Raw genomic sequence first — 72089 nt, forward strand, 5'->3', positions numbered from 1 at the left:
CGTCTTGCCCTGTAGTATCAAAATGTCCAAGAGCAAATGGCTCTCTACCAACCCGAGCAGCGCCTGCACAGAGGTCAGGGAAGGCTGGGACACACTTGCGAAAGGGATTTGCTTGTTGGAGAGACTGTCAGGTGACCTTCCCGACCAATGGCTCTTTCACTGACAGCACAATCGTTTGTGTTGCTAAAGTACTTCTGTGCCCACTTTACATACTTCAAATTCAACGCTGGCCTCAAATTCTCCACCAGGGCGCTGGCAGCACTGTGTAGGGTCTCACGGCTGCTAGACAGTGGCTGCCCATTTTATATTCAGATGCTCAAATATTTCTAGATTTGGCCAGTGGGGCAGCGGGGGCCCCTTCAAGATGTCCCTTATGTTTTCTGTCCTTATAATTCTTTGAGCCTTTTTGTATTTTCTGGCCAAAAAAAAAAAAAAAAAAAAAAGTTGTACTCTTCCTAACCCAGTGATGGAATCAGCTATTTCTCTGAGGAGCTCTGGTTCCTTTTAGTGAAGGAGGACATTTAGAAACCACATTTGATTTGGGCACTCAGCATGCTCATTGCTACTGGGTTGCCACCGCTTCTAGGCCCCTTCAGCAGCTGGAGATGAGAATACATGTATGTATACAGATACAGACACAGATATTAACATCCATATATACACAACATCTGTAACTGTTTCTGTACCTATCTGTGCATATATGTATTAACAATTCCCAAGTTAATACCAATATGTCTAATTCCAATTCAATACTAGAGTTATTTCTAGCCTTTTCCCTTTCCATGTCGGTAAATCCCTTCTCAGACCCGATCAGAAGATTTTATTTTTCAGCTGAGGTTTAAGTTGTTGGGAGAAAAGTCAAAATTGCAAGCCTGGGTATCATAGGTGCAATAAATACCACATGGGAATAGATCATTCCTGGCTTTCTGTAACTAGTTTATGCACAGGTCACCTTCTCTAAGTATAACACTTGCTGAGACCGTAAAGGCTCAGTCGCACTGTTGCACAGAGTGAAGTGGGGTGTGCTAGAACCCGGTTGTGGGCAGGGTTTGGCAACAGCATGAGGTAATGAGAGGTAAAGGTTCCCCGCCCCGCCCAAGGAAGGGATTCTTCACACTCAACCTCCAGCCTGACCCTGGAAGGCTCTAGACTGCACTAACCGAGAAGGGGCATCCTGCTTATGGCACTTCTGGGGGCCTCATCCAGCATCCGGCAGCTTGTCTCAAGGTCAGGTTTATCAGAGGTACCCTCTCCCCTTATGATGCTTGTTTTTCAGGCGCACCAGAGCCTGGGGCTCCTCTGGTCTCTGTGAGGAACCTCATGGTGAAGGAGGCCACAGCCCCCAGAGTCACATTACAGAATCTAAGCCAGAAACAGAAATGAGTAGCCTGTTGCGAGAGTTTGGCCACAGATACTTTGTTTGAGCCAATTTTTAAAAATTCTGAGTTTTCAAATAAAAGATTTCTGACTTTTCTAGAAAAATGTGAAGATCTGGCCACAAGGGGCCCACATTCTTATGCACTGCTACTCAGCTCCAAGTTAAGCAGGGGCTTAACTTCTCCACGGGTCCCGCGTTCCCCGCCTGCCCGCCTCACCACCCTTCACTATGTGAGAGCCTTCCCCGAACTGTCAGCACAGGAAGCCTGGGCAGAGGGCATGGGATTTTTCTGTTTCTTTGATTGCATAACCATTTAGTTCAGGGTCAGCTTGGGGCCACCAGCCTGTGGGAAGCAGAAGTCCAGCACCGCAGGTAGAGGCCAACTCTGGGCCAGCTGGGGGAGATGAAGCAGGCAAGAATGCTGGCCTACACCAAAACTGGACTTCAAGTTCATTTCTGAGACAAAAGGGGAAAAGGGACCAGGATCTCTAAGCATCCGAACCGGTCCACTCTCCCACGTACCTAGAGAGCACAGGAAGAACAAAGAGTCACAGCAGAGGGGCTCAGAGAGAAAGGCTCACGTGTGGCTTGCTTTTCTGGGCACACACCTGAACCCCACTTCCCAGACAGCCCTCTGGTCGGAGTCGGGTCATGTGAGCATGTGAGAGCCAGCCACGTGTGGATGGCGGTGATGGACGCCAGCTCCTAGCCTCGCCCTAACTCCTCCCTCTTCCCATCTGCCACTCACAATCCCTTTCTTTGCCTAAGGAGTCACAGATTCAGGAGAAGACTGAGGCCTCAGGACGGATGAGCCAGCTGCTGAAGGAGCCCAGGGCCCTGCATGACCACATGGAGCAGAGTACTCCTCCTTCACGTCCACACTGGACTCGAATGAGCGCAAGCAATAAACTTCGATGGTTTTAAGCCACTGAGATTTGGGGGTTGTTAAAACAACTAGTGTGTCCTGACTCGTACACTGGCCTTGCCTAGTACGCAGATAAAGGGTTTATTAAGGTACTTCCTTTGGGGTCAAGTTTCTCAAATCAACATTACATATCCAAATACTTCTCATCATTTTCAATCTAATCACTGCCTTATTACCAATAACCTGGTTCGTGTTTCTGTGGCTCTACTTGCAGTGGGCTTGCCAAAACTTTTAACTGCCAAATCCAAAATGCTTCCCAGCTCTCATTTTACTTGCGTTCCTGTGGTATCTGACACTTACCTCTTCTTCCCGAAGCTCTCCCGCAATTCTCCACGTACCCAACTCCACCACCACTTACTAGCTGCGTGACCTTGGGCAATTCCTGGACCTCACCAGGCTCACTGAGGGGCTCCTGTGAGGATGCCATAAGACAGTGTGAAGCTCACTGAATGAACGCAATGAATAAATGTAAGCGCGCACTGAATGTTAGCTGCTGTTACTATTGTTAACAATACAGCGTCTTGATTTTCTTCTCTCTTCTCTGGCTCCTCCTCTGTAAAATGTTGTGGCTCTTCTTTGTCTCTCTGCTGACTGTTGGCTTTTCCAAAGGTTATTGTCTCAGAACTTTTCACGCCTCATTTCTCCTCTGTGACTGACAGACTTTTACGCCAGGTTCTGAATGTTCCATTATCAAGCTTTATTTCTAATTTGTGTCCCCTACACCTCCTCCCTCATGTGTCATCAAGGCAATCACAGGTACACAGAACAGACTGACGGAGCACCTTCCTCTCGGGCTCTGGGGCAGACCCAGAGACTGGATCAAAAGGGAAGGACTCCTCGTGGACATGAACTGTGTCATGTGTCCCGTTCACTAGAGCTAAGTGACTCAGCCACAGCCCAGCCCAGTGAATTGGAGAGACTTCCTGAAGGGACTGCGACTGCTAACTTCCAAGACCTTCATCCAGTTCAGAGTCAGGAAGCATATGGTCCCTGACTCCTGGTCCTTCCTAGTCTTCTCTCCTAAACACAGCCCATTCGAGGATTATTTCAGTTGGCTTAGTTTTCTTTAGAATGGGTTTCCCAGGGTATGATCCACAAAATATTTGACTTAAAGATACTTCTCGAAAGGAGACTTCCAGAATTAATTTAAAAAAAAAAAGAAAAACCAACTCTGTTGGAAATTCCCAGAGCACATTAGTAAACCACAGGCCCTGGGAAGCCCTGCTGTGGAAAGACATGGGACTTGAGTCAGCTCAGTGTCTTTCAAGCTTACGTGGACACACAACCCTTTTGGGTCAAGCCCAGTGTGCGGAGATCCTTCAGCTGCCACAGCAGCTCCACAGGCACAGAGAGGGAAGAGCCCCAACTGCCTGGGAGCTCCCTAAGGGGCAACTGAGAACAATCAGGCCACAGAGGGAGGGCCCGGCACCGGGAGATTACAAGGAGGCATGTGCAGTGAGTGTCCCAGGAGTCGAGGCGTCCGAGAGATTTTGCAAGGATGGGATGGTCAACTACATAAAGTGATAAAATGTCAAAGAGAGTTTGCTCATTCCTACAGCGAGTCATTCTAAAAGAGTTTTCTGGATTACTGGCACCTACCTAGGGGTTTTTGTGTTGGACACCTGGCCAAGGTTACTCAGTAGCAGTGAACAAGACAGACATGGTTCCAGCTCTTGTGCCCGAGGGGACTGGAGGGACTGTGGGTTCCCACAGCAAACTGAGACCCAGGTGGGACAGCCAGGACTGGCATGTGCCCCCAGAATGAGCTACCCTTGGAGCTCCAGGCACGGAGCAGTATGCAACAGGAGCTAGTGGGAAAAGAGACTGTCCCAAGTCTCTTACAACAACCCTCAAACAGAAGAAGAATGCCCGAGAAACTGCGAAAGAGGGAGCCCCGGGCGCCTGAACTAATTAGAGAAACCTCAGAGTAATCCTGACTCTCAATTACAGGTTCACGGGGGCCGGTTGGGGGGGGGGGGGTCTGGGAAAGAGTCATGGAGTGTGCTGTTTCCTCTCAGATTCCACAGGAATAAATAAAGTTGACACCTTTAAAGAAGTGCTTTCTAAATGTTTTGAAAAGAAATGCCAGAGAGGGAAAGAAAAAATCTCTGTGCCCATTGCAGCTCAGCAGGAAGATGACCTGCACATGGGCTGGAGCCCTTGACGGGGCTCCAAGTGTCTATAAGGATATTTCCCACGTGGCCAGGGGCAAAGGCTGTGGAGCAGAGATTGCACAGTGGATGCCCAAGAGCCCGGTGCGACGAGCAGACGTACTTTGTTTAACCTACACAGTGTTTTGAAAAATTAAAAAAGTTGCTAACATTTAAAAATAGGGAGATTTAGCATAAAATATGGATTTTTATCTTCTCTTGAAAAAATGGAGGGTCTGAGCAAATTGGCTGGATTGAGGAGTTGTCTCCCCCTTTACACGGGGCAGGCGCTGTGTTTCTACACCAGGGTAGATTCATTCACTTCTGGTACTCGCATGGCCCTTGCAGAGACCTGAGTTGGTGACCTTCAGCTATGAAGCATTGTTGGAATTGATACTAAGGTATTTTTAATCATGTTTTCAGATGGTATGAAATCTGGGTTTCTTAAATCCCAACAATATAAATGAACGGGCCGATCTAGCCACTTAAAATTCTTCCCAAATATACTCAAGATCCCTTTGGAGGTATGTCTCATGGTTGTATATACCAGCTATATGCACTTTTTCTCCCAGTTTTGTTTTGACTTGCAGGATCCAGTGCCACAGAAGCTTCTAATATCCAATGAAATGGATATTATATAAAATAACTGAAGGTGCTCATCAGAAGTGGAGATTAAGATAATATTCACTTCATTGAGGCATTAAGGCAGTTAAATGAGTGAATATTTGCAAAGTGCTTCAAACAGGGCCTTGTAAATAGTAAATACTTCATTTGTACCTATTAACTAAAAAATTTTAAATGCTGTGAACATTTAATGATGTTGCCAACTCGTATTAACTTTTTCCTACTTTTCTCTCTCTCGTCCGGGTTCAGGCTGAAAAACGGCCTATTCCTCAGGTCACTGTGTCTATTCTTGGTCCTAGTTAAAAAAGGACCCATCATCCTTGCATGTTTTATTCTCTGTATTCATAAGCTGTATAAGAATACACTCCTGAGTCCTCAAGGCCTCAGAGAGATTTTTAGTGAAAGATATCTTTTAGTCTTTATTTGCTCTCAACTGTACCCTCCCTGTTTGCCCAGATGCGAGGACATGGTGTCTGGTCAGAAAAAATCTAAATCACAGAGACTGGGTGACATTCAAATTCACATCTCTCCTCCCAAGGTACTAAGCTTCACGGCCCACTTTTCTCTTTCTACAGGAAGGTTTCTATGGCTTTGCAGCTAGAACCTGCAGCCCAGGTCCTCAGAATTCAGGGAGATGAGCAGAATTTAGGGTCCTGGGCTGGCTCTAGGCCACGGCACTCATGGTTCTCTTTCAAACCAGGAGTCACCTTCTAGTGGCTTCTGTGCCCTGGTCATCTTCACAGCCAAAGCTGCACATATTCTTGATTTTCAGGGCAGTAATTCTCTCCAGGGTAGTGCTAGCTCTACCTTTGAGCACCAGTAATCAGAGGTGGAAGAATCTTCAGCAAGGAAATTTAGTATAATCCCCATTTTCTGTCAAACTTCTCCTTGCCATCCCCACCCCTAAATCTCAACCAACTGATGACCAAATACAAAAATAAGCTTTTGTCAGTACTCATCAATAGTTGTTTGAAGACGTGATACTACTGTTGAAAAGGCCATGCAAACTATTAATCACTCAGGTGGGTACACTTCTTTCAAGCACTTTTTTTGTGGGGGGGGGTGTTGAGAATAAGGAGATTGTCTTTCTTGTCTCTTTCCTTGCTCTTTTTCACATTCTTGGTAGAATTTCTTGAGAGATTATGCATTGCTTTCCTTGAAGTATATTTGATTACGACTTTTAGACATCAGCACACAGGATATATATGTACTATATAATAAAAGATTATTTCTGTATAACTTTCTATATAAAGCGGTATGTATACATAATGTTTTTAAAGAAATGCAACCTGGTACACAGGCACATGTGGCACTCGTGTCCACACCAATCATCATAAACACAGCCATGATGACATGAGTGCCGCCAGGTACTTTATTTAACTGGGCTACTCCCGCTGTGAGACAGATAACAATATTTGTCTTTTACAGACAAGAAACTGTTCTTCAGCAGACTTAGTAACTTGCTGAAAGTCCCGCTGTTGGTCAACGGCAGAGTTCAGAGCCAATCTCTGGTCTGTCAGGCCCAAGTTCTTGGGCTTCCCCACAGTGTATGGCTAACTCTCTAGCTCTCAACCCTGAAGGGACAAAGGCTCTGCGGCACAAGACAGTGTTTACAAACACTCTCGGGTTGACACTTCATAAAACCCAGAGATTTTACGGGCAGTGTCTCTGCCTTATCTCCAGACAATTATGGGTAATCTACACTGTCAGATTATAAGAAATGTGTTGACAGCGATGCAATCCAGCAGTTGATACCAGAGGGAGAAAATAACTTACTAGTTCTTTTGATTTGAGAAATGGATTTTTATAGAATATGACATAGATTAAAGCACTTTCCAAAAGGAGCTGGAACCTGGGCCAGTGATATTCTTTAAAAAATTGAGTTCTAGTAGACTGTTTCAACACTTTGAGTGGTTTGGATGGATGCTCTCTAGTATGGTCAAGAACACAGTTATAGACCCTCTGGGACAGGACGCGCCAAGGGTCCCAGTCATTGATGGAAAAGTGGTGGGGTGGGTCCTGACCAGGGAGGAAACTTAGCCAAATTCAGGGCATTATGGAGACTGTTATAAATAGCTATTACTGTGGGAAAGGACATCGTGGTCTCCAAGACGTCCTAATAACGTGAGAACACACTGTTCTAATTCAAATATCAGAAGACCGCCCAGAAATCCTCACGAATATGTTTCTGAACCAGAATGGCCCATGAACTTCTTGCTTATTACTTCAGTCAGTGGTATCTCTGGGCCATGTTGACTTTGGTTTTGTACATAAATCTTACATAGGGAAAAGCAAACGAAATAATGCCCTTGATATTAGTGATGTACTCTTTCAATAAATATAGCAGTGGTGTTCATACTGTTGTTTCTTCTAATGACTGATAATAACAAGTCATAACATTAAATGAATTCTTAACAAACACAGTTTTGGGAGGGAGCCAATGTAAAATGGTCTAAGTATATAAATTTCTGGAGGCCTCAATGTATAACATTTCAGCACATTCATCACATTACTTTAGATCAAAATAATTCTAACTTGGTCCTCCTTTCTGGCAGAAAAATTTTAACATTCGTAATTACTGGGCTTCCCCGCAGGACGGTGCAAGTGTTTTCTCACCCCGTTACACAGAACAGAATGTTCAGGGCGGGCCTCCATCTCTCTCCACGCTGGTTCCCTGCCATATCCACAGCCTCTTTTGTTGCTTCCTGCCAGGGCTTGGCTGTGTGTTCACCGAGCTGCACTGAACTACAGTTCCCAGAATTCCCCTTTCTTGGTGCTTCCTGTTGGCTTGCGCTCCAAGGAGAGTCTCTGGACAGTTGGAGGCCGAAAGGAAGGGGGCAGCCGTTCTGTAGCACACACATTGTTTCCCATCTCCTGATTCATCTTAGTGGCCTAAAGCAGCAACGTGGCCTGCAATGGCTCTCCCTTCCCCCTGGAACTTCTTTCAGTTTCTCTGACTCCTGGGTCAGCTGTGTGTGTGTTCAGGTCCTTGAGGAAGGACTGTGGCCTCTGCAGGACATGCCTGTTACCAAGGTCAGAGGCAACAAGAACCGACGCGGGTCAGCCAGGCCTCGTGCCTGCGGGGTTCCAGCCTGCTCATGACCTTCCTTCCTGACCACCAGCTCGTGAGCTCTGGGCTCCAACAACAGATGTGGAGATGACTTTGCCAAGACTGCTTACTGAACCCTCAGAGAGCGTCAGCCATTCCCTTTGGTAAATCAGTATGTATTTATGTCTTACTGGCTCTGCTTCTCTAATACACCTCCATGCTGCTCTCCCGGGGCACAAGCCTTTGTCAGGGCCGAATCCCAGGGTCTAGGACGGGGCCTGCCGACATATATACCTGTAGCCTCTCCTCGCTAAGGCCCTGTCACCACCCCCAGAGATGTGCCGTGCAGGTCTGCACGGTTCTCTCCACGGTAGGACCTGTAACTTCCGTCCCTTTCTTAGTCTGGGAGGAATCCCACTGCATGCCTCTGCGCCATCACCTTCACTCTGGAGTATCTGATGAGACTTCCTCAGGTGAAGTGGGTTGAGGCTTTCACAAAGGACAGGAAGAAGGCCTCACTTCGGGCCACTGCTTTTAACCCCAGGAGAAACTCACAGTGAGGCGAGCCAGCACAACTCCTTACTTCCTTGGAGTTGAGAGGTCCGTGTGTGAGAAAAAAAATAAAAGGAAACGGCATAAACACTTCAATAATTATCCTGCCATAGGAGGGCAGAGCTAGAGACGTGGATGGAGATGTGTTCCTTCGCCTGTGGTTCCAAAAGCCAGCTAAGTCATTCCCAAATTGTACGCCCACTAGGGTGGGGTACAGGGTATCCGTGTTTTTAATTAGAACTCTCTCAAGTGGTTCTTATGCAACAATGAATTAAAAGTAGCTTATGCCATCTTTTCTATATTCAATGCCAATTCTTTGGAACCTTTGATGGTAGTGGATAGCGAATAATAATGATTATCCTATACAAGGATCTGGTGTGTTGGCTACTCTGTATGGCCAAGTATGCGTTTGGGCGTTCTGGAAGCCCTGAGAGGCAACATCTTATCCAATATCCTTATGCGACTGAGAGACAACCCCATCTGAGGGAGAACACAGCAGTGGGGATTCTAATAAAATAAAATGATCAAGTTCAGGGTCAGGACTAGATATCACTGGGTCTGGGCAGAGGTGGGCCAGCGTTGGGTGCAGCCTCCACATGGGCCCGAGTACCTCCTGAGGCACATGGGTTGAAGTGTTCTTGCAGCTGTGGGACAGGCTGCCCGGAGCTGCCCTGAAAGGATTCTAGAGGCTGCGGGAGTTCCAGTTCACTGAGGAAAGAAACACAGCTGTGTGAAAGGACGAGGATGAGGATGGAGTCTGTCCAGTAAGAAAGCAAAGCCTGACTGGAGCGCTGTTCTGAGCTGGGTCCCAGTGGTAGCATTCTTGACAGACACGCTAATGACAGGGCTACGTGCGGCAGTCAACTTTCTGTAGTTGGCCTGAGAGACCTTCTTTGTGAAGCAACAGATCAGGCGATTGAGAGTCGCCATGAGTACATTGTCCTTAAGACAGAATAACTGATGAAGGTGAAGAAGGTGAAACTGACAGAGTAAGAATACCCCTGGTTTTGTCCTAAAATAGATTTGAAGAGGGAGTCCAATGAACTCTTTACAAAGGAAATGACTGAGTCCGTGAGCTGTTTTTCCATGGAGCTTGTATTCTGGGAACTTTTCCCCAAACTCTTTTTCTGATAAGCCAAAGCCATCACCTAGTGCTAAGAACTCCACAGGAGAAAGTCCAACAAAGGCACGGCTGCTGGGACCTCAGCAGAGAGGGATGCCTGCACAGTGGTCCGGAGAGAACTGCTCGCACAGAAGGGATGGAACTCAAGAAACTAGTTTCCAAACTACTGGTGTCCAATCTGAGGAGCCTGCTTGGCCAGAGCCTGCTAGCATGATAGAGGGACTAGAGAGCTTTGTGAAATGGGTGTAAGAATAGCCCCGCCTGTGATTTGGGTGGGGATCTCATGCTGGGTAGACAATTTATTGAATTCAACTTCTTGTCTCAAAAGAAAAGCCATTTTCTAGGGGCTTATTAAAGGAATGTTACATGACAGTCTCTGTGACGGCAAGGGTAAGAAGCTGTATGTAAAAGACACCTTAGGGCTTCCCTGGTGGCGCAGTGGTTGAGAGTCCGCCTGCCGATGCAGGGGACACGAGTTTGTGCCCCAGTCCGGGAAGATCCCACGTGCCACGGAGCGGCTGGGCCCATGAGCCATGGCCACTGAGCCTGCGCGTCCGGAGACTGTGCTCCGCAACGGGAGAGGCCACAGCAGTGAGAGGCCCGCGTACCGCCAAAAAAAAAAAAAAAGACACCTTAAATCACCTGCCACACTGGCTAACAAGACTCACTGAGAATGTTCTCTTTAAGATGAAAGAGATGGTTGGAAAGAAGGCTTCTCCTGCTCTAACGGGACCTGGCAGCTGAGTCACTCCTAGTCAGGAGCTCTGTTGACACAGGTGACTGTTAACACGGATGAGAAGGTGGAAGAAATCAAGAGCTTAATTCTACTGCTAAGAAATATAATGGAGGCCCCAGAGCTTATATATACTACTTGTCGATTAATACAGTTCTGTTGATTATATAGCCAGGAGAATCATGGCTGACCTCTGCCTCTGAAAATACTGTTTAAACACACAAAGAAAGTTTTCTCCCCCAAGGATTATTTACCCTCTGCTAGTGCTGTCCCTGGGTTCCCCTTGCATAACTGAGAAGCCTGGCTGTTCAGGATGTTTACAAGTTAGTGACGAGAGGTCAGGACAAAGACTGGGAAGTAAATCAGATGCAGACTGGCTATGGGAGGACAGCCCAGTGGACCCTGAGGAGGCACTGGGTCAGCCAAACAGCTTCTGTAGTTCACAAAAGTTAGACCTCGACGGGCAAGCTGAGTCTTGCTGAGGGCTAACTTTGAAAATGATAATGAATTCTTAACTGAGAAGATTATTCTGAGAACATCCTCAAGTGGCACTGAGATTCACTGAAGTACTCAGCTTCCTGGTGCTTAGAATATTGTGCAGTAATCCTCAACCTCAGTGGAGGCTAGTTTCCTGCTAGCAGGGAATCATCGTGGGTGCCCGCACCAGACTCTAAGGTGTCCTCTGGGGGTACACAGGATTGAAGTTTTCATTTCTCAGGAAGAACTCTTCTGTGTGGAAAGAACTTGCAGTGAAAAGTGAAATGATAATTCCTTTACTGCTTCAGAATCTCCACGATGACTGAAAAGTGTACATAGCTGGTCCTTGTATCACACAACAGAAGACCATTCAAATTTCTTATTCTATTTTTTCCCCTTAGTGAGAATTGAATATTTGTTCAGAAAAAAATGGTTTATGCCAGTAGAGATGAATTTTGAGACAGCAGCTCCCACGCCTTTTTGAAACCCATGCTGAAATCTCTTCCCTTGCTGCAGGTGGCACAGACGAGGCACAAGTCTACCAATTCGACTTCGCGTCTTGCCTGACATCCCTGCTCCATTTCTGTCTGCAGCGTCAGGAAAACTTTTAATGTTTAATATTTGAATACAATATTTAATGTCTACACAGTAAAAGTATTCAAACTTCAAACCAGTATTGAAACCAGGTGTAAACCAGCTAACGGTTTCTTAATCTCAGACTTGGAAATGAATGTAAACTGTATTTTTCTTAAGTGTGTTTTAAAAACTCCGGCCTCAAGTTCACTGTTTAATGGGATCAACTTTCAAAGAAATTTATTCCAATACAAGACCAAAAAAAAAAATAGAGACTGTCTAGAGTTAGGGGAGAAGGTGTGACAGTGGCTTTCTAAAACATGACTAAGACTGTCTTCTGTGCTAGACTATATGATACTATTCCTATAGAATCTATAGGAATTGCTGGGCAGGTTTCTAAACAAAGGGTATACAATGAAAGGCTCTCAAATTGTTGGTAAAGATAGGGGAGAATTAAGATTCTGTCAAGCTTCAAACAGAACCTGTTTCAGGAGTCTTAACTGACATGATACTTATTTTCTGCAAAAAAAAAAATATGGATATTAAATGTCCCTTTTTGAATTCTATCTTCTTGCATATATTTTTACAAAGATTGTCTCCTTCATCCTTGTGATGTTTTACTGTTTCATTTAGTATGACTTCTGCAGCATGGATTACTATGTTAATGTGTGAAAAGGAAAAAAATTATCTAGATCATGTGAACTTTAATGAACAAATGTATGTTTTCTGTAAGTTCTGGAGTATAACTTAGTTTGGTGCTTTTGGTTGTTGTTGTTCATAAAAAGGAAATTAGTCCAGTTCTCATAAATGTTAAAGAAAAAACTGATACTTGAAATGCTACAGATGCAAACTTTAGAAAAATAAGTGGGAGGGCGGCAGAAGCACAAGAAGAATATTTACTAGTAAAGTATATTTGTTCATTGGAATCTGAAACAGATTTTTTTCTTTGCTTTTTTTAATAGTGACAAGAATTGTGCAGGACAAGGGAAGTTCTGGAAGATGCTACCAATTTTCCTTTAAAATTGGATGTGATGTTTCTGTACATTATCTATTTTGATGAAAGTTAAGTGATTTGAGGTGGGAGGGGGAAATGTCTAGTTTCAGTTCCCATCAGCTTTACCAATTGTTCCAGGTACAGGTGAGGGCTAGCTGGAGTCACGGTCCAAGGTTAAGTCAAGGTCAGAGTGTTCTGATTTGAGGCACAGCTGTGGATCAGACTGAGATCCCAGCCAGAGAAACTGCCTCGGCAGTATCTGAGCCACTCTTGAATTTTAAAGTGACCTAGAATATTTTATTGTTTGAGTATTATGAATGAGTATTGAATATTATAGATTTTTATATTCAGTGTGTTTTAATCCATCCCATTCTTTTTGATGCTCAAAGTGTCCCAAATGTGATGACTGGGGGCCCTTAAATTGGCTACTGTTCTTCTGACATTACCCATTAGTATCTGGGTACTTCTGTGCTTTCCAGAACAAGGCTCACCTTCTTCATTCCCCATCCCACACTTGGAATCAGTCATATTTTGTTAGTAGCATGAGAGTACAACGGTATTTTGAAACCAAACTCTTGACATTGACGGGAAGCCAAACGAGTGACATGGCATCACCAACGACATATGCTCGTCAAAATGTTAAACTCGAATCTGGTTGCGGCTTTAGAATTTTCTTCTAGTTTACTGGCACTGCAGGGAGCAGAGGAAGGAGTTAAATAACACGGTGATGAAACCAGCAGACAAATGCAGCCATGAGGCCTTCTACCGGACGCCTGACCCGGTTTCCTCAAGTCAGTGTCATAAAGAACGTGGGCAAGACTGTCGTAGATTTGAGGAGACTTAAAAGACGTAACAAAAGAAACATGGGGTTGTGACTTGAATCCTATTTTTTATAAACTATAAAATCATTCTGGGAATTGTTAGGGAAATTTTAATATAGATTCACTATTAGATGATACTAGGTAATTATTGTTTGAGGTGTAACACTGGTATCATGATTGTTCAGCTGAATATTTTTTGGTGATACAGGCTAAAGTGTTTAAGGGTAAATGTAATGAAGTCTGTAGTTTATTTAAAATTATTTAACAAAAATAAAAATCAAGATAAAGTAGTATGTAACTATATAAGTACATACTATGTATTTATGAAGAAGATGTGGTAAATTCAACAACTGTTGAAGAACTGTTGGATCTAGGAGATAGGTATTTATTGTACTATTTCTTTTCCTTTTCTATATGTTTACTTTTTTTTTAATTGTAAAAAAAAGTTTTAAACAAGGGGGTGGGAAACTCCCAGACTTTGGGACACAGGAGGCTTCTTGCTCCTGAGAAGTTCAGGCCAATGTTCTTCCTGCCTTTCCTGCCCAGGACATGGTACCATCCTCCCAGCTTCCAAGTCAGAAGTCCAAGGGTCTTTCTCATCTCCTCTTTCTTCTTCAGCCTTTCCATTCAACAAGTACCACATGTTTCCAGTTACATCTTCCAAATATGTCATGGATCTGCCCCTATCCATGGCCACTATCCCGGGGGACCCAAGCAGCAGCCTTTGGACTGACGTCCCTCCTCCACGATCATCTTCCTCACATCGATTCAGCCCCAGAGTAATCTTTCTAAAGTGCACTTCAGATCACGCTGCCTCCGGGTGACTCCCCATTGCTTAGAGGATAAAGTCCAAGCTCCTAGCATGCTGTGCGATGCTGCACCACCCACCCCTGCTCCAGCGACACGGGGCTGTGTTTGTGCCGTCTCCCCTGTGATGCCCTCCGCGTCCTTTTCCCCTGGCTGACTCCTCATGGGCACCCCGAAATTCCCAAGCGCAGGTGTCCTCCCTCTCCAGGACAGCTCCTCTGCCACACTGCCACCTTTCTGGGCTGCAAGTCCCCCATAACAGCACGTGGACACTGCCACTACTGCATTTGCTCACACCTCTGCAAGGCAGTGGGTCGTAGCGACTGGAGCCAAAATGCCTGAGTCTGGATCCAGCTCTGCTGCCCACTCACCCCTTGTGTGACCTTGGGCAGGTAACTTAACCCTTCCATGCCTGTCGCCTCATCTATGGGGTCAGGATCATAATAATAGGACCTAACTTACAAAGCGCTGAGGATGAAGTGAACAGTGCCTGGTACGTTATAAGCACTCAGTGTCAGCTATTAACATTACCTGAACTGCGTTCCTGTTTTCTCACTCAGTGGTGAGTTCCTCGAAATGAGGGGCAGTATTTATAGCTATTACCATGTGCCAGACACAGTGTTAAGCGCCTGCGTTTCATTTAATCCTCACAAATGAGGTAAGTGACAATCCTTCCCCGCTACCCCATCCTCCCCTTTGCTCGTCCTTCCTTCCACACATATTTTAGTGCCAAGCATGTGCTATCTTCCCTGTTTTACAGATGAGGAAACTGAGGTACAGGAAGGATAAGGAGTTTCTCCACGTGCACATCAGCCAGTTCAATGCAGCCCCTGGGTTGGCGCTGCCAGCGCCTGACTCTGAAGTTGGTGCATGCATCATTGGACCGAACATTCTTTGCATCCACAGCATGTAGCATCTTGACTGCTATTTTAGTGCTCACTGTTTGTGAAATGAATGAATGAATGGTAAGTAAGCTAAGGTAAAATGAGGGAAAGAGGGACATATGGAACTCAGGTTTGGAGGCAGGCGTGATATGCTCTGAACAGCCAGGCGAGGAGCCTGTGTGGGAGATATCTGGGAAGTCCAGGCTCAGTGTCAAGCCATGGACGTGCTCAGGAAGGGAACTGTGAGGACACGCATGCCCCGTCCTTCAAAAGTCAGTTTTGCATTTTTCTGAGAATTCACATTAAACTGAACAATCTGGGCCAGATCTTCACTGAGGTGAATAATCTCTTGTGGTCAATGATCATCATCTTATCCTCCATAATTCCTCAAAGATTACTCCAGGATTACGTCTAAAAATTCCCCCACGATTTTAGCTTTTCTGAGCAAAGATTAAAAATAAGTAGTTGCTAGGTGTTCTCTTATCACTTCCATAGTGGAAAGTCTTCTTTACTACATTCTCTGGGATTTTCCAGTTTGAAATTCCTTCTCCTTGCTGGTGCTGCCTTGGGAGGGTCAGACTCCGCTGGGTGGTGGGCAGAAGGCCAAGTTCACTTCATCAGAGAAGCCTTCCTTGAGTGTTCTTTCTGAATTAGTCCCCCAGTCTCCATCATGTCATCCTACGTTACGGTCTTGATAGCATTCATTTTCTTTGAAATTATCTGAAGCCACAGACACGGTGTGTTTCCAGTCCCTTCCTATCGGCATATAAGCTCTGTGAGGGCAGAGTCTGGTTTACCCTGGTGTGTGGGTTGTAGGTGCCCAGTAAAAACTGTTGAACAAATGAAATGGGGACGCACGTGACATGGAGAAAAGACGATGCAGAAAGGGGTGAAAGCAAACAGGCAAGAGCCCTGACGTGGCTCCAGCATGCCACACTGACTGCTACCGATGTACCTTCCTGCTGGTGCTTTATCTTCTCTTTTAACTGAAAACAGGATCCTTGTATACTCTAGTATACTACTGTTTTCTATGCTATTGTGTCTCCATCACTGGCCTGTAGGCTCTGAGCGCCTGGCAGTGCATGCTAACTCTCCTAGTACTGCCATTCATTCATTCATTCTCTGCATTCACTCATACAATGACTGTGACAGGTGACAAGAGTATGACTCCAGGCTAGGGGGTCTGGGAGCTGGAGGTCCCCATGCGGCTGACAAAGGAAGAGGGACCAGATGTTGCAAGACTCTCTTGACTTCATAATTTTGCTTGCAGCTAAGCGTGCAGCATCAAAGAAACATCTGCCTTCTCTTGTCAGCCCAGAAGGCTCTATTTAGCAGCTGCTGGCGGCAGGAGAGCAGCCTGCTCCCTGTAACCCAAGCGCAAGGCCCGAGGAGACCTGAATCAACCTGCTTAGGGCTTGACAGGATGAGGATTTTGTATTTATTTAAGCACCTTCAGAAAAAATTCTCACTGACCAGGCTTTTTTTTTTTTTTTTAAATAAGGCTAGAAGTTTATATTCCTTTGCATTATAAGTGGAGTAATTTATGTGTTTCAAACTTGAAATATTATAGGTTAACAATTCAAATTCAAATATGACAACATACTTGCCATTTTTCATGTTTGTTGCTAACAAATATTTAAGTTATTTTTGTTTAAAATGTTTGTTATTTTTTGGTATAAAAAGGTCTGCCGTGCTCAGACCATGTGAAATATGGGGAAAATTTTACATCTTTTAAGAGAGCAACTGTTAGTATAAAATAATACTCTCACTAACCAGATCCACAAGTATCAGGTGCCTGCTTTAAAGGTGATATTCACACACATTTACACATAGAATTCCACGCCTGATGTGTCTAGGCAGGTTAGTCATGTAACTTATCAGGTTCTTTAAAAAAACTCCCCTTATACCTTGGCCGAATTACATTACAGCTTGCAGATCATTTCATGTATACAGAAGAGCCCCAGACCGTACAATGCTTTGTATTTCTTTCAATACCTACCACAAATACCTTGCACACGGCATGTCAGCACATGTCCAAGAAGCATCCTTTATAAGCTATGAACTTTTATCAGCTCAGCTATCCCTTTACAGCAGAAGTCCCCAAGCCCCAGGCTGCAGACCGGTACCAGTATGCGGCCTGTTAGGAACCGGGTCGCACAGCAGGAGGCGAGTGGTGGGCGAGCGAGCGAAGCTTCATCTGCTGCTGCCCATCACTCCCACCACTCACATTACTGCCTAAACCCCCCCACCCCGTCCATGGAAAAACTGTCTTCCACGAAACCGGTCCCTGGTGCCAAAAAGGTTGGGGATCCCTGCTTTAGAGCAGCTGCTTGAACTGTTTGCCCTTTTCCACAGGTCATCAACAATGTTGCCCAGCACAAAGGGATTTTACACCTGCTAAAGCTCAGGAGAACAAGGACACAACTTCATTTCACCTGCAAGTCCTACTGCCGCAGAGAAAAGCAAAATGCTTTGTGACCACCTACAGGGGTGGGATAGGGAGGGTGGGAGGGAGGGAGGGAGACGCAAGAGGGAAGAGATATGGGGATATATGTAAATGTATAGCTGATTCACTTTGTTATAAAGCAGAAACTAACCCACCATTGTAAAGCAATTATACTACAATAAAGACGTTAAAAAAAAAAAAGAAAAAAAAAATGTGTGACCTCTAATGCTTTTCTGACATTCTCACCTCAAATTGTAACTTCTTTCCAGATGCCTGCTGGTTTTCACTCTTTTTTTGTTTGTTTGTTTTTGTTTTTGCAGTACGCGGCCCTCTCACTGTCGTGGCCTCTCCCGTTGCGGAGCACAGGCTCCGGACGCGCAGGCTCAGTGGCCATGGCTCACGGGCCCAGCCACTCCACGGCATGTGGGATCTTCCTGGAACGGGGCATGAACCCGTGTCCCCTGCATCGGCAGGCGGACTCTCAACCACTGCGCCACCAGGGAAGCCCTGGTTTTCACTCTTAAAACTGACAAACCAATTTCTCTTTTTTCTTTACTTATAAAATTAAAATGTCTAATCCTCTTCCTCTGAGCTAGGTGGAGTTTCCATAAACTGAAAATGTATTTTCCAGAAAAACCCTGTCTTCCCTGTAATGCATCACGGTGAACGCCTTCCAAATATGTCGCCATCTCCCAAGTCGGTGCTTCCATGAGGGTTTCACTGTGTCTCCCCACTTCCCGACTACCCCCCCCCTTCACTGTGCCAAAGTGTTTATCATGGTACCTAAGAACGTTCAGTCTGAGGCAAACTTCAAGGAAGACTAACCCGTAATTGTGGACTGCAGCCACAACTTTCCCCTCCCCTTTAATCCCTCTTTTTCTTACTCTGGTCTGTATTTTATTTTAGTTTGTTTACTCATCTTGGAAATTGTTGTGTGCTGGGTTTATAATCCACATGTGAATTCATATCACTTTTTGCCTCAGAGTTCAGAAGGAACGTACATTTCCCCCCAACCTTTGATATGTCTAATACATTCTCATGCAACTCGGAAAAAAAAAAAAAAGTTCCCCTTATATCCACCGTCACCTCTGTGTCCGCCCACGCCAGCCGCCGCCGCCACACCCTCCCTTGCCCATCTGTCTCCTCCTCCCCAGCCACGCACCTCTTTTCCCTCCCACCTCACCTCCTCCGTGTCAGCAGCCACCATCGGCCACCCCGAGCCCTGCACTGTGCACTTCCTGCCGCGTGGGCATTTCCCCCGGCGGTGAATCAGTGTCACTCAGCCTTCCTGCCCCGTCCAGGAGCTTCCCTGCTTCCTACTCCTTGTTGACGGGGTGTGTAACCTTCTAGCTAGCGCCACCCCACGACCCGGTGATCATCACGAGGTGCACACAGATGGACCAGCTGAGGTAGCTGTCTTAGCGGGCCAAGCTTAGGCTGCTGTTAAGTTCCTTCCATGTCATTTGTTTTTATCTTTGCTCTATTCCAAAGGACTGTACTGTCACATCTAATTGCCTCATTAATATCTGAAAATGGTGTTCATTTCTTTTAAAAAAAAAAGGGAATCACTGGTTTCTTCCACTTGTTTCATCTATTTTGGATTTAAATAAAATCTTTGCAATTGTTTTTCCAAATAGTATTCCTGGACTTTTGAGAGCTAACTCTCTACCTTTGATTCCATATGGTTTCAGCATGAGAGGAACGTCAGAAGTGAGTGATTCTGGTAAGCCAAAGTTATCACAGGTAGCTGGAATGCTTCGTTGCACCTCAATATTTTTGTCAAACTGAGAATTTCTGTTTCTTATTCTATAACATCCGCAAGGATGCTTTGTTCTTAAAAACAATAGCAGTTGGAAACAACAACCCTTTTAAAAACTGGTCATTAATATTTTCTAATATGAGATTGGAATGTGGATATGCTGTTTCTTTTTAAAAAATCACTGAGCTCAAGCTCAGAGTTTTCTGTATCATTTCTTTCAGCTGAAGTGATCCTTCCCGTCCACCTCACAACAACAGGTTTATTTGGGAGGCTAACCAGTGTGCACTTCAACCTTCAGGGGACAGTCTCTCTGCGGCTCTGACCAGGGCTTGCTCTTTGCAGCGGCCCTTATGGGCCGGCACCTCTAGGTGTCCAGCATGACCCTGGCCAGCGTCGGTGCAGCACCCAGCTCTGCCATCCCATCGTCCTTTTGTGGGGACATTTTTCATGAAAAAGGGGTATGGCTCAGGGAAAGGAGTTCCGTTACCAAATGAGGGTTTATTCAGACCACCACAAACATCCTCACGTCTTTTCACTAATGCACACAGCTGGGATTCAAGCTGAATTGAGCTTCCTGAATATTCTTCTTGTCCTGGGTACTGGCCCTGCAGCAGTGTAAGATGGGGCTTAAAATTGAGTTAAAAACTGGGCAATTTCAAAGTAAGGAATTAAAGACCGTTAGATTGCCATAATGAGGATACGCAGAGGGCTTATCAAACGATGCACATCAATGTTTGAAAATGAAGGACAGTGACCATGAAGTGACTGGCAAAAATAAATAGAACTCGTACCATTTCCAACTAGGAGAATGAAACGTTATTTCAATTTCAAGTCTGGACATCCAAAAGCTAATCCCTTCTAAAGACGCAGGTAAATTTCTTTTTAAAAAATGGTGTCACTGCCTGAGAGCTCCTGCATGCCCACGACCCTGGGTGAAAGCCAGTCAGGGCCTTCCAAACATCTTTTAGAACAAAACCTCATCCTGTTATTCCACTGGCTAAAATCCTTCCCAGAGTTCCTCACTGCCTGCTGGATAAAGTCCAAGCTCCTTCTTCCGACAGGCCCCACCTTTCACCATCCGCCCCTCTCACTGCTCGGACCCTGTGACACGTCACAGGACCTAGAACGTGGGTTCGTCTGATGGATCACACTGACTTTCTCCACCAGCCTATTCCTTCTGGAATGCCATTCCCTGCCTCTTCTCCCCCTCCAACTTACTCATTCTTCACTATTCCACTCAGACGTCCTCCAGGGAACTTCCAGGGCTGGGCTGGGCTGGGCTATGCACCTCTCCCACAGCACTGGAGCATCTGTCACAGCCTCAATTTGTCTCCTCTCTTGTCTGTCTACACCACAAGGCTGCATGTCCCATGGGGGCAAGGACGGTGTTTTAACTCACTATATCCCAGGATCTGGCATGAAAATATTTGTTGAATGGATAAACCATTCGATGCTATATAGGAATGGCATGCTGGGTTCAGTGCCTCTTGAGGGTCTCTTGGGAATAAATAGGAATAGGCGATGAATAGGTAAGGCTATGGGACAAAGTGAGTACGAGTTTGCTTGACAAGAGTTCCCATCCCAGTGCGGCAAACTGTAGCACAATCAGGAAAATAAGAGTGACTAGTCACCATGCTAGGATTAAAGGAAGAGCTGGTGGACCAAGAACGCACTGGAGACACATCCAATACAACGCTTAGGGGGTGGCGTGATCCGAAGTGGCATGCAGCTGGGCTCAAGCCTTGGGGGTCTTCAGTCCCACATCTGAGTGGGGCTGTAGGAGCCCAGCAGTGAGGACGGTGTTCTTGGAGACTTCTCCAAAGACACGTCCTCTGAGGAGAATAGCACCGCACAGAGGAGAGTTTGATTAACGTACTCTGTTTGCATTTGTAACTGAAAAAGGTGATTGAGCATAACTTCAAGTAGTCCACAAAGTGGGATAAAAAGGGGCCAGAAAGTTATACAGGTCTAGAAACCAAAATAAGGTTAGACCTGAGTGCTACCCAACTCCAAGGAGATGAATGGCTGTGGGAAGTGTTTGAAGACAATTCAAAGCATGGACCTAACCCGTTTGGGGGCACTCTATAGCCCTGGCATAACTACTGGGGTACTCAGAAAGTGTACATGTTGGCCACACTTCTCTAAAGTGTTCTAGAGACGCTTGGAGATTCCAGCAGCTGTGGTTCGGGGGAGGTGCTGAAAAGGTGAAAGTCTCCCAGAAGAGTGGGGCGGGGGTCTGTTCGGAGTATCAGAGTTGCCCCCCCAGAGCTCCTGCCATTCTACTGTCACTATCAGGCTGATTTATTTGTCCTTAGCTAAATCGGGGAGCGGTGGGGGAAAAACAAAATCCCATCTTAGTTGGCGATTCAGTAGGACAGTGTACAGCAACCCTGAGCTTATCTAGAATCATGCAATCATGGGAGAGAAATACAGAAATGTTATAACTCAGAACCTTTGACTCCAAAGTTGCCAGCTTACCAGGCTCCTCTGGAAATGTGACCCAACTACCCACTCACCCTTGAAACCCTCCACTCATTTCCCTGAACCTACTCTCTCTTGGTTCTCTTCCCAACTCTCTGGCGACTCTTCACCAGAGCTCATTATGGGCTCTTCTTACCCTGCCCAATGTCCCGCCTCCCTACATCTCTGCCCAATGTCCCGCCTCCCTACATCTCTGCCCCTGGGCCCTTTTCCTCTTTTCACTCTACGCTTGGCCGCTGGGCAAGCTCACACACAGCCTGACTTCAGCTTACCATCTGTATGTTGATGACTCCCCAATATTTTTTCCTTTCTAGGTCTCTGTTCTAGATCCCTGGCTAACAGAACCATCTAGGTGAATGTTCCTCAGGCACCTCAAATTCAGCATTTCCTTTGTTTCCTCTTACCACCCAAACATATGCCCTCAGCCCTGCCTTTCCTGGGAAAAGCAGTGAATGAAGTCATCTGGAATCCAGCACCTTCCTTTGCCTTCTCCTTAGTCTAGTATCAAACAGCAAGTTCTCTTGCTTTTGCCTCTGAAATCATCACTCTCAGCCTTTCTACTCCTGGACCAGTAAAAGTCAGCTTCTTTTCTGGCTTCCTACCTCCATCATCACCCACTTCTGCTCTATCTCTATTGCTACTTTTGTGAATTTTCTAATGTAACATTTGAGAAGTGGCTTTCTGGTTGAAGTGTAATGTTTCCCAGCTATCAGACCCTCTCGCAGGACCATATCTTCTTGCATATGGGCTCCCATGATTGTAACTTCCTGCTGCTTTCCCACTTTTTTTTTTTTCCTACAACACTCCTGCCCTACTACTTTTCTTGTACTTCCCTTGCCATGAATTGCAAGCCTACATCAGACCATCATGAACCTGAAGGTGAGCAAATGTGACTTTTTTTTGAATACCGAACTCAACTTTGCTCTTGAGAACAGATTACTCAATCTTTCCCATTTTGACATATTCAATTTAATCCAGGGACTTTTTTCAGCTACACTCAAATGTTATTTTCTCAGTCACTGTCAAGTTCAAGGCTTATCGTGAACTTAAATCTTGTTTCCCAGGGTTTCTTTTCTTTCTGCTTTCTTTCACCTGACTTTCTTTTTGGAGGTGACATTAAGTGCCTGGGGGAGAAGAAGGCTAATGTACTGTCTGGCACCAGGAAAGGGGTTTCTTGCTCCAAGTAGCCATGACTGCCTGTCCCTGCAGTGCCTGCTGAGCATGGCTTAGTGGCCTGGGCGTTAGGTGTCTGAGGCTGGGCTCCACCAGGTTATGGCCATGGTCTCTACCACTGTCCTCTGTACCTTCCTAGTCCTGACCTCGGACCCCCTCTGGGTCACTCTTCCTCTCAGAATTCCGAAGTCTCCTTGAAGGTCTGGGAATGCTAGACGACCTTCTGTACTCCTGTGGGAAGCAGTGGGCCCGTGAGGCTCCTCAGCCTGGCCCCGAGCCGAGCTGCCCCGCCTCCTCTACCGCTACGAGCAGTGCCACACCACACCAGCAATAAGCCCTCAGAATAACCAGCTCTCAACACATTTTACTTATTTTCTATGAGTTTACAAATCTTTCATTTGAAGAGGTGTCTTCAGCAGTGATAACCCAGGCTCAGTGGTTCCCACACTGTTGTGTATAATTTTAGGACGCATGCATATCTAAATGGGCACACATCGCAGGTACGGATCTTTCCATTTCAATTTACTGTTGAAGCTGTCAGTCTGATGGGAAAAGAACCCCAGTCAAATCTGGAATTCCCCCACTTTGGGCTCAGGGTTAGCTAAGGTCCAGGGGCTTTACAAAAGGATCCAGAAGGCCACATGGTCCTCGGTGTCACCTGTCTGCATAGTGTCCACTGTCACGTCCACTGTCACACTGGGGCCACAGCTGTGGGACCACACAGGTCCAGGGATGTCCCTGGGTCCCATCTTCTGGTCCCCTTTCAGTTCCATCGATATGCCACGCCTCAGACACAAAGCAACCAGCACTGGATTTTCAGCTAGTCTGGGCTGCATGGAAGTTTTTGGAGGCTAAGGTGACATCTTTTTGGATACTCCTTTTATCCATCTATATTTTGGAGTCTGGTCACTTCCCAGGGATTCCGCAGGAGATAGGGCACAGGTTCCCTCTTCATATGGTCCCCCACAGACCTCCCAGGGCTTGACCCGGACAGTGGGGTCTCTTCCAGAGACCCACAGACATTGGCCCTCACACCCTCCTCTCTTCCACCCTGGAGAGGATCACTGCAGGTGTGGAGCGGAGAGATCTTGCTCTTACCCGGCAGGCTTTCTCCCAAATCTTTTAAAGCCAAAGGCTTTTCTATTCCCTAGGCTTTTGCAACTCCAAAGGCAGAAATGCACTCTCTTCCCCTCAGCCCTCCGTGGTCACTTCTCTTCGCTGAGCGTTCGGGTCACACCTAGTCTCACTGCTGAGGCAGCTGCCTGGCTCCTGAGGTGAGAGGGCCCTTCACTGCTTCTGGAGGGTTATGCTACGCCCATAAGGACTGCGCCTGGAAAGGACAGGTAAGATCCTCTCTTGGGAGGGACGCACTGTGTACTCTAGACCTTCAGTGTTTTGTTACTGTTGAGTCAGGGCTACGTAGCCTGTCCAGCATCTATGGAAACCATCACAGGATCCAATAAAAAGCCGGCCTCGTTCCCCATCTCTCTCTCTCTCTCTCTCTCCTTCTCCCTTTTACTATTTGGTATTAAAAGCCTCTGAGGTGAGGCTCTGCATGAAAGGGAACATAGAGAACATCATGGAAAATGAGGTCAGGCGGCATCCAGAGGCCAGGTTTTGCCCTTGCAGCTGGATATTGCTCTGCTCACCCAGGAAAGATGAATATGGAAATCATGTGCTTCTAAGAGGAGGAAAAAAGAGAAGTAGGTGTAACATCCCATGGCCCAGGGGAGCTGCTAAGTATTTCTCTCAAGAAGCGCCTGCAATTGCTCATGGATTTAAAAACATGAGTGAAAATGCTCCAAACCACTCAAAGTCATCAGAGAACAGACTGGAGAGGAGACCCCCGAGCAGCAGGCTGGGACCCCTGGAAAAGACGGGTGTTTCCTCAAGGGAGCTGTTCCTCGCCGCCACCCACCCCCCGCCGCCTCTTGCTGGGCAGCGAGCTGACATCTACGGAGCGCTTGCTTCCTAAGAGCCCCGCACGGACTAACCCATTTAATCTTCACAACAACTCTATGACGTAGAGACTACTATGATCATCTTCATTTTCTCAGAGGAGGAAAACGAGATGCCGAGATGTCACTAGCCCGAGACCGCCCAGCAGGCAGCAGGGCTGGGACGCGAGCCCAGGCAGGAGCAGCCTGTCTCCTGGTCTGAACTCAACGACACGCCACCGTGCCTTTCCTTCGTGTGCGGCACCGTGGTCTGCAAAGAGCTTGCCCTGGTCCCTGCTCCTAAGAGGCAGCGGGCAGCTCGGACTCGGGGAATCAGCTCTTCAAGCTCTTGCACCACAGTGTTGCTAAGGGCAGAGGAGAATGAATTTACATCACTCAGTCATCCCCGCTGCCAACCACTCTCTCCCAAACCTGACTCCAGGCCAGCCCAAAGCTGCCCCAAAGCATTGATTCTGTTTTGAAATCTTGTGTTTTGTCTTAAAATTCAGGCAAGTTTGTAACAAGTTTGTAACATAGTGTGTCCACGTTTATCTTTATACTCCCCCCAAATTGAAAACCGGCAAAAACAGGTTCAGGTGGACAGACTGGGCACAGGCCTAGAAAACAAGATCGCATCTCTGAAGGATGAAAAGTCCGGGCAAACGGGGTAGACAGCACAGAGAGCAGCTCCATCCCCCAGGGACAGATGGAGGCCTGAGCTTCGGGGGTCCCAGCGTAGGCCTGACGCACAGCACCCAACACTCTGCCCCTCAAGCCTAGCCTTGGAGACTGGAGCACGTGCCGGGCCTCCCCCGCAGGGCGCCACGCCAGTGCTCTCTGTGTCACACCAGACACACCACAGGAGCGTGGCACAGCACGCCTGGGCATGAACGTTCTCCTGGCTTAATCACCCTCGGCCTCTGCAGGCCGATGTTGCCTGGAACCTTCCCTGCCCTTAGAGCTGTGAACCCAAGCAAGGCTCAGACACCCAGGGGTCTCTTAGCATCAGGCTACAGGAACAATTCTGCAATTCTAACAATATTTAACTGACTACTTTAGGCAAATTTCCACATTTTATCTAGTGGTTCGTGTGCCCACAACCTTCTGCCACTTAAATCCAGACCCAAGCACCCTGCTTTTTTGGGAAGCATGGGGATGGCATTATAGTACCGGGGTTATGAGTACAGGGGATCTGGGAAACCAGATGAGATGCTGTGTGGAGGAGCAGTTTCCACAGCACTGTGGACGTGGCCCAACACACAAGCCACTGGCAGTCACCCACGTCCCCAAAGCCCTGGACCTCAAGCCCCGCATAGCTGTCTCTCCCGCCGTCTGAGTGGCAAGGGCCAGCAGTTGGAGAAATGGTTCAACAGTTCTTAGTCCCCTTGTGCTGAGCCATGTGTCCAGGCTGGAAGGAGCTGTGCTCCACCAGCTGTCGCTCTCCAGGGTCACCAGACACCAGAGACCTTCCAAGCCACTGCTCCTTAGGGGCAGAGGGACGATAGTACGGGTACCTTGAGGGTGTGACTGGTGCATTACTTAGAGCCAGAGGCCAAACTAGGGACCGCAGCGGGAGTCAGTGGCATGCCCATATTTTGATATGCCCTGGAACAAAAACAGAAACCACTTGAGGTGCTTTAAACTCTTCCGGCCATAATGTATTTCAGGAATTTTCCTTTATACGACCCAGCAAAAACATTACTTATGTCGAACCAAAAACACACGCTTCTAAGCAATTAAAATCATCACAATTACTCGTATCTTGCTAGCACACTCTTTTAAAGTATGCTGTCGAGACCCTACATCTTCGGATTACAATCTCATAAAACAACCTTTCTCTGTACTCATCCCCAGGGGTAGCATGACAGTGTAGCTTTGTCTGAGTATGCCAGCAGCGAGCTGGCCTTGGAGGGCATGGTCTCGCACTACTGCAGGGTGGCAGGCTCTGCGTAGGTCAAACCTGGCCCTGCCTTCCAAAGGGTATGTAATTTTGGGCAGATTCCTTCACCTTGCTAAGGCAATATCTTCATCTGTAGAATGGGCACAATAATATCTCACCTATAGGACTGCTGCATGATGCAAGTTTAGTACCAAGGACACAGCCAGCATTCAATAGCTTTTATTTGTATTTTTACTGCGCAAAGTCCTACAGTTACTAAGATGCAGGGAAGGGGGTTGCTCTTACACTCTTGTGCTGTTATTTTTTAACTTTTTTTACGTTGTAAAATAAAACATACAGAAAAGTGCATAAATCCATGCCGTTTAACAAATATCTGTAAAACCAGTACTTGTGTACCCACTGCCGTGGCATCCGCAGAGTGCCCTGTGGGTCCCACCCCTCCCCTGCCTTCCATCCTGGGTCCTCCCCTGCCGGCCAGGAGCCCTTCCCCCCAGCATTCGGCCTCCTTCCCATGGCTCCCGAGCAGAGCTGGTATGGCTCTCTGGAAAGGAAACCTCCACCGGCCCAGCACCCGGAGCTTCGGAGGCTCCCCGAGGACCTGCTCTCCCATCCCCACACCTGACACAGATGGGGGTGGGTCAGCTCCCCACAGGCAGTGGCTCTTTTTCAACTACACAGAGTGACGAGCTTGCCTAGGAAGTCACCATCCAATTCTTTATTTCTGTGTCTTCCGCCCATCTTTCCTGATGAGAGAGCAAGTTCTGTTGGTTCTTTTTTCTCCTAATGTCTCTAGGCTCCTTCCCGTGACCCCAGCACCGTCCTTGCAGAGACGCAAGGGTAACTTGTTTCTCGGCAGATTGCCTAGTTTTAAATATCACGTCCAGTAAGGATTTTATTTTCTATCAAATCTTAATGCTCTTGTTTGCTCTTGACCTTTAGAATATTAATTCTTGAGTTTCGTTTAATCTTGTTTTTGACTTTATTCCCAAGAACAAAGTTTATCTCAGGATAAAGCTGTCCATTTTGAAAAGCTTCTCCTTCATTCTCTCATTCAGTATTAACAGAGCACCTCTGTGAACACCAGGGCAGCGGCAGGCACCAGGCCCAGGCCCTGACATTTGGATGTAGGATTTTCTGGGTGGGGCAGGGGCAGTGGATGATCTCTCAAGGCCACCCCAGCCCCTGGTCCAGTGCACAGCCCCCGGCAACCATTCTACTACAGGAGTTCCTGGGCTACTGGAACTAGGATCCTGGGTAACGTCCTACAGCTGGATAAGAAGCTTGATTGTGCAAACCTTGACTTCTTTGAGAAGTAATCCTGAGAATTCAGTATCACAAATTCCCTCATTCATGACCCATCTTGGTAGTATTTCTGTAAATGTACTGTACTACAGATGACGTCAGCCATCTGGGCACAACTACGCAGCCCTGAGCGGTAAGCACCAGCGAGAGATGCCAGCGTTACACCAAGCAGAGGAGGCTTCAGGAAAGCCCAGCCTTTGGAGAGCCTGAATCGCCCACGGAGTCTGAGAGTCACTATATGACCATTCACTCCTCTACGTCCTGGGCACGCCTAGTAATCACTCAAGTAGGTCAATATAAATAAGGGCCTCTTCAAGGAGCAAATCCTGGAAACACAGCAACTGTTTAGTAAGAGCTTACTGAATTAAAGGTGAGTCGTATAAGCTATGCTTTCTTGGCGTTAAAACTGATCATTGAAGAATGCAGAACATTAACAAGATATTTTGGCAATAACCAATAAGCAGCAAAAATTTTGAATTCTTACTATATCTGATTCTGAGTTTCAAGAGTTGAAAGCAAAAACTTAGAGGTACAGAGAGGTACTGTGTCCAGATGCAAAACTATTTTCCTATGAAAGTACAAAAAGTACTATGATACTTTTTCTAAAAATCTATGGGAACAGTGAAATCTATTCAAAATTAGTCAGGTGAATTGTATTCATTATTCCCCTAGATTATCTTCCTGTTAATTTAGTAAATGAGAAAATTATCTTTTTGGTGAATTAAACATCTTGTTAAGGTTACTTAGTTAAGACCAAGCCAAACCAAACACAGACTGACGGAGCAATCACATCTAATCTCATTAGTGTACAATTAAAGGTACCAAGAGAAATGGCCAGAGCACGCTACATATTAGAGCTTCTTTTAACTAGAAACAGAACTTAGTTCATAATATGTCAAACCTTCAAACTGACTTGCTGGGGTGGGTGTGGTGAAGAAAACAGAAACACAAGTGTTCAGAACTCTCCGTTACACGTTGGCCTGTAAAATCACTACAGAATTTGTAGAGCGTAGTACTTGAGTTAAATCTTATTCTTCCTACCACCCAATGCATTCATTCTTATGTGTGTTCAAACACGTGCATACGAAGTCAAGTCTAAATTAAAGGAGCGGTAGGATAAGAGCAGGAGTAAGCGGGGACAAAATGCTGAAGACATAGAAGTGAGGGTACAGAGGATTAAGGGATTTCTGATACAGCCTGGGAAGCAGAGATGTGTGGTGACAGCAGGGGTGAGAGGTGGGAAAGACAAAAAATTGGAGAGAGAAGCCAGGGCCATCCAGCAGGGTCTGTAAGCCAAGATAAGGAATTTGGACTTCATCCTAAGAGCAATGGAACACCTCTGAGGGATTTTAAATAGGGAAGTGACACAACCAGACCTGCATTTTAGAGAGAGACTGTGGCCTGCATTGTGGGGAAGAGATTAGAGGGCCAGAGCCAGGGAGTTAGGGAGAGCAGTTAGGAGGGCATTACAGGTAAAAATGAGAATATATGCTATCCTTCCATATCTACATTTCTGAAATCATATACTAATAAAGTGAAAAAGTCAGATGGAAATTATAAATTGGAAGTCCTCTTGATAATTTAAATTTTATCCAGTGGAACTTGACTGTAGGATTAAAACAACCTCTCTGTCTTGGGCAATTTCTGTAATGCTGTCCAGTAACTTTCCAAAACAGAAGAGATTTGGGATGTGATTATCATGTGCATGACTTCCTCTCAAAGCATTTTTGAATCAGATAGGTTTTAATTATGTTAAGGATAATGGAACTGATGTCTTTTGATACTTTTTTTTTCTGGGAAATAAGTAACAGCCCCAAATCCAGGAATCTTCATAATCTCCAGATCTTGTTAAGTGGTTGAATTCATGGCTTATTTTTGCTCTGGAAAAATTTGTATTTCTTAGCAAGATGAACTTACCCCAACTAGGCAGTTTGGTTTTTTTGTCCTATTCTGAAAGATTGAAGGATGCCGGGAAAGAATACAAGTAAAGGTCACCCCAGGATAGCGTTAATGATTTTGTAGAATTTTGTAGCTTGGGATTGAAGGTTTTTCTTCAGTCAAGAAAAGTACAGCATTCATTTCAAGTCTATTTTTTTTTTCAAACTTGAGGGCATACAGTGTTTGTGTTCTGATGCACACTATTACCTATGTTGTGTAAATATTTATAATATATGTTCTGGGAATAGTCAGTAAGAATGATTTCAAATGCTATCACTAGCTTCCTTAATACTTTAAAAGTCTTTCTGCTTTCAATTTTTCAATTACCATAATAAATCTTTCTCATCTCTTATTCCTGAGGGAAATCACGAGAGAGGAAACTCAGTCGGCTTTCTTTTGAAAAGGTAGATAAACCAAGACTTCTAAGACATAATCTGTCACTTAAAAGACATGCAGAAAAATAAAAGCCGTATTGAGTTATCTACTTTGTCAATTTTCTCAAAATCTCCATTTTAAACTTTGAATAAAACAGTTTGTCTACTTAAGATTAGATAGATTCTAGGGCTTCCCTGGTGGCACAGTGGTTGGGAGTCCGCCTGCCGATGTGGGGGACGCAGGTTCATGCCCCGGTCCGGGAGGATCCCACATGCCACGGAGCGGCTGGGCCCGTGAGCCATGGCTGCTGAGCCTGCGGATCTGGAGCCTGTGCTCCGCAATGGGAGAGGCCACAGCAGAGGCCCGCTTACGGGGGGTGGGGTGGGGGGTGGGGGAAGATTAGAGAGATTCTAACTAGATAAATTCTCTGCAGGCGTAGCTGCAGGCGACTTGTTTTTTTTCCTTTTTTTGTGTCTTAGTCTAACCTCAATATGCCAGACTCGGGCATCCTGAAAGCCATGTCCAGAAGGTTTCTGCTCTCATTGGTTAATGTCTGGAAGACTGGCTTCAGTTGCCTCCTGCCTCTGGGCCAGACGTGCAAGAGCACCACCAACGTTGATCCACTATCCTGAACCCTGAGGGCAGTGAGGACAGATGTGGGGGTTTTAGAAAGAAAACCCAGGGCTGGAATCCCTTCCAAGGGGTTGGTTTGTTTACTTTCTTTTCCAACATTTACTGAACAGCTACACGTGTCTACTGCATTAGGCAACATGGGGAGCATAAAACAAATGTAAGAACCATCCCTATTGCCTGCAAAGTTTTAACAGTTGGCAAGACAAGACACATATGAAAGTTTAAATAGTAAGACTGTGTGCAGAAATGAGAAGAAGTGAAGGGACTTTGGGAGCATGGAGAGGGGAGGGCCGGTGCCTTTCAAGGAGGAAAGAGGTGGGAGGGGTGACAAGATGATGGAGGAGTTACACAGAGGGATGCTTCAGAGGCAGAGGACAGAGGAGGAACAGCAACCTGAGCAACAACACAGAGGCCTGAGGGCAGTTAGCACGTTCCAGGCTCTCTGAAGGAGCCAGAGCGACCAGAGTGCGAGCTCGGGACAGGAGATGACCCTGGGAAGGAAGGCTTGGGCCAGTTTGTGAAGAATTGTGAGTTCCCTGCCACGGAGCTTGATTTAATGTATTGGCAATGGGACATCATCTAAGGTTTTAAGTGAGGGAGTGCCACTCACCTCATAATATATATATTTTTTTAATTAAAAATGATTTTTAAGTTAAAAATGAAAAGGGAAAAGCTGACAGAATGAGGCTGCTCTTGCCTCAGACTTTAATGTCCTTCTTACAGCTGGAAAGCTGTCTACTCAATGCTGTTCAACATGCTGGTAAGGGAAGCAGATGGAGAAGTGCCCTGCGATAGGTAAAGGGATCTCAGGATTCTTGCTGGTGTCCTGAGAGTCTTGGGAGCAAGCAGCTTAATGAGCGACGGAGGTCAGGAGACACAGGAAAACACCAGCATCAAGAACTTTCACGGGCCACACAGATGTGGCAGGTGTCATAAAACCCTCTCCAGCTTTTCCCCGTCCTCCCTGAAATCTGGATGAAGAGCCAAGGTTAGAAAGTCAGTGACCTGCTCAGATTCACTCAACCGGGCAGAGTAAGAACCAGAAGCTGCGTGCTTTCCTTAACAGCATGGGTCTTCGCCAAAGACGCCAACCCTGCACCCCAGGGACTGTATGGCTCCCGAAACCTGAATTTCCAAACTCCAGACGTGTCTACGTGAACCTACGGTGTCTACTTTTCCCTCTTCAACTGCCTTCTGGAGTTCAACATATCAACTACACCTTCCAGATACTTCTTCCTGTGAAGCCAGCCTTCTGTTATCTGGGTCCCCTCTAAAGGGGACAACAGGGAGGGGAAGCAAGAGTCTAGACCAGGTAGGTAAGCAGGTTACCTACAGGTTAGGTCAGCAGTGTACCGGGTAGGAAGTTAAACAAAGAAGCAAAATGACCAGAGGTGGGCAGTTAAGCCTCAGGACCTGCTCTGTGGAGGTCTGCATTGATTATAGACACAAAATTGGACAAATATACGTGCCATCAGCTACTACGGCAAGGGGATGGGCTGGGAGGCTAGAGAGAGGCTCACGGCCTTTGGCTGCATAGGAAGGAATTGGTGTCCATGCTTTGGGCCAGTGGGGACACTTTTCAGCTCCAATTTCAAGCAGGAACCGACCTTTCATGTTAAAAATGTTCCCCATGTTTTGTCCGGTAGGGATTCTTTTGAACTGATATTCATCTCCTGAGCTGGATCTGAATCGCCAGTCTGATTACTGTAGCATGTAGGAAGAAGCCGGGTCCCAAAGAGAATGCAATTGCCAAAGAAAACACAGAAACACGCACAGCAGACTTGGGCTGGTGAGGGAGGCAGCCGCGCTGTGGCCACAGCAAACCTCGCAGGACCTAGCGCGGGGCAGCGGAGCCTGGCGTGAAATGAAGGGATAGGACGTTACACGCAGAGGCTGTCCTGTGAGCAGCTGCCTAAGCCAAGTCCAGGTCTCAGAAATAAGGGCACAAAGCACGGAGGGGACGGCTGGTGACGATCTGATCAACGGAGACACGGGGAGGGGATACAGACTGGGCCAGGATGACTGCCCCGTGCACCCGGCTAAGGGCTACCATCCATCCCTCGTGGCGAAGAATTCCAGGTTCATACCCGCACCCCTTACACATCCTGCTTAGTTTACAGCCAGTTTCACTTGCTGCCGAGGGCATCCACTCCCCATTCGTAGTGACCCTGCCACTCTCCCTGCTCTGGCCTCCTGCTTCTTTTCCCAGCAAAAATCATATTTCTCCCCCTTCCTCATCCTTCTTCCAAATTGTTCCACAGGACCTTAAAGTGTGTGTTCATCTGTATCTGAATATCCCTACTTGTAAGAAGGTAAGTTCACTTTTCCTCCAGAAGTACCTGGAAGGAGGCCTGGGGGCTTGCTTCAGAAAGGCCCACAGGCTTTTACAACCCCCTGCTTGGCCTCTATGCTCCTGTCTCCTCTCACACAGGCCACTCCCCACACTGCCTGTCTCCGCTGGGTCACCACTCCATCGATCAACTAGAGTGCAAGGGACCTAGTTTGTTCCTTTGGACCAGAGCCCTCTCCTTTCTGGAGTACACTCCCCCCTGGGGAGGGGGTAGGTGCGTAGAGAAGCTGGTTCAGGGCACAGGGCATCTCTGCTCTCTGGCAGACGTGCATTGCCCTGCTCTGTCTTTATTCACAAGGATCTCCTCTCAGGACTCTTACAGTTTTTCCCTTCAATCTGATTTCTCTTGAGGACACTCAGTCCAGCAGAAATATATGAATATATATTGGTTTCAAACTCCTACAGAGGCCCTGCTCCATCAGGTGCATGAAGAGATGTGGCTGGACACTGCTCTCAGCGACAGTTAAGAACTTTCCCAACGTTCTATGGCAGTTAAGAGGTAAGTCTGCCTGGAGCATCCCTGCTGACCTCTAGCTCAGAAATCATGAGTTCTAAGGCCCCTCAGCTCTGGCCTTGGATAAAAATGCCCTTTTACATGCATAAAACAAACTTTGTATGATTTTCATTTCCAAGTATGTGTTCAGTCATATTCAGTATATCGTTTTGCTATTTTCACATAAAATCCCAAGTTAAAGAATTCCAGGCATTTCTCTCTGCCACACTTGGATTGGGTAGACCTGAAGACTAGGTTCCCAGAGTTTACATGCCCAAGGGGGCAGCACCCTTGTGCTAACGAGGCTTATTTCTGCAGGGGGTAAGATGCTGACACAGGGCCAGCAGGGAGAAGTCTTGAGCCAAGAGGAAGTTCTGGGCAGCGATCAGGAACTGAGGCAAAGACCATGAGGAGTCAAAGTTCTGAGATACCTGGATATGGGCAAGAAAAGGATGTGATTTTATTTTTTTATGAGGGACACTGACCTATAGTTTTCTTTTTGTGTTATTTTTGTTTAGTTTGGTATCAGGTTAATACCTGCATCATAAAATGAGCTGGAAAATGTTCCCTTATCTTCTATTTTCTGGAAAAGATTGTGTAGAATTGGTGTTGATTCTTCATGCATTTGGTTGAATTCTGCCGTGAAATCATCAAGACCTGAAGATATCCTTTTTCAGTTTTTTAATATTATGAAGTCAACTTCTTTATTAGTTACAAGGCTATTCAAATTATCCATTTCACACTGGGTGACACTTGATAGTTTGAGCTTGTATGTGTGTAGGTATGTATAACTGACATATAACATTGTATTAGTTTCAGGTGTGCAACATGATTTGATATTTGTATATACTGCGGAATTATCACCACAATAAGTCTAGTTAACGTCTGTCACTACACAGAGTTACAAATTTCTTTTCTTGTGATGAGAGCTTTCAAGATTTACTCTCTTAGCAAGTTTCAAGTATGCGATACAGTGTTGTTCACTAGAGTCACAGGCTGTACATGACATCCCCAGAACGTACTCATTTTATAACTGGAAGTTCGTACCTTTTGACCTCCTTCACATATTTTGCCCACCTCTTGCCTATGGCAACCACCAATCTGTTTTGTTTTGGGGGGGCTTTCTGTTGTTATTTTAGGCGCTCCCCACATCTCCCTTCGTCTGACTTATTTCACTTAGCATAACGCCCTCAAGGTCCAGCAATGTTGTCACAAATAGCAAGACTTCATTCTTCTTTATGGCTGAGTAATATTCCATCACGTATATATACCATACTTTCCTTATTCATTCACCTACGAATGGACGCTTAGGTTGTTTCGATTTCTTGGCTACTGTAAATAATGGTGCAGTGTACATGGGGCTGCATATATCTTTCTGAGCTAGTATTTTGTTTTCATCAGATAAATACCCGGAAGTGGAATTGCTGGATCATCCTATGTTTCAATTTTTCAGAAAGCTCCAAACTGTTTTCCACAGTGGCCGCACCAATTTGCATTCCCACCAATAGTTCACAGGGTTTCCTTTTCTCCACATCCTCCCCAGCACTTGTTATTTCTTGTCCTTTTGAGGACTGCCATTCTAAGATGTGAGGTGATACCTCATTGCATTTTTGGCTTGCATCTCCTGATGATTAGTGATGCTGAGCACCTTTTCACATACCTATCGACCATCTGTACGTCTTGTTTGGGAAAATGTCTATTTAGTTCCTCTGCCCATTTTTTTGTTGGATTGTTTTTGTTGTTATTATTATCTAGTTGTATGAGTTCTTTATGTATTTTGGATATTAACTCCTTATCAGATATATGATTTGCAAATACTTTCTTCCATTTGGTAGGTTATCTCTTCACTTTGTTGATGGCAAATGTAAATGTTAAAAAATATTAAAAGTTGGGCTTCCCTGGTGGCGCAGGGGTTAAGAATCCACCTGCCAGTGCAGGGGACATGGGTTCGAGCCCTGGTCCGGGAAGATCCCACATGCTGTGCAGCAACTAAGCCCGTGTGCCACAACTACTGAGCCTGTGCTCTACAGCCCATGAGTCACAACTACTGAGCCCATGTGCCACAACTACTGAAGCCTGCATGCCTAAAGCCCATGCTCTGCAACAAGAGAAGCCACTGCAATGAGAAGCCCGCGCACCGCAACGAAGAGTAGCCTCTGCTCGCCGCAACTGGAGAAAGCCCGAGTGCAGCAACAAAGACCCAGTGCAGCCAAAAATAAAATAAATAAAATAAAAAATATTAAAAGTTAATTTGTCTGGCATCCCTCCATAAGAATAAGAACTGTTTCCTAAAACTCACAAACTGTGACCAGTATTTTGATTCGTAGAGACTAGAATCTGACAGCATTTACTGATGGCCAGCCAGTTTTCATTGCTTGCTCTGTACTCACTGAGCACTTTCCAGAGAATCAGGCATTGCCTAGTTTTATGTGTTCTGAGTATGGAATTCAAGATTTTAAGGTTTTTGGTGTTAATTTGTCAGGATTAGAATCCTTGTTCTACCAAGTACTAGAAAGATAACCTCTTTAAACCTCAGTTTTCTTATCTAGAGATAATGTTAGTATCTTCCTCGTTGGGTTGTGTAAATTTAATGGGTGATATTTGTCAGGTGCTTTAAAAATAATGCCTAACACACATTAGGTACCCACAAAGTATTAGTTTTTGTGATTATTATTATAGTATCAGGAGGCATGTCAAAAGTTAGGAATGTAGGAAGTGCGGGCTGCCAGTTTTTGCTTCGGACAATAGGGATTCTATTCCGACTGGAGAGGAATGAGAGCCTGCGCCAGGTCCCAGGCTATCCTTTGGGTCAGTCTGTGGAGGAGACAGAGAAGGGAAAGAAGAGAGAGTCCCCGCAGCTGGATGGAGAGGCCAGGCTTTGCTAAGTCAAGAGTTAAGGTAGGGCAGGCTGAAGCGAGAGAACTAGATGAATGGGACATTACACTCTCTAAATCAAGACAGCCCAGCAGCTAAAGAGACATGAGTGCCTTGGGGAGAGACAGATAAGGATGGTGAGGCAGTGGATGCAATGAGATGTGGATAATGGATAAGGACTCACTGCAATCGATCTCACGATCCCCAGCTCCGGGGGTGGGGGGAGGAATTTCTCTCCTCTCACGTGGGGTCTGGTACTGCTGCTGCTGACCTGGAGGCAGATGGTGAAGGTGAAGGAGCTGGTCGGATGCCAGCAGCTACCTGTCCAAGATGTCAGGGGCAGCCTCAGCTTCAAACCCACCTTCTCTTCTACAGTGTAGCTTGGCAATACTTTCTAGGTTATACCTCCCAACTTTTGTTATTGAAAACAATAGTGTTTTTAATATACCCCCTGAGATAATTAGCAAAATTAATGTGAGGAGATTTTGTTTCTAAAGATTCATTTTTTTTAAGCATTTTAAAAAATTTATTTTATTTTTGGCTGTGTTGGGTCTTCGTTGCTGCACGCAGGCTTTCTCTAGTTGCCGCGAGAGGGGGCTACTCTTCGTTGCGGTGCACGGGCTTCTCATTGCGGTGGTTTCTCTTGTTGCAGAGCAATGGCTCTAGGCGGGCAGACTTCAGTAATTGTGGCATGTGGGCTTCAGCAGTCGTGGCTCGTGGGCTCTAGAGCGCAGGCTCAGTAGTTGTGGTGCACGGGCTTAGTTGCTCCGTGGCATGTGGGATCTTCCCAGACCAGGGCTCGAACCCGTGTCCCCTGCATTGGCAGGCGGATTGTTAACCACTGCGCCACCAGGGAAGCCCATGTGAAGAGATTTTAAATCGCCTTCTAGCTAGTCCGGAAGGGTTTCATGGAGAAGTTAAGAGGCGAAAAGAATATAAGAAAAGGGAGACGGATTGGTTTGTGAAAGAGAACTCTGTTCCAGGTGTGAAGAAAGGCCTCAGAGAGGACTGGGGACAAGAACAGAAGGAAGGGATCAAGATAGAGCCGGGGGTGATGAGCAGCCCAAAGTCTGTAAAATTGGGATTAAGGAGTCTGCCAAGGAAATACAGGAAGGGGCTGGCATTCCGAAGGGGACAGTCAGGATTGAAATGCTAGCGCCGGATCTGCAGCGAGATGATGGTAGAGAGATCTATGGGCTAGTGCATGTGAGACTTTTAATAAATAGTATCTTCCTTAATCACACGAACCAATGAAGGCAGAAAGGACGGCTTTCCCGGAGGGGCCACCAGGAGTCTGGTCGAGGCCTGAGCCTCAGGATGCAGCCCGGGAGTCTGACTTGTCTGGCAGGAACAGTGTTCACCTTTCAGAGACACATGCTCTACAGAGTGCAGATTTGTAGGGGGCCGAAGAGAACGCCTCTCCTTTATGTTTTTCCTTAACTTTGCATTCGACGCTACTTGAAGCATACAAGACAACGTATGTAGGTTATGAGGAAAAATGCAGAAATGAATAATGGTACAGTGGTAACCGGAACACTACCAGCACCACCATTTAAGCTGCCCGGGCTCCTCTGGTTCCATTCCATCCATGCCTCTGGGTGGGGCACTGGCTCTGCTCCTCTCAACGTGGGTCTTCCATCGCTGAGTCAAAGCAGCCATCCAGCTGTTCTGTGTCCCAGCCACCGGGACAGGGGAAAGAGAATCTGGAATCTTTAAAGACATGGCTTGGACGTTGCACAAATTGCTTCTCACGTCCTGCTGCCAGAACTCACTCTTCTAGCCACACTTATCTGCAGAGACTAGGGAGGCTACTCTGTAGCTGGGTGGCTCTACGTTCAGCTAAAAGTTGGGGGTGTTCTGTTAGTAAAGGAAGAACAGGCATGCAAACACTGGGGGACAGTTCACAGCCAGCTAGTGACATAAGTATTCAGGTGTTCAGCTTCGCAAGACAATGTCAAATTGTTTTTCAGGATGGTTAAATCAATTTACACCCACCAGCAGAACATAAATTTCCATTAATACACATTCTCAGCAATAGTTGCTGTTGCCAGATGTCATATATTTATTTTTTAACCCATTTAACAGGTGTAAAATGGTGTTTCATGATGATCTTAAGCTGCAGTTCCCTGATTACTAATGAAGTTGAATGTGTTTTGATTAATATTTTCTCTTCAGAGTAGCACTGACATATATACACTACCAAATGTAAAATAGATAGCTAGTGGGAAGCAGCCGCATAGCACAGGGAGATCAGCTCCCTGTGGGGTGACCACCTAGTGGCATGGGAGGGAGGGAGACGCAAGAGGGAGGAGATACGGGGATATATGTATATGTATAGCTGATTCACTTTGTTATACAGCAGAAACTAACACAACAATGTAAAGCAATTATACTCTAATAAAGATGTGAAAAAATAAATGGTGAATTTTGTGGCAAAAAAATATATATTTTTTCTCTTCAGTGAAATAAATACCTGGTTCAGATCTTTTGCCCATTCCTTCACACCCCCATTGTGTATGGGTTTTTTTAATTCACTTGTAGGAGGTTTTTAGATTTTTGTATAAAATTTTGAATACTGATCATTTGTCAATATGTGTTATAAATACCTTCTTACTTTTGTGGCTTCTCCTTTCACTTTACGGTGTCTTCTGTTTAACATAAGTCCTTAATTTTAACAGCATAATTTTGAATATTTTACAGTTAGAACTTCATTGTCTTGTTGAAGATGAATTTCCCTACTTGAAGGTTGTAAAAATGCTCTTTCATTTCCATCTAAAAGTTTTACTTTATATAGTTAAGTTTTTAAAATACCTAGAATCTATTTATGTAGGGTATAAAATTGGGATCCAATTTGGCCTGTCTTTCCTACGGATGTGTAATGCCACTTCTATCACTTAAGTTTCTAGGTAGGTGTGAGTCTCTTTATGAATTCTACTTGGATCCACTGACAATATGTCTATCCTTACATCCAATTAAACAATGTTTTAACTACTACAGACAGAATAAGTTTTGAGATCTGGTAGGTCAAGTCCTCTCATCATCTTCTAGCTACTTTTTTTTTTTTTTCCTATTTTCTTTTCTACATATATTTTGGAACGAATTGTCAAATTCTCTAACAGAATGCCAGTCTGGATTTTGGCAAGCACTGCAAATAGTGTATAAGTAAATTGGTGGAAATTGGTATCTTTATAAAATTTACAAATTTACAATCTTTACAATAGTACTGATATCTTTACAACGTGGAATCTTTCTCCCCATTAAGTATATCTTTTCATTTATTTAAGTAATCTTTAATGTCTTTCAATAACATTTAAAAATATTCTCTGAGGCTGTCCTGTATATGGTTCGTAAAATTTATTCCTAGGTACTCTTTTATTGTTGTTACTGTTGTCAGTAAATTGCTTTCTCTTTTAAAACTACAATTTCTAACTTGTTTTACAGAAATTGTGTACAGAAATGAAACTGACTTCAATATTAATTTTAAACTTGGTTACCTCTATTATTGATTATTATAATTTGTAGGTTGTTTTGGGATTTTTATGTACACAACCTGATGTGAATAATGACAGTTTTATTTTCTCATTTCTAATCCTTATATTCTTTGTTTCTCTTTCTTGTTTTAACTCTCTGTCCAGCGTCACCAGAACAATGTGGAATGGATATGGTGGCGGTGGCCACAATTTTCTTACTCTTGATTTTCAAGGGAACGCTTCTAATGTTTTACCATTATGATGTCAGGTGTAGGTTGTGAGTAGATAACGTTAATCATATTAAGAGAATTCCCTTCTATTTCTTACCATGACTTTGCCAACAGTTGTTTTTTTTTAATTGTGAACAGGTATGGAATTTTATCAACTGTCCTTTGGGTCCCTATTGAAATGTCTGTACTTTTTTCACCTGTGTTAATGTGATGAATTATGTTTAGACATTTTTTAATGGTAACTACTCCTGTATCTCCAGAATAATCCCAACTTGGTCAGAATGTAGTTTTTATTCTTTATATTACTGGATCTACTATGCTCTTATCATGTCTAGGATTTTTTTTCACGTAGATTAGTAAGTGATATTGTTCCATAATTTTCCTTTATTATACCATACTTGTCTGACTTTGGTGTCAGAGATAAGTTGGGGAATGTCCTCCTATTTTCTGTTTTCTGGAACAGTTTATATTATATGAAATTGCTATTCTTGTAAACAATAATGAAAATTCTGGAATTTCTGGAAAAAAGTTTTAGTCAACCCATATGCACCACTAGCATTAAATTTTTCTTATACTAACATATTAAATATTACATTCAATTTTTTAAAATTGGGTAGTTTTAGACAGCACAAATTGTCCTAGCTCTCCAATCTACTACTTCTTTACTGAGGGAGGTTTTTTTTTTTTGGAGTCCAAATGAGGAATGTGAAGGTAGTCCACTGGAGAAAGTTCCAGTGAGTCTGGTACATGCAAATGATGATGCTGGTAGTTGTTTCACATGGGTTTAACAGACCACAATACTGTCAGTGAAATCTTTTCTAGTTGCAGTGGTGCTTTCTATGTATATCATGTGCTTTAACAACATCCAGACCCTGTCCAGATAGCTTTTTATTGTCATACAATTTCTATTTTGCTTGTCACAGGCATTGATCCTCTCCAAAACAGTTCTCAATTTTTGATCACCTATCAATTACTGTGCCCATCTTTCCCATTTTTTCACCTTCTCTTTTGTAGCCAAGTATTGATATACTGTCTTATTGGACACTCCTTAAGTTTGCAACAAGTTTTGAACTACTGTTTGTGGGTTAGCTTTCAATTAATTGATTTTTATTTAAAACAAATTTAGATCTCTTTTGAGACTCAGTTTTGAAAATCAGATTCCCAGAATGAAATTTAAAAAAATTTTTTTATTGGAGTATAGTTGATTTACAATGCTGTGTTAGTTTCAGGTGTACAGCAAAGTGAATCAATTATACATATACATATGATCCATTCTTTTTCAGATTCTTTTCCCAAATAGGTTATTACAGAATATTGAGTAGATTTCCCTGTGCTACACAGTAGGTCCTTATTAGGTATCTATTTCATATATGGTAGTGTATATATATTAATCCCAATCTCCTAATTCATCACTTCCCCCCCATGTTTCCCCTTTGGTAAACATAAGTTTGATTTTGAGGTCTGTGAATCTGTTTGTTTTGTAAAGTTCATTTGTATCATTTTTTTATTAGGTTCCACAGATAAGTGACATCATATGGTATTTGTCTTTCTCTGACTTACTTCACTTAGTATGATAATCTCTAGTTGCATCCATGTTGCTGCAAATGGCATTATTTCATTTTTTATGGCTGAGTAATATTCCATCGTATATATGTACCACATCTTCTTTATCCACTCCTCTGTCGATGGACATTTAGGTTGCTTTCATGTCTTGGCTATTGCAAATAGTGCTGCAATGAACATTGGGGTGCATGTATCTTTTTGAATCATGGTTTTCTCTGGATATATGTCCAGGAGTGAGATTGCTGGATCATATGGTAGTTCTATATTTAGTTTTTTAAGGAACCTCCATACTGTTCTCCATAGTAGTTGTTACTAATTTACACTCCCAACAATAGTGTAGGAGGGTTCCCTTTTCTCCACACCCTCTCCAGCATTTATTGTTTGTAGATTTTTTTGATGATACCCATTCTAACTGGTGTGAGGTGATACCTCATCTGTAGTTTTGATTTGCATTTCTCTAATAATTAGTGATGTTGAGCAGTTTTTCAACTGCTTTTTGGCCATCTGTATGTCTTCTTTGGAGAAATGTCTATTTAGTTCTTCCACCCATTTTTTGATTGGGCTGATTTTTTGATATTGAGCTGCGAGCTATTTTGTATACTTTGGAGATTAATCCCTTGTCAGTCGCTTCATTTGCAAATATTTTCTCCCATTCTGTGGGTTATCTTTTTGCTTTGTTTATGGTTTTCCTTGCTGTCAAAAGCTTTTAAGTTTTATTAGGTCTCATTTGTTTATTTTTGTTTTTATTTTCATTTTCCTAAGAAGTGGATCAAAAAAGATATTGCTGCAATTTATGTCAGAGTGTTCTGCCTATGTTTTCCTCTAAGAGTTTTACAGTATCTGGCCTTACATTTAGGTATTTAATCTGTATTGAGTTAAATTTTGTGCATGGTGTTAGGGAGTGTTCTAATTTCATTCTTTTACATGTAGCTGTCCAGTTTTCCCAGCACCACTTATTGAAGAGACTATCTTTTCTCCATTGTATATTCTTATCCCCTTTGTCATAGATTAGTTGACCATAGGTGCGTGGGTTTATCTCTGGACCTTCTATCCTGTTCCATTGATCTATATTTCTGTTTTTGTGCCAGTACCATACTGTTAAACCCACAGCTAATGTCATTCTCAACGATGAAAAGCTGGAAGCATTCCCTGTAAGATCAGGAACAAGATAGGGATGTCCACTCTCACCACTATTATTCAACATAGTTTTGGAAGTCCTAGCCATGGCAATCAGAAGAAAAAGAAATAAAAGGAATCCAAACTGGAAAAGAAGAAGTAAAACTGTCACTGTTTGCAGATGACATGATACTATACATAGAGAATCCTAAAGATGCGACCAGAAAACTACTAGAGCTCATCAGTGAATCTGGTAAAGTTGCAGGATACAAAATTAATACACAGAAATCTCTTGCATTCCTATACACTAACAGTAAGAGATCAAAAGAGAAATTAAGGAAACAATCCCATTTACCATCACATCACAAAGAATAAAATACCTAGGAATAAACCTACCTAAGGAGGCAAAAGACCTGTACTCAGAAAACTATAAGATGCTGATGAAAGAAATCAAAGATGACACAAATAGATGGAGAGATATACCATGTTCTTGGTTTGGAAGAATCAATATTGTCAAAATGACTATACTACCCAAAGCAATCTACAGATTCAGTGCAATTCCTATCAAATGACCAATGGCATTTTTCACAGACTAGAACAAAAATGTTTACAATTTATATGGAAACACAAAAGACCCTGAATTGCCAAAGCAATCCTGAGAAAGAAAAACAGAGCTGGAGGAATCAGGCTCCCCGACTTCAGACAATACTACAAAGCTACAGAATGAAAGTTTTGAACTATCACCGAATATCTTTTCACTAACAGAGGTTTTCCAGAGGCCAAATGATGCTTCTACCTGCTTCAGCTGTATATGATGTTTCAGTTTAAATAGACATAAAAAAAGATTCTGCATTTCTTTCAAAGACATTACGTTGTTTACTTCTGTGGAAAAATATAAAAATAAACTCAAGAACCAAACAAAATAAAAAAAGACACACTACTGTTGTAAATTCTCAAAAGTAGAAATAGAATTATATTTATATCAAATTTTTAACTCATAGTGAATTTACAACTGACCAAATGTTGACATTTCATGTGATCCACTCTAATATATGACTGGAATAATCTGTTTCTCCAGAATGTGGTAGAACTTGCCCGTAAAACCATATAAGTTACACACGCACACGCACAATGAGTTCATGTAAAAAGTGGTGAAAACTGAATAAGGCCTGTAATCTAGTTAATAGTATAGTGCCAATGTCAATTTACTGGGTTTTATAACTACAGTTATAAAAGGTTATCACCACTGGGGAAAGAGGGGTGAAGGGCTCACAGAATTCTATTCAATTCTATTTCTGCAACTTCTTGTAAGTGCAGTTATTTAAAAAAATAAAAAGTTAATAAGAAAACACATGGGCCTGTTGTTTACTACTTCTATGTATTAAAAATGCTTTTTTGGGGTCAAACATATAGAAAGCATGTAGCATTTACTTCTCCATCCAACTCACCGTTGCTCACATTAATCAATGCTGCCAGAGGTCTCTGACATAAAAAGAATGAGTCTCTTAAAAGGCCTGTGTCAAAGAAGTAGTTTTTACATTTATCTTTCTCAAACTTTGCTCTATAGAGTTTGATCTCTGGGAAAGCAAGAATCGTAGGTATTAAAAAAAAAAATCCCAGGGAGGTTACGTACTGTTGTCTGTCATCCATCTTAACTCTACATTAGTATAAATAATCTAGGTTTGACTGTAATTAAAGAGGTAGCAATGAAAGGTGTTATCTACTCAAAGGTGTCCACAGCACTTCATAAAGATGATAGTTTAATCCATCAACAAGGAGTAATAATCGGAGAGCTACTGTAGCAAATCCTCTAACAAGCTTTACATTCTTAGATTTCTAATACTAATTTAAAATCACTTTGATTCATCTGGCACCAACGTGTCACCATTCCATTTCTGATCCCTGAAGTTTCAAAGATTATTCTGTGCTTTAACTTGAAAATCCTCCCTCTGCTCCCAGGTGTAGAGGCATCTTTACAACTGACTGGCGGAAACCTTTTTTGTCACCTCTCCCGTCAGTGTTGCGCTAAGGGCAGTCAGCCCCGCCATGTGGCCCCTTGCTTGTCATTTTAATGGATGGCTGGGCAGCTGTTAATAAAGGGAGTCTATACAGAAACACCATGATCAGAGACCACATTCAAAAGAAGCTCAAAAAGGGGTGACTAATGTGAGGTTTTAGCTCTTATTGAATGTCATCCTTTTTAAAGCGGAGAGTCAAAGGCTTTGAAAAAAGTGACTTTGTGAAATGACAGTTCTATTCACTCTCTTTTTTTTTTTTGAGAGATGAAGGGTCCAGTTTCATTTATGCATTTATTAAGAAAACTAATAGATATTTCAAGTCATTGGCTACTTTCAATTTTAAAAGTCTCTTTCTAATGTTCTAAAATTGAGACGGCAGAAACATTTTTACACGCTTGGTAATTTCTTTTTCTGCCATGGGGTTTCATGGATATCTCAGGCTGGTCAACCATATTTATGTGCCTTAAATCTTTGCTCTGAAGAGACCTGCCACAATGATGGGAAAAGAAATCCAAGCACCAGTGGAGTATTCAATGCTGCCAGAGGTCTCTGAGGTAGAAAGAAGGGGCATGCTTTCCCGCACCTTTGTACAGTGGGAAAGGAGTAACAGTAAACATGATCCGGGGACAGTGTCCCAAGATAATCCCCGTCTATCTGGTCTCAAGCCTTTCATGTACACAGCAGGGGTTGACTCAATCTTAATTTCTTCAATCTTCCACCAAGCTTTTGTGGATTTTTCCTTTTCTTCACACATGGACCATCTCCTTAGATTCCCAGGAAGCAGGTCATTTGGTGGAAGAAAATTGAGTAACTTCCTCTAAAGGAATTCAAATAAATCATTTTTTTAGTGCTGTCATTTACTTCATTAAAAACTGACTCTAAGTTAATATTAGGAAAAAGAATTCTAATGATTTTCAAATATTCCCTCTCTTTATCCTATAAACACATCATCTTATTTCCAGTGACTCATCTTTGAGAAATAGGTGACATTTCATAGACAGATGCTCATAGAAGACCAGAATCCTGCTTTTAAACTGCCAAAGCACTAGTTCCCAGGTCTCAATGCCACCCTTGATTTGACCTGCATCATCTCCAGCGTCTCAGCTTTGAGGGTAAAGTGATCACTAATGACCTCTGTTCCTGAATCTCTTATTTGAGAGCCCAGTCACCTGAAGCTGACAAAATATAAGGAGTAGAATCCTGGCTGACTTTTAAGAATGATAAGCAAAAATGACATTGATGGCTCTTATCTTTACTGGATTTCAGTTTAATAAAGTGAAGACATCTTTCTCACCATCTGAAGATCCTCTGACAACGGTGTTTGAATCCTTCATGATTATTAATGTACTCTGATGGTTAGATGCAGAGTAGTAAGGAGCTGGGCCATAGGGATGGAAATAAGTGTCACCCTGTGGCCATGTCTCTCTGGTCCCCTGCAGGTGACACTCCATTAAGCCAGGAGCCACATCAGAACTCTTCTATCCATTGTTCCAAGGGAGACACAATTGTCTAGAGCTGACCCTCCAGATACAACCCACCTGCTATCCCTGAGTTGACATCTATAACCTGGAGCAGACCCAGCTTTGATTTCAAAGAGCTTTCTGGGGCTTCCCTAGTGGCACAGTGGTTGAGAGTCCGCTTGCCGATGCAGGGGACACGGGTTCGTGCCCCGGTCCGGGAGGATTCCCCATGCTGCGGAGCGGCTGGGCCCGTGAGCCATGGCCGCTGAGCCTGTGCGTCCGGAGCCTGTGCTCCACAACAGGCGAGGCCACAACAGTGAGAGGCCTGCGTACCGCAAAAAAAAAAAAAAAAAAAGAGCTTACTGAATAACCATGAGTTACAGATTTGTAAAGGCTGAAAGAGTACAATGATTTCAGAAGTATAGAAAATGATATTTTTAATGAGATAAAGTGAGAGAACATTTACTGACCTCTTGCAGAATGTCTGAGGGACAATGTAGTAAATGTACGCGGGAAAGGACATTTAGGAAGGCAAATTGCAGACAAAAATCCTCTCCATATTGCTCTAGCATATTAGATATTCACAGGCCAAATGTAAATGACTGGCTATCACTTGCTTGTTCTCTGTGTTTTGTCAGTTTGGCTAACTGAGCATTAACTGTGTGACAAGTCAGCAATCAATATGTGTATCTGCATACCGCATGCTACAAAATTTGGTAGAGAGTAAAAATCATTAAGCACAGGTATTATTTAATGTTGGATAATGTAAACTGTTGCTTCAGCACAAGTGACTGTCCTTTTTAGTAAGGTATGTTACTTTCTTATCCTGTTAAAACTTTACATCTAATCCCAAATATAAGGCAGCATGCGTGGTGGTGAAGAACACAGACTGTGGCCAGAATGTGCTCTTCAGTTCGAACCCCAGCTCTGCCCGTTATGGCTCTGTGACATTGGGTAAGTTACTCCACCTTTAAAAATGAGAAAAATAATACCCACATCTTATTATTGTTATTAAAATTAAGCGAATTCATGTTTGTATACTGCTTAGAACAATGGCTGGCAAATAGTACCAACAGAGCTTGTTAAATCAACAAAAAAATCTCTTCTTAAAGTGTGTTAACGTGGAATAACTGCAGATGTTATCAAGTCTGGTTGAACTGCAATAAATGTAATTATTTCTATCGTTCAGCTAAAGAAACGAGTAATATCCAGAAAATAAAATATCTTGCCTGTGGATCCAATACTTGGCAAAACTGATACTTAAATCAATTTACACAGAACACTGCCTAGCAGGAACACACAAGTATCCTTTCTCTTGCTTCTCTAATTTTTTAAAAAAGGGACTCATTAAAAGAACAAAAAAGACAGGGAAATAGGTAAGGATTCCATCATTCATGCCTTGACAATGTGGGTCAGCACCTACCTACATAGCTGGATCAGAGTATGTGACAGCCCCTCCCTTCTGCTGACTCTCTCTGCCTTATTCATGGCAACTAGCAGTGAAAAAGACAAAGGAGGGTTCCCACTGTGTCCACTAAATTAATACAGTAGCATAACTGACATGACAGAGACGCTAGCAGGGAGAACTACTGTTTCCTTTGCCCTGGGTAATGGTGCTCAACATTGCGAGCGATGGGATTATTTCTCTGTGTTGTTTCATTCCACTGACTGAACTAGTTTTGTCGCTAGTCATCTTGTCTGCATGATCACAACTATCACAATAAGAATAGCAAACAGGCTTCCCTGGTGGCGCAGTGGTTGAGAGTCCGCCTGCCGATGCAGGGGACACGGGTTCGTGCCCCGGTCCGGGAAGATCCCACATGCCGCGGAGCAGCTGGGCCCGTGAGCCGTGGCTGCTGGGCCTGCGTGTCCGGAGCCTGTGCTCCACAGCGGGAGAGGCCACAACAGGGAGAGGCCACAACAGTGAGAGGCCCGTGTACCGCAAAAAAAAAAAAAAAAAGAATAGCAAACATATTCATCACCTTGCTTTTGGAGTTCTAGCCTCCAGAACTGTGAGACAATAAATATCTGTTGTTTAAACCACCCATGTTGTTATGGCAGCTCTAAGGAACTAACACATAGGAATATACAAAATGTGTTTGCCCATTCACCTACAGATGGACATTTGGGTTGTTTCCAGTTTTCAGCTATCACAGAAAGTTTCTATGAACATTCACAGCAGCTCTGTATAGACACAGGCTTTCACTGCTCTTTGGTAAACATCTAGGAGAGTAAGGATGAATCACATAGCAAGTGTATGCTTAACTTTTCCAAAAAACCACCAGATTGTTTTCCAAAGTGATGATACCATTTAGAATTCTGAGCAGCAGCCTATGAAAGTTCTATTTCCTCCACATCCTTGCCAATGCTTGGTTTGATCAGTCTTTTCAATTTTAGACATTCTTATGGTAAGTAGTGGTACATCGCTGCAGTTTTTAATTTGCATTTTTCTAATAACTAATGACGCTGAGCATCTTTTCACATGCTTATCTGTAAATCATCTTTGGAGAAGCATCTGCTCATTGTTTTTGCTTATTTCACTGGGTTGTATGTTTTCTATTATTGAATTTTGAATATTCTTTATATACTTTGGATACAAATCCTTTATTGATTTATAAATGTTTTTAAACTTTAAAAACCTTTTTAGGGCTTCCCTGATGGCGCAGTGGTTTAGAGTCCGCCTGGTGGCACAGGGGACACGGGTTCGTGCCCCGGTCCGGGAGGATCCCACGTGCCGCGGAGCGGCTGGGCCCGTGGGCCATGGCCGCTGAGCCTGCGCATCTGGAGCCTGTGCTCCGCAGCGGGTGAGGTCACAACAGTGAGAGGCCCGTGTACCGCAAAAAAAAAAAAACAAACAAACAACAACAACAAAAAAACCTTTTTGACTTTTATACCTTGCACTATATAATAACTCAAAATGGATTATAGTCCTAAAAGCTAGAACTGTAAAACTTCTAGAAGAAAATACAGTAGGAAACATTTGTGACCTTGGGTTAGGCAAAGATTTCTTCAATGTGACACCAAAAGCATGAACTATAAATGAATAAACTGATAAAACAGATTTTATCAAAAATAAAAAAATAAGAATGTTTCCTCTTATCTTTCAGGATGGCTATTTCCTAGCATCAAGTGGTTTCCTTAGAAACATGCACTCATCAGTCCTCTCCAGAATACTCAGAGCGGGTCATCTGCAGATCTCCAGAGTCCCCTCTTTGGGCAGTTTTCTCATCTCTGTTATTTGCACTATACATTCCTACTACCTTGGTCTCTCAGGATGCTCAGCTTAATTTCCTCAATTCAGGGAACCCACTGAGCTCTGCTTTGGCTCCCACTCTCTGCATCATGTCCTGATCACTCTCTTAAGGAATTAAAAGGGACAACTGTAGGGCTCATCTCATCTGTTTTCTATTCCTCATGGACTGCTGTCTTTCACTGCCTCATATCCAGTGTCTTGCAAACCACTGTTGCGTATATTTTGTCTCATTGTTTGAAAGGGATGGTGAAACTGGTCTCTGTCACTAAAACTAGAGTGGAACTGGAAGTCCCTCTTCCCAGAGGATTTTAACAGGACCACAGTCTCATAATACTATATTCAAAATATCTAGGATACAATTCAAACTTACTTGATATACAAATAGAGAAAACCTCAACAACTCATACGGAAAAAGATACTCAACAGCTGCCTACCCTGTGTTGATGAGTCTCAGTAACATAAATCTAACAAAACTTTAAAGCAGCTATAATAACTGTGTTCCATGAAGTAAAGTTGCACACTCTTGAAACAAATGGAAAGATAGTAATCCTCAGTAGAGAAAGAGAAGCTGTAAAAATAACCAAATGGACATTTGAAAACTAAAAAATAAAGTAACTAATGATGACAGAGGAAAGAAGCTATGAACTTGAATAGAGCAACAGAAATTATCTAATCTGAGCAACAGAGAAAAAATACTTTGGAGAAGAAAAGTTAACAGTCTCAGGAACCTGTGGAATAGTATAAAAAGGTATAACATTCATGCCAGATGAGTCGTCGGAGAGGAGAATGTGAGTGTGGTTGGTGCAGAGTAATATTTGAAGAAATGATGGCTGAAAACTTTCCAAATTTGATAAAAGACATACATTTACAAATTCAAGGAGCTAAGAGAATCCCTAACTGGATAAACTCAAAGGAAACCATGCCCAGACACATTTTAATCAAACTGCTGAAGACCAATGTTTAAAAATAAAATCTTGAAAGCTACAAGAGAAAAAAATGACACATTGCATTTGGATGACTGGATTTCCCATGAGAAACAATGGAGGCCAAATGGAGGTGACACAGCATTTTAAAAGTAGTGTAAGAAAAGAACTGTCAATCCAGCCTTCTCTATCTCGTAAAAGTATCTTTCAAGAATGAGGGAATAATAACAGTCTCAGACGAAATACAATTAAGAGGATTAGTCAAAATCAGCCCTTCTCTAAAAGAAATGTTAAAGTAAGTACTGCAGGAAGAAAGGAAATTATACCACAGGGAAACTGGGAAATCTAGGGCATAAAGGAATAGCATCAGAAATGGCAAATAATTAGGTTAATATGGCAAATTACTTTCTCCTTTAAAGTTTTTGAAATATGTACGAAGATGGAAGGTCAAAATTATAACATTGTCTGGCAGGCTTTTAAATGTATGTAGATGTAATGCAAATAACAACTACAAATATATATATATATATATATATATATATATATTTATTTATTTATTTATTTATTGCAGTACGCGGGCCTCTCACTGTTGTGGCCTCTCTCGTTGCAGAGCACAGGCTCCGAACGCGCAGGCTCAGCGGCCATGGCTCACGGGCCCAGCCGCTCTGCGGCATGTGGGATCTTCCCGGACCAGGGTACGAACCCGTGTCCCCTGCATCAGCAGGTGGACTCTCAACCACTGCGCCACCAGGGAAGCCCGACAACTACAAATATTAATACAACATAAAAGGGGGAGGATCAAGTTTCTACATTTTATTTGAAGAGATAAAACATTAATTTTAGTAGACTGTAAAAAGTGACATATATAATACCTAGAACAGCCACTGAAAGATAAAAGAGATAAATACAAAAAGCTGATAAATTTAAATGGGATACAAATATATATTCAAATATTTCAGAAGAATGCACAAAAGGAGAGAAGAAGAATACAAAATAGAGGGACAAAAAGGAAACAAATAAAATAATAGTAGACCAAAATACCACCTTATCAATAATTATATTAAATATAAATGGTCTAAGCATACCAAATAAAAGTGAACATTAAATTGAACAACAAAATAAACCTAAGACTCAAATATATGTGGTCAAGAAACTCACTTGAAATATACTGATATAGACAGGTTAAAAGTAAAAGGATGGAAAAATATATACTAAGCAAACACTTATCTAAAGAAAACTAGGTTATATCTATTAGTATTAGACAAAGTGGACTTTTGAACAAGGAAAATTACCAGGAACAAAGAGCCATCATTACATAATGATAAGAAGGTCTGCACTAAGAAGACATATAATCTTTAATATGTATGCACACACAGAAAAAACAAAACCAGAACCAAAAAAACGTATTAAAGTACAACTGGAAGAACTGCGAGGAGAAATAAATCCACAATTATAGTTGGAGGCTTTCAGTTTCCTCTTCGAGCAATTGAACAAGTAGACAAAAAATCAGGACTACCACAGAAGAATTGAACAACACCACTCCACCAAAGAACAGCTGAATACACATTCTTTTCAAGTGCACACGGCACACTTGTCAGGATACACCATATACCAGGTCATAAAACCACCTTAACATATTTTTAAAAACTAAGTATTGATATCATACAAAGTATATTCTCTGACCATAATGGAATTAATCTAGAAATCAATAACAAAAATATCTGGAAGATCCCCCAATTCTTAGAAATTAAATATTTCTAAATAATCCCTGGGCTAAAGAGCAAGTCTCAAAGGAAATAAGAAAAAATTTTAAACTGAGTGACAATGAAAATACAACATATCAAATTTGTGAGGTAAAGCTAAAGCAGTGCTTAGAAGAAAACATGTCATTAAATGCATGTATTAGGAAAAAAGAGAGGCCTCAAATGAATACTGATTCCACCTCAGGGAACTAGAAAAAGAAGAGCAAAATAAACCAAATTTATCAGAAGAAAGTAAATAAAGGTAAGAGCAGAAATCCATAAAATTGAAAACAGTAAAACAATAGCAAAATCAATAAAACCAGAAGCTGATTCTTAGAAAAGATCACTAAAATTGTTAAACCTCTTAACAGACTGACCAAGAAAATGAGAGTAGAAACAAATTACTATATCAGAAGTGAGAGAATGCTATCATTAGAGACCCAACACACACTGAAATATTATAAGGGAATACTGTGAATAACTCTAAGCACATACATTCTAAAGCTTAGATGAGATGAAGCAATTCCTTGGAAGACACAAACTACCAAAACTCATTGAATAAGAATACAGTTCTATATCTGTTAAAAATTGAAGTCATGGTTAAATGGCACAAGTCAGTATGGACAGAGAAAAATAACTAAGACTAACTTGGGGATGTAGAGCTCCTTATTTTCCCCCTAGTGAGGAACCGACTGGTTCCCAAACCTGAGATTTTTGTTGTTAATTTAGTGAAAGGTGCTAAGTAGTAGGCTGAGAACTACGACTTTGAGCAAATGTCTTGAAATAGGAGACTGATATGATAAATGGCTCTTAAGGTCTTACTCTCCTTAAGTTAAGGAGATTATTTTGCAAATGCGTTTTGGAATAGACAGCATCTATAGACAAGAATACCAGGAGGATGTTAGCAAAATGTACTGGTTAAGATGTGAGTTAGGAAGGCAGTTTTCAAAAATGAATGTAACAGATAAATGTAAGATTTGGTATAGTTTATACAAAACCAAATGTTTATTTTTATTTTTCTCCAAATAAGGTATTTTCGACAAAAGATAATGTATAGCTATGTTTTGGGGTGAAACGCAATACACAGTAAATATTTCTAAAGCACCTGGGAAAAGCTGGCTAGTTTAATACCCCTCTCCCCCATCTGTTTTAGGCAGTTTAACATGCTTTGGACCAGTTGTATTTTCCAGAATTGTTTTCTTGGATATTAAAATGACTGAATTCGCTAGGCAGAAAATGAAAACCCTGAAATAGAGGCAGAATAACAAGTATTACTTCTGCTCAATCAAATACAGAATTTAAATACACACTTAAGCTGCTTCTGTTTATGTGCCTGAACATTAAAATCTCACCCTATACAATAACTGAAATTGCATGAAGGAAAATAACCAATTCGAGACTGAATAAAATGAGCCTGGTGGTCTCAGGGACAAGCACATTTAGTCAAAAAGTGTTGGTAAAATCCACTTTTATGTGTAATTTTGAGAGTAAGCCTTTAGGTCAGCACTGAGCTTGTGCTTGTGCCGAGAACTAAAACAAATGCGACCAAGAGAACAGCTGTAGCATAATATTCTCAGTGTTTCTAACTTCAGTCCCATCTGTTTGAAATTTCTGCAGTGGTACCCAGAACAGCTTGTTGGTAGCACTGAGGCATTTTCAAGGGGCAAATTTTTCTAAGCACCAAATCATCATTAAAATATTCAAAAGGGAAATAGAATGGTCTTCTAAGCTCTTGCTACTCGAAGCGTGGTTCACAGATCAGCACTGACATATCCTGGGAGTGTGCTTAAAATGCAGGATCTCAGGCCCCATCCCGAACTACTGAATCAGAATGTCACGTCATTTTATCAACACCTCCAGGTGATTGATATTAAAATCTGAGACACTGGGTTAAGCTCTTTGAGCAGGTTTTTTTTGGAGGGTGAGTTGGGAGATGAGAGGGCGGTTGCTGTTTAAAGAAGTAAGTGTGGATTCTTTGGGGGGGGTGGCATCACACCGTGCGACTGAACAGCATGCAGGGAAAATACAGAAAAGGAAAAGGCTTCTTTGAGAACAGCCTCTGCTGGCAACGATGCTCAGAGGACACTGCTGTGGGATAGCACAGTTCCTGGAGGCCTCTGGGATGCTTGTGAAGTTCAAAGGCAGGAGTTTCAATATCAGGCAGTTGGTGTTAATGCTTTCTTCACATACACACAAATCCACTTGTTTTTATAAGTATGTACTTACGAGTTAACAACTCTCTTCAAGGGGCCAGTCCTTCAGCACTTTTATCAGACCAAGATAAAATGATTAGATTTGTAAACGGTCTAACTTTGTAATCACACAAAAAACAACTCTTTCCCACAGGAGGGACACAAAGTGAAAAGGTTCACTTCATAATCCACAATCTGGAGAGATGCTGAGTAGTGTAACAGGGTCCAAATTTGGTCCTTTTCCAATTTCCAAAGTGCAATTCTTAGTCCAAATCTCTGTACACGTATAGAACTCTGCCAGTAGCACTCTGTGCAGGACAAGGGACTCCTTCCCATTTCAGTCTCTGGCAGTCAGGACCCCTCTACTTTGTCTCAAGATGAACTTTCTAGTTATCTCGTTGTACATTTTGTTCTCAAAGATCTTTAGGGAGAGGACAGACAGATCTAGATGATCTAGATGAGTCGGCCCCGTGACTTCAAGCGTGACGGAGCTCTGAGCTGGGCCTGGGGAGGAGCCCTCGTTTCTCCTCCCTGTAGCAGCTACTCGCATGACCTTTAGCTGATTCATCAATGGGATTCCATTTAGAAATGACTGTATAAAGTGGTATTTCAAAGTCAAACAATGGTGGTTTAACCATCTGCTTTTATTGATTGCTCACCAGTCGGTCATTTCAGGACTCTCTTATCATGCTCTGCTTGGATATTTAAAATGTTCTTCATTCAATCATCTTCAAAGGTTCTGAGAACTCTGCCGATGAATTACCACATGGAAACTACATAAAATCCCCAGGCCCCACTGTCCTCACACAGAGGCAGGAATGAGCAGCGGGAGGAATGCCAACTCTGAAGCAAGACACGGCGGCATGAGCATCTGAGCTCCGCCCTCCTAGCTGTGCCGTCTTGGGTAAGTTACTTAAGCCTCGCGGAGCCGCAGTTCCTCTCTCTAATAGGGGGAAAGGATATCTACCATACCGTTTTCTTTGAGGATCAAAAGAGAATAACGGTAAATCATTTAGCAAAACCGCAGGCACTTAGTAGGGAATCAAGAGGACTGTATTTTTGATGGTTAATCTTTCACCCTGGTTTCCCAAGAAAACTGAGCCTAAGTCAAAACTTAAGTGCTAAAGCTTAGTTGAGGGTGCATTCCAGGGAAGAAGATGTGAAGGAACCAGGCGAGTGAGGTAGGAGGAGAGAGAAAGCAGGTACAAAGGCGTGCATTCCAAGCTGTCCAGACTCTCCAGCAACCAGGTTGCTGGAACATCCTGGTTGCTTGGACACACAGAACCTCCCCAGAGAGGGATATGGAAACACTGTGTCCCAGAACAGTCTCTGGGGGAGGAGTAAAGGAGGAGAATCTATCTGCTGGCTCTTTCTGTCTCCTGTTGCTTACTGGCCAAAGTCTCCCCCATCTCCACTGCTGGGCATCAGTTCCCCCATATTTCTGGGAAATTCTGTCCAGAGCAGTGGCATCAAACTTGTGAAAGGGCATGAGGCAGCATCATTTTATGCCTGTCTCTCTGCAGCCTGCAGCCCTGAAGACCCTCCTGAAAAGCCAGTGGGTGGCTGGAGCTCTCAGTAAGGCCCTGGCATTTGTACGGCAGCAGTGAGAGGGAAGCCCAAGGGCAGGAGAGGGCCCTGCAGTGAGGTCAGAGGTGGTGTGAGAGGAGGCACCGTTTGGTCCTGCCCTCAGCAACATGGGCGATCGGGACCACCTGCTGGGCAGCCCAGGGCAATGACCAATCAGCCACCAACACGAAGGCAGGGAGACAGCCCAGTGAGCCCCTCCCAGTAGAGATGGACATCACCTCTCTGTTCCCACAAAAATGCCATTGGTGCCAAGTGATCTTCCTGGAGGGTCACCAGTAGCATCAAGCAGAAAAACATGCCCAGGCAAATCTGACAAGTGCATAAACTGGGTCTGGTATTATGAGAACAGGAGGCGTGCTTTCACCAGTTTATGAACGTGCAGTGGTGCAAAATTGGCTCATGATAGACACAGGTGTGATCTGGGTCAAGTTTACTTTCAGCGCCCCTCTGATTCATGCTCAGGAGAAAGGCTGGGTTCAGAGCCCCTGCTTTGTGAGTTAGCCCATCAACTGACTTCAAAGCCCAGGCTCACCCACATTGCCGTACTTCCTGCCTCGGCACAAAGATGTGCTGAAGCCATGAGACCAAATATCCTCGCCCATCATGAAGAGAGACAGGGCCCCAGCACCCAGTGTACCTGCAATGCCAGAACAAGAGGCTTTGCAAGACACTGGGAGAAAAAAAAGGTTTTAGCAACAGAAAGAGAACCAAGAGAGTAATCCGTTAAGAAGAGATTTTCAGGTTGAAGGGAGGGACAACCAGTGTCAGATGTGCCGAGAAGCCAGTCTAGTAGAACAGGAATAAGAAACAAGATAACAGAGTTTTGTGCTTGCTGCCCTGACCAGAACAATTTCCGTGGTAAGAGAGCAGCTGGAAATATTGCTAAGAATTCAGCAGTGCAATGGGAGTGAGGAAATAGAGCTGGTATTTTTTTTCCAAAAATATTTTTACTTAAAATTATCATACAGGAAAAGAAAGAAAAGTTTTGGTAGCTTGAGGGGGAAGAAGAATTGAGGCAAGGTATATTTTTTCAAAATATCACATTTATTTGATCTGCCTTGATATCATTGGGTTATTTCCAACTTTTGACAATTACAAATAGTGGTGTTATAAGTATTCTTATAAATTTCTTTGGGTATATATGTGTGTCTCTTTTAGTTGAGCATATCTCCAGGAATAGTGATAGTGTATCTATATATTCAATTGATAACCCAATTTATTAATATGTCAGTTAGATCACCTTGACCAAACCATCTGTAATCTTACTATTTTTGTGTGTGCATGTGTCCATTTGTTCTGTAAGTTACAGATGGAGGTATATTAAAACCCACAGAACGTTATTGATACACATTTCCTCTTTCACTTTCGTTAATTTTTGCTGTCTATATTTAGAAGAGTATATACATTTAGAATTGTACACTATAAACATATACAGATGTAGAATTTTCTATAGCTTTCTGGTAAATTGAAATTTTTATCACTGAGAAATTTCTTTGACCTCTAGTAATATTTCTTATCTCAGAGTTTTCTTTATCTGATAGTTACTATCTTTTTCTCAGAGTTTGGAAGGAAATTTTTTTTCTATCCTTTTATTTTCAATCTCTCTATATTTTTATATGTAAAATGTGTTTCACAGAATCAAAATACAGATGGTCCCTGACTTAAGATGGTTCGACTTACAATTTTCCAACTTTCCTGTGGTGTAAAGGTGATAGAAACCATAGTTTGGATTTTGATCTTTTCCCACTCTAGTAAGATGTGATATGGTTCTCTCTCACGATGCTGGGCAGTGGTAGTTAGCTGCATCCCGGGGCCAGCCACGGGATTACGAGGGTAAATAATCGATACACTTACAACCATGATGTTTTTCACTTTCAGTACAGTATTCAGTAAATTACATGAGATATTCAACACTTTATTACAAAATAGGCTTTGTGTCAGATGATTTTTGCCTAACTATTGGCTAATACAAGCGTTCTGAGCACGTTTAAGGTAGGCAAGGCTAAGCTGTGATGTTTGGTAGGTTAGGGGTATTAAAAGCATTTTTGACTTAGGATATTTTCGACTTATGATGGGTTTATCAGAATGTAACCCCATCGTAAGTCAAGTAAGATCTATACAGTTTTCTTTTTTTTACTCCCATCTGCTCTGTAAATTTTCCCATTTATAAAGCATTTTAGTCCATTTATGTTTCTTGCAATTATCTAGAAGCAAGGTAGTTTTTAAGATAGTGGAAGCATTTAGTATATTTGTAGGCAGAGGGGAAAGGAAAAACTAAAATGATTGAAAATATAATGAGGGAAAGGAAAGTGATGACTGATGGGGCAAGTTCTAGAGGTGATGGATGCCAATGATAACCAAAGTGCAGAGCACAAGACAAGGGATACTCTTGCAGAGGAGGCTGCAGAAAACTGGTGCAGCTCATCTATGTTTGGTGGTGGTATGAAGAGATATTTAGGAAGGTTGTCTCTGCTGGCTTGTATTTTTCTTCTAAGGTGGAAACAAAGTCTTCGGCTAAAGTATCTGCAAGCAGAGCTGAGAGCTTTAGGGACATGGAGAAGTTTCATAAGTGCCACCACGGAGTATGGGATAGGGAGGGTGACAGTGGGAGACACTCATTTGTTTAGGAGGTGAGGGAAAGTTCTCGGGCAACTGTAAAATTCCACCCCAGCTAGCTGTCAATTTGCGTTTCCCTGGAGATCCCAAGTCCCACATTCTTCTATATTCACGTTGTCACGGCTCCCAGAGGGCAACTTTCCCAGATACTGCTAATGCTGCTGTTCTGGTTGGAGTGGAACTTTGGAAGGAGTCTATTTGGAATGGCAAAAAGAAGGAATTTTTTATTCTTCTCCCTGATGTCTCTCTTGATGTACAATCCAGTTTGATCTGATGTTTTTCACACAAGCTGGTACCTCCATACCTACTATGTTATAACCTTCCCTCTACTTACAGAGTGGTTCATTTAATAAGTACTCAGCTTATGTTTACTGCATGGCAGGATGGCTGTGAAGCCTATGACAATGGAGAGCTAGTGATTCTCTAATGCACAAGAGCTGGCTTTACCTCTTGCTGGCTTTTCCCTACTCAACTCCCATATCCTTAGCAGAAAATCCTTGCTACTTGGTGAGACAGAAGATCCCAGTGGTTAAATTCACTGGCTCTCAAGTCAAATTCCCTGGTTTCAAAGCATGGCTTCATCCTTTGCAAACCGTGTGATCTTGAACAAGTTCTTGACCTTGAGCCTCCATCTCTTCATCTGTAAAATGGGTATACAATAGTACTATGCGTACAGCTTTTTCATGAGGGAAAAATGGCATATATACTGTGACAGCTAGTTTTACCTGTCAACCTGGCTACACCACAATACCCATTTATTCAATTAAACTCTAATTTATGTGTTGCTCTGAGGGTATCCTATAGATGTGGTCTAACATCACAATCAGTTGACTTTGAGTAAAGGAGATTATCCTCTATAATCTGAGTCAGCATCATCCACTCAGTTGAAAAGCCTGAAGAGCAAAGCTGAGGTTTCTTGAGGAAGAAGAAATTCTGCTTCAACATGACAGCTCCTGCCTGAGACTTTCCAGCCTTCTGACTGCCCTGTGGATTTTGCACCTGCCAGCCTCACCACCATGTAAGCAACTCCTTGAAGTAAATCTCAATGTCTGTGTGTCCCACTGCTTCTGCTGCTCTGGAGAAGCCTGACGGATACACACATGCTAAGCAGTTAGCACAGTGCCTTGCCTGTTACAGTCCTCAGGAATTACTGACCTACCATTATGATTTTAGGTAGATCTTTTTAATATAGAGAATGCTTCCTGAAACACAGGCTTCCCGAGGATTCCTATGATGAGGCAATCCTGACGTCACTTGCTCTCGTTGTGCCGCTGTTTTATTTTATTTTTCCAGGGTAACGAGGATGCTTTGATGCTGTCATAATGTCGCAGGTCTTGCACTGCTCCCTGCTCGGTAGCTGATTTTCACCCTGTGCCTCTTTGACAGTCCCTTGGGAAGGCTACCTGCCACCTCTGCGTCACCTGAGGCACTGTCACCTATGCATACTTTGCTGATTTTTGTGAGTCAAAACTGAACCTCAAGAACATACGATAATGGGAGAGAGACCACAGAGAGCTGAACCTCATTCTGACTGAGCGAAGGCCCTATGAGAAGGTGGTTCACTGGCTGAGAACTTACGATGTACTTACATCGACTGTACCCACTTTGTATAAGAAAACTGGTTTTTGCTGGCCAAACAGGTTGAATGTTGGTAATTACATATGCTTCACCCTAATACTCTTCCTCACTATAAAAGATCTATAAATATTTTAAAATAAAAATATTTCTGTGATGAGAGTACTATAACAAATCAGTGCTGCATAGAGCAGCGCTAAGTAACATATGTATATTATTGTCGTTGTTAATTTCACTAGCCTTCAGTTGTAGCGAAAACTAATCCAAGGGCAACCAGAGAGGAGCTTGTACTTAACAGGCCACGTCCCTGGTGCTGGTCTCTTGAGGATGGGCAGTGGGCTCCGCATGGGGGCTCGGGGGGCTCTCTCATTGCTGATGTCACTACAGGCCGGCTGCAGCACAGACCTCCAGCCCAGAGAGCCGTCCCTGGGCAGCAGGTTTGCTCCAGCTGATTCAGGTATTACCCAGAGATAAACGAGGATTGGGTGTCTTGTGATCGGCTCTTCTCTGCCAGTGAGCTATTTTCACTGTTTGAGGAATTTTCAGTATAGGTCGCACCAGAGGCTACATGGTGAATTGCTAAGTGTATGTGTACACGGGCTTTTAGAAAGTAGAAAAATACTGAACTTACTAAAACTTAGAAAAATTCCTGTCTCATACGTCACATTATCTACGGCAACAAGCCAAGTGCCACGTCTTTAAAGATGCCCAATAAAAACAGAAGCTGCAGTGTGTGGTGTCACAGCGTAAACGCCTCGACTTGCAAGCTGGGTTAACTGGCTTTGAATCTAGTTCTGTCACTGAAGAGTTGTAGAACCTTGGGCCAGTTAACCTCTCTGTGACTCACCTACAAAATGCGGATGGAAACAATCCCCTATCTTAAAGGGTTATGGCGAGATATCATCTGCAAACTACAATGCCTGGTACAGAAAAAGCATGGTATGTATTGACTACTATTACTAAATGAATGACTTTTAGTATACAGGAGAAGTTTTAAAGTTCAAACTGTGTTACAAAGCAGCAGGAAAATTCTGAAAAACACCAACCTACAAAATGCCCAAACTCCAGAAACACTATGATTTTGTTCTTGCATTACAATGGCGTGCTACTGGTTTCTGTGGGCTGTTATGTAGGGCGTGGCCCAGCTTAGGTCTCTTGGTCTCGCGAGGACTTTTGTTGTCATTGTTTCTGCTCTTTCCCATTTTTCCTTCTGGCATTTGATATATCTTTGCCAAATCCTTGAAATGGCTGATACAGTCATTCCCCTCCCTAATAAGTGACGGCCACGGCATCGGTGATGATCGTTAAGATCAGTCAACAAAATTACCTGACTGGTGCACCCACGTCCACCTCCTGAGCCTCAGATTGGAGACTGCAGCTATGCATTTTGTCCACAGTGAGTTAAAAATGAGTATATCTTGCTCTTACATTGCTATGTGACATTTTAGAATTCAACAGCATGTAATTATAGAAAAGTGTTCCAAACTACCAGTTTCTTTGAATACCGTACTTCACAATAATTCAGAGCCCTAAGCATCTTTATCAGTTACTTTCAAATGATTTCTTGAAGGAAGCTTGGTATCTCAACACTGCATGATTTTTCTCACTGCTCTGAAAGCTGCATTCAGATTCACTCCAAAGCTACTGAACTTGCATCAAAGAATTCAGCCTTAGAGCAAAGAAATGGCCTTTTCAATAAAGGTGATAAAAATTACTGAAATTTCCAGGGTGCCTTCTTCTGAAAAACTCATAAAAGGCTTTACATGATCTGGTGAAAGGATTTTGATCCAGAAGGGATGGCATTTGATTGATAAAGTTTCTCAAAGTTTAAATATATTTCTGAATATCTTTCTCATCTTTTGCTACTGTATTTTCAGATGCAACACATTTCAAGTTAACTTATTATGACACATATTCCTTTTTCAACCAAAAAACCAGAAACAAAACAACAGTTTAAGAGCTGAGTCACTCACTTTTCTTAGTTCGCTATGGTTCGGTTTCTCTGGACAACATTTGGTTCCCAAGTCCTTTCTTGTTCAGCCACTCCTAACTTCATCCTTCCATTTCATTGGGGGTATCCCCAGCTGGGGCTGATGAACTGACACAGTGCTGAAACACTAGGGCCCCAGTTCCCAATTACCAGCCTTATTTTTTAATAGAGTGTCATATTCCACTGCCTAGCATTCAGACCTCTGGGCTTGGCTCTTCCAGTCTAGTTTCCTCCCATCGTGTGACGGTTAATATTCTTACCTGTACTCCTGCCCCACTGTGTGCCTTGCACATACATTTATGATGTTTCAGGAACCAACTTACATTCCTATACGCCTGAGTTCTCAACTTCTTAGTGTTTTTCAAGTTTTCTTTAATCTCATCCACATTACCCCAAATTTCCAACTCTGCTTTAATTGCATACTCTAAAAACAAGTATTTCTATTTTTCGGAATCTTAATTTTTGCCTATTATAAGAGTCACTGCAAATAAAAGTTAAACATGCCAGGGAGACAGGGAAGATGGCCGAAGAGTAAGACACAGAGATCACCTTCCTCCCCACAGATACACCAGAAATACATCTACACGTGGAACAACTCCTACAGAACACCTACTGAACGCTGGCAGAAGACCTCAGATCTCCCAAAAGGCAAGAAACTCCCCACGTACCTGGCTAGGGTAAAAGAAAAAAGAATAAACAGAGACAAAAGAATAGGGACGGGACCTGCACCAGTGGGAGGGAGCCGTGAAGGACGAAAGGTTTCCACACACTAGAAGCCCCTTCGCGGGCAGAGACCGCGGGTGGCGGAGGGGGGAAGCTTCGGAGCCGCGGAGGAGAGCACAGGGGTGCGGAGGGCAAAGTGGAGAGATTCCCGCACAGAGGATGGGTGCCGACTGGCACTCACCAGCCCGAGAGGCTTGTCTGCTCCCCCGCCGGGGCGGGCGGGGCTGGGAGCTGAGGCTCAGGCTACGGTCGGAGCGCAGGGAGAGGACAGGGGTTGGCTGCGTGAACACAGCCTGAAGGGGGCTAGTGCGCCACGGCTAGCCGGGAGGGAGTCCGGGGAAAAGTCTGGACCTGCCGAAGAGGCAAGAGACTTTTTCTTACCTCTCTGTTTCCTGGTGCGCGAGGAGAGGGGATTACGAGCGCTGCTTAAAGGAGCTCCAGAGACGGGCGTGAGCCGCGGCTAAAAGGGCGGACCCCAGAGACGGGCATGAGACGCTAAGGCTGCTGCTGCCGCCGCCAAGAAGCCTGTGTGCGAGCACAGGTCACTATCCACACCCCGCTTCCTGGGAGCGTGTGCAGCCCGCCACTGCCAGGGTCCCAGGCAACTTCCCTGGGAGAACACACGGTGCGCCTCAGGCTGGTGCAACGTGACGGTGGCCTCTGCTGCCGCAGGCTTGCCCCGCACTCCTTGCCCCTCCCTCCCTCCCGGCCTGAGTGAGCCGGAGCCCCCGAATCAGCTGCTCCTTTAATCCCGCCCTGTCTGAGTGAAGAACAGACACCCTCAGGTGATCTACACACAGAGGAGGGGCCAAATCCAAAGCTGAGCCCCTGGGAGCTGTGAGAACAAAGAAGAGAAAGGGAAATCTCTCCCAGCAGCCTCAAGAGCCGTGGATTAAATCTCCACAATCGATTTGATGTCCCTGCATCGGTGGAATACCTGAATAGACAAGGAATCATCCCAAATTCAGGAGGTGGACTTTGAGAGCAACATATATTATTTTTTCCCCTTTTCCTCTTTTTGTGAGTGTGTATGCAGATGCTTCTGTGTGAGATTCTGTCTGTACGGTTTTGCTTTCACCATTTGTCCTAGGGTTCTGTCCGTCCATTTCTGGTTTGTTTTGTTTTATTAAAAAAAATTTTTTTCTTAATAATTATGTTTTATTTTAATAACTTCATTTTATTTTATCTTTATTTTATCTCCTTCCTTCCTTTCTTTCTTTCTTTCTACTTTTTCTCACTTTTATTCTGAGCTGTGTGGATGAAAGGCTCTTGGTGCTGCAGCCAGGAGCCAGTGCTCTGCCTCTGACGTGGGAGAGATAACTTCAGGACACAGGTCCACAAGAGACCTCCCAGCTCCACATAATATCAAACAGCGAAAATCTCCCAAAGATCTCCATCTCAACACCAACACCCAGCTTCACTTAATGACCAGCAAGCTACACTGCTGGACACCCTATGCCTAACAACTAGCAACACAGGAACACAACCCCACCCATTAGCAGAGAGGCTGCCCAAAATCATAATAAGACCACAGACACCCCAAAACACACCACCAGACGTGGACCTGCCCACCAGAACACAGGCACTAGTCCCCTCCACCAGGAAGCCTACACAACCCACTGAACCAACTTTAGCCACTGGGGACAGACAGCAAGAACAATGGGAACTACAAACCTGCAGCCTGCAAAAAGGAAACCCCAAACAAAGTAAGATAAGCAAAATAAGAAGACAGAAAAACACACAGCAGATGAAGGAGCAAGATAAAAACCCACCAGACCTAACAAATGAAGAGGAAATAGGCAGTCTACCTGAAAAGGAATTCAGAATAATGATAGGAAAGATGATCCAAAATCTTGGAAATAGAATAGAGAAAATGCAAGAAACATTTAACAAGGACCTAGTAGAACTAAAGAGGAAACAAGCAACGATGAACAACACAATAAATGAAATTAAAAATACTCTAGAAGGGATCAATAGCAGAATAACTGAGGCAGAAGAACGGGTAAGTGACCTGGAAGATAAAATAGTGGAAATAACTACTGTAAAGCAGAATAAAGAAAAAAGAATGAAAGAAATAAGGACAGTCTCAGAGACCTCTGGGACAACATTAAACTCACCAACATTCGAATTATAGGAGTCCCAGAAGAAGAGAAAAAGAAAGGGACTGAGAAAATATTTGAAGAGATTATAGTTGAAATCTTGCCTAATATGGGAAAGGAAATAGTTAATCAAGTCCAAGAAGCATAGAGAGTCCCATACAGCATAAATCCAAGGAGAAACACGCCAAAACACATATTAATCGAACTAAAAAAATTAAAAAGAGGGGAGGGAGCTGGAAAAAAAATTAAAAAGAAAAGAAAAAATATTAAAAGCAGCAAGGGAAAAGCAACAAATAACATACAAGGGAATCCCCATAAGGTTAACATCTGATCTTTCAGCAGAAACTCTGCAAGCCAAAAGGGTGGCAGGACATATTTAAAGTGATAAAAGGGAAAACCCTACAACCAAGATTACTCTACCCAGCAAGGACCTCATTCAGATTTGACAGAGAAATTAAAATCTTTACAGACAAGCAAAAGTTAAGAGAATTCAGCACCACCAAACCAGCTTTACAACAAATGCTAAAGGAACTTCTCTAGGCGGGAAACACAAGAGAAGGAAAAGACCTGCAAAACCAAACCCAAAACAATTAAGAAAATGGTAATAGGAACATACATATTAATTACCTTAAATGTAAATGGATTAAATGCTCCAACCAAAAGACACAGACTGGTTGAGTGGACACAAAAAAAAGACCTGTATATATGCTGTCTACAAGAGACCCACTTCAGACCTCGGACACATACAGACTGAAAGTGAGGGGATGGAAAAAGATATTCCATGCAAATGGACATCAAAAGAAACCTGGAGTAGCAATTCTCATATCACATAAAATAGACATTAAAACAAAGACTGTTGCAAGAGACAAAAAGGACACTACATAATGATCAAGGGATCAATCCAAGAAGAAAATATAACAATTGTAAATTTTTATGCACCCAACACAGGAGCACCTCAGTACATAAGGCAAATGCTAACAGCCATAAAAGGGGAAATAGACTGTAACAATAATAGTAGGGGGCTTTAACACCACACTTTCACCAGAAGACAGATCATCCAAAATGAAAATAAATAAGGAAACACAAGCTTTAAATGACACATTTAACAAGATGGACTTAATTGATATTTATAGGACATTCTATCGAAAAACAACAGAACACACTTTCTTCTCAAGTCCTCATGGAACATTCTCCAGAAAAGATCATATCTTGGGTCACAAATCAAGCCTTTGTAAATTTAAGAAAATTGAAATCATATCAAGTATCTTTTCCGACCTCAACACCATGGGACTAAGTATCAGTTACAGGAAGAAACCTGTAAAAAATACAAACACATGGAGGCTAAACAATACACTACTAAATAACCAAGAGATCACAGAAGAAATCAAAGATAAAATAAAAAAATACCTAGAAACAAATGACAATGAAAATACGACGACCCAAACCTATGGGATGCAGCAAAAGCAGTTCTAAGAGGGAAGTTTACAGCAATACAATCCTACCTCAAGAAACAAGAAACAACTCAAATAAACAACTTAACCTTACACCTAAAGCAATTAGAGAAAGAACAAAACACCCCAAAGTTAGCAGAAGGAAAGAAATCACACATATCAGATCAGAAATAAATAAAAAAGAAATGAAGGAAACAATAGCAAAGATCAATAAAACTAAAAGCTGGTTCTCTGAGAAGATAAATAAAATTGATAAACCATTAGCCAGACTCATCAAGAAAAAAGGGAGAAGACTCAAATCAATAGAATTAGAAATGAAAAAGGAGAAGTACCAACTGACACTGCAGTAATACAAACGATCATGAGAGATTACTACAAGCAGCTCTATGCCAATAAAATGGACAACCTGGAAGAAATGGACAAATTCTTAGAAATGCACAACCTTCTAAGACTGCACCAGGAAGAAGTAGAAAATATAAACAGACCAATCAAAAGTGCTGAAATTGAAACTGTGATTAAAAATCTTCCAAAAAGCAAAACCCCAGGATCAGATGGCTTCACAGGGGAATTCTATCCAACATTTAGAGAAGAGCTAAACACCTATCTTCTCAAACTCTTCCAAAATATAGCAGAGGGAGGAACACTCCCAAAATCATTCTACAAGGCTGCCATCACCACGTAGTGTGTGACACCAATTTCTGTCACAAAGAAAGAAAACTACAGGCTAATATCACTGACGAACATACATGCAAAAATCCTCAACAAAATACTAGCAAACAGAATCCAACAGCACATTAAAAGGATCATACACCATGATCAAGTGGGGTTTATCCCAGGAATGCAAGGATTCTTCAAGATACACAAATCAATGTGATACACCATATTAACAAACTGAAGGAGAAAAACCATATGATAATCTCAATAAATGCAGAAAAAGCTTTTGACAAAATTCGACACGCATTTATGATAAAAACCCTCCAGAAAGTAGGCATAGAGGGAACCTACCTCAATATAATAAAGACCATATATGACAAACCCATAGCCAACATTGTTCTTGATAGTAAAAAACTGAAACCACTTCCACTAAGATCAGGAACAAGACAAGGTTGCCTAGTCTCTCCACTATTATTCAACATAGTTTTGGAAGTTTTAGCCACAGCAATCAGAGAAGAAAAAGAAATAAAAGGAATCCAAATCGGAAAAGAAGAAGTAAATCTGTCACTGTTTGCAGATGACATGATACTATACATAGAGAATCCTAAAGATGCTACCAGAAAACTACGAGAGCTAATCAATGAATTTGGTAAAGTAGCAGGATACAAAATTAATGCACAGAAATCTCTTGCACTCCTATACACTAATGATGAAAAATCTGAAAGAGAAATTAAGGAAACACTCCCATTTACCATTGCAACAAAAAGAATAAAATACCTAGGAATAAACGTAAGGAGACAAAACACCTGTATGCAGAAAAGTATAAGACACTGATGAAAGAAATTAAAGATGATACAATTAGATGAAGAGATATACCATGTTCTTGGATTGGAAGAATCAACACTGTGAAAATGACTGTACTACCCAAAGCAATCTACAGTTTCAATGCAATCCCTTTCAAACTACCAATGGCATTTTTCACAGAACTAGAACAAAAAATTTCACAACTTATATGGAAACACAAAAGACTTCAAATCACCAAAGCAATCTCGAGAAAGAAAAACGGAGCTGGAGAAATCAGGCTCCTGCACTTCAGACTATACTACAAAGCTACAGTAATCAAGACAGTATGGTACTGGCAAAAAAACAGAAATATAGATCAATGGAACAGGATAGAAAGTACAGAGATAATCCCACGCACCTATGGTCACATTTTTTTTTTTTTGGTCATCTTATTTTTGATAAAGGAGGCAAGAATATATAATGGAGAAAAGGTAGCCTCTTCAACAAGTGGTGCTGGGAAAACCGGACAGCTACATGTAAAAGAATGAAATTAGAACACTCCCTAACACCACACACAAAAATAAACTCAAAATGGATTAAAAACCTAAATGTACGGCCAGACACTATCAAACTCTTAGAGGAAAACATAGGCAGAACATTCTATGACATAAATCACAGCAAGATCCTTTTTGACCCACCTCCTAGAGAAAGGGAAATAAAAGCAAAAATAAGCAAATGGGACCTAATGAAACTTAAAAGCTTTTGCACAGCAAAGGAAACCATAAACAAGACAAAAAAGACAACCCTCAGAATGGGAGAAAATATTTGCAAACGAAGCAACTGACAAAGGATTAATCTCCAAAATATACAGCAGCTCATGGAGTGTAATATCAAAAAAACAAACAACCCAATACAAAAATGGGCAGAAGACCTAAATAGACATTTCTCCAAAGAAGATATACAGATTGCCAACAAACACATGAAAGAATGCTCAATATCACTAATCATTAGAGAAATGCAAATCAAAACCACAATGAGGTATCACCTCACACTGGTCAGAATGGCCATCATCAAAAGTCTAGAAACAATGTTGGAGAGGGTGTGGAGAAAAGGGAACCCTCTTGCACTGTTGGTGGGAATGTCAATTGGTACAGCCACTATGGAGAACACTATGGAGGTTCCTTAAAAAACTAAAAATAGAGCTACCATATGACCCAGCAATCCCACTACTGGGCATATACCCTGAGAAAACTGTAATTCCAAAAGAGGCATGTACCACAATGTTCACTGCAGCACTGTTTCCAATAACCAGGATATGGAAGCAAACTAAATGTCCATTGACAGATGAATGGATAAAGAAGATGTGGCACACATATACAGTGGAATATTATGCAGTCATAAAAAGAAACAAAATTGAGTTATTTGTAGTGAGGTGGATGGACCTAGAGTCTGTCATATGGAGTGAGGTAAGTCAGAAAGTCAAAAACAAATACCATATGCTAATACATATATATGGAATCTAAGAAAAAAAAAAGGTTCTGATGAACCTAGGGGCAGGACAGGAATAAAGATGCCAACGTAGAAAATAGACTTGAAGACATGGGGAGGGGGAAGGGTAAGCTGGGACGAAGTGAGAGTAGCACTGACATATATACACTACCAAATGTAAAATAGATAGCTAGTTGGAAGCAGCTGCACAGCACAGGGAGATCAGCTTGGTGCTTTGTGTCCACCTAGAGGGGTGGGATAGGGAGGGTGGGAGGGAAATGCAAGAGGGGAGAGATATGGGGATATATGTATAGCTGATTCACTGTGTTATACAACAGACTCTAACACAACATTGTAAAGCAGTTATACTACAATAAAGATGTAAAGAAAAAAAAAAAAATCACATGTTGAGTCCTGACCCCAAGGACTTCAGAATGGGACTGTGTTTGGAGACACGGTCTTTAAAGAAGTGATTAAAGTAAAACGAAGTCAGTAGCGTGGGCTGTACTCCAATGTGCCCTTATAGGAAGAGGAGATTAGGACACAGACACACACAGAGGGATGATCATATGAGGACACAGGGAGAAGATGGACATCTACACAGCAAGGAGAGAGGCCTCAGCAGGAACCAGCCCTGCTGACACCTTGCTCTGGAACTTCCAGCCTCCAGGACTATGAGAAATAAATATGTTTTTTAAGCAAAAAAGTAAAAAAGGCACTAAACATCACTAACCATCAGGGAAACGCAAATGAAAACCACAATGAATTACAACCTCACACTTCTTAGGATTATTATTATCAAAAGAAAAAATAAAAGACAACTGTCGGCCAGGATGTGGGAACCCCTGTACCCTGTTGGTGGGAATCAAAAATGGTGCAGTTGCTGTGGGCAACAATATGGATATTCCTCAAGAAATTAAAATTAAAACTACCATATGATCCTGCAAACTCACTTCTGGGTGTTTATCCTAAAGAACTAAAATCAGAATCTCAAAGAGATACTAGCATTCCCCCATTTACTGTAGCACTATTCATGATAGCCGAGACGTGGGAACAACTTAAATGTCCATTGATTCATGAATGGAGTTTAAAATATGGTATATATATACATATACACACAGTGGAATATTATTCCACCTTAAAAAAGAAGAAAATCCTCTATTATGTTCCAACATAGATGAATCTTGAGTCATTTTGCCGAATGAAATAGGCCAGTCAATCCAAAATAGCTTAAACCCAAATGGCGTTTGTTTGCTCGCGTGGCTGGGAAATGCATTTTGTCAATTCAGGCACGGTTTGATGAAGTAGCTCAAAAGATGCCATCAAGTCTGTCTTTCTCTCTTACACTCCCTAGCCCTCCCTTCTCCTCCTGCTCTCTCTCCATTTCTCAGCTCTACTCGCCTCCGCTTGTCCTCACCTAAGTGGAGGCCAGACTCTCTCACTGTGTAAAAAGATGCTCATGGCTGCTCAGCAGTCCCTGAAGGTGATGGTCTCAGAAAATGAGACCTCCCCTCTCCTGCTCCTTACCCCCAGTGTCTGAACCAATCCCAGAATCATCCCTGTTGGATCAGATGCCCACCCACACCCCTAGGGGAAATAGCTGTGTCCACGGAGACAGAGTATTCTATTGGCCACTCTGAGTCATGTGCCCATGCTGCCCGGGAGATAGGGAATTCTGTTATATGATGCTGATACTACTGCTACTAATATCAATTCACCTCTGTCCACAATCTCAATCAAAAACAATTTGGCCACAGAAGTATATGTCATCTTATCAATAAATTGATAAAAGTATCAATTATACATCAAAAATACAATCAAATATGTATGTATGTGCTGGGAGGGACCTCAGAATAAAAAGGAATGAAAATACATGTGACACTTTAACCAGACTTACTTCTTAATCATCAAAACCCTTTTACTATTTTGATTGGGCATAATAAATTTCAACAGAGCCAGAAAAGCAGGAATATGGTGCTGGTGCTACTTAATCCTAATTTAAAGTTTGACTCTATTTTAGAACTCAATTATCAGGGAGGTCTGTACATCTCACTAATTATTTTCAGAGAAGGAGACATTAGAGAACAATATATTATAACTGAAAATGAAAAGTAATGCAGGTTCATCATCTGTCTCCCGAAATCCTTGGAGTCATAGGTGCTTCCTTATTCAGAATTTTTCATGTGTTCTAAGGCAGTATCAGTAATCAAATACAATAATAATTCTGCATAGAAATGTATGAATATTTACATAAAATGGGATGAATAAAGACTAACTATAGCCTCATGTCAGCTAAGGTTGTCTTGTAGCCAAATGAGTTCAGATCAGATCAGGTTTTGCAGCCAAATGAGTTACGAAAAGATCTTCAATTTTCAGGGCTTTTTTTACACCCTGGAAATGCAGAT

The 72089-nt window shown here is 43.0% G+C and overlaps 2 long non-coding RNA genes across 2 annotated transcripts; both read left to right on the forward strand.

Moving 5' to 3' along the window:
• The first annotated feature begins 7770 nt into the window (after positions 1–7770).
• Positions 7771–17574, forward strand: LOC141277018 (uncharacterized). The gene is made up of 3 exons (XR_012327572.1): positions 7771–8290; positions 14967–15171; positions 17446–17574. It is a non-coding gene; the product is annotated as an uncharacterized lncRNA (long non-coding RNA).
• A 37887-nt stretch (positions 17575–55461) lies between these two features.
• LOC117308857 (uncharacterized) lies at positions 55462–60742 on the forward strand. Its single transcript, XR_004523111.2, has 3 exons — positions 55462–55622; positions 59806–59939; positions 60215–60742. It is a non-coding gene; the product is annotated as an uncharacterized lncRNA (long non-coding RNA).
• Positions 60743–72089: the final 11347 nt, after the last annotated feature.

This window comes from Tursiops truncatus, chromosome 18, assembly GCF_011762595.2.
Source record: "Tursiops truncatus isolate mTurTru1 chromosome 18, mTurTru1.mat.Y, whole genome shotgun sequence".
NCBI classification, from domain to species: domain Eukaryota; kingdom Metazoa; phylum Chordata; class Mammalia; order Artiodactyla; family Delphinidae; genus Tursiops; species Tursiops truncatus.